This window comes from Pipra filicauda, unplaced genomic scaffold (assembly GCF_003945595.2).
Source record: "Pipra filicauda isolate LSUMZ 115617 unplaced genomic scaffold, ASM394559v2 scaffold490_size440907_pilon, whole genome shotgun sequence".
In the NCBI taxonomy this organism is placed as follows: Eukaryota; Metazoa; Chordata; class Aves; order Passeriformes; family Pipridae; genus Pipra; species Pipra filicauda.
In genome coordinates, this window is record NW_024104632.1 from 85,372 (window position 1) to 157,460 (window position 72,089).

General features: G+C 38.1%; 1 protein-coding gene and 1 long non-coding RNA gene across 2 annotated transcripts; both read right to left on the reverse strand.

Moving 5' to 3' along the window:
• Positions 1 to 23,971: 23,971 nt before the first annotated feature.
• On the reverse strand, positions 23,972 to 25,730 carry MC4R (melanocortin 4 receptor). Its single transcript, XM_027731152.2, has 2 exons — positions 25,540 to 25,730; positions 23,972 to 25,395 (listed from the first exon to the last, which is right to left on the reverse strand). Exon 2 carries the CDS (start codon positions 25,309 to 25,311, stop codon positions 24,316 to 24,318), a length of 996 nt encoding a protein of 331 aa, XP_027586953.1. The 5' UTR covers positions 25,312 to 25,395; positions 25,540 to 25,730; the 3' UTR covers positions 23,972 to 24,315.
• A 10,316-nt stretch (positions 25,731 to 36,046) lies between these two features.
• LOC120324316 lies at positions 36,047 to 46,319 on the reverse strand. Its single transcript, XR_005565533.1, has 3 exons — positions 46,249 to 46,319; positions 36,561 to 36,691; positions 36,047 to 36,404 (listed from the first exon to the last, which is right to left on the reverse strand). It is a non-coding gene; the product is annotated as an uncharacterized LOC120324316 (long non-coding RNA).
• Between the last annotated feature and the right edge of the window lie 25,770 nt (positions 46,320 to 72,089).

The window sequence follows — 72,089 nt, forward strand, 5'->3', positions numbered from 1 at the left end:
TCAAGCCTGCCCAATGGATTTTTTAGGTGAGACGCAATATGCGCGGAACTGAACCCACCCTTTAATCCTGAGGTTCATCTGCCAGGGCCAAGCGAGCTTGGAAGGTGGCAGCGAGGTCCTCAGGACATAGGTTTAATTAGAGTGTCCTTCTCTTAGATGGATGGTTTTACAGGGCTAAGCGAGCTCCATCTGCCCGGGTTTGGGATTAGAGTTGTCCTTCTCCTAGGATGGTTGCCAGAAGGCTAGTGATCCCATCCTGCCCATGGACATATTATATCTGACCCTTCGGTTTTGACCTGTCTGGCATGGGACACCCTGCCGTTGGCATGTACTATCGCCAGCATAGCTCGCAACCTCATAGAGGTACACAGGCTTCCTCCCCACTGAGACCCCATGGCCCGCCAGACCTCCTCCCCCTCCCCTAAATTGGACTGGAAAAACCTCTGTGTGCTCTGAAGCTCCTTCTCTCTTCTCCTCTCCTCTGGGACGGCCTGCCAGACTCCCTCCCCCTCCCCCAAATTGGACTGGCAAACCTCTGTGTGCTCCGAAGTTCCTCCTCTCTACTCCCCTCCTCCGGGGCAGCTGCCGGGAGCCTGCCCAGCGTGGCTGGCTGGGGCCGGGGGCCTCTCAATTGTACAGATATTAACTAAATGAAAACAAAGTTATCCCAATACAAACAGCTGAACATTTATGACTTTTATGACTTTTATGTAGAATGTACAGTCCTGTCTTTTGCTTGGTTCTTACCATGGTCAGCTAAAAGATGAGGAAAAAAACCTGATAGGAAGTGATGTTTGAATAGGCACCTAGGTTGAAGGTGGAAATGCTGTTAGAAGAGTGCAAACTCTATGTGGAGTTTCAATTATCATGAACCCAAGTAGAACTGGTTCAGTCAGATGCAAAAACTAATCAATCTACAATGATTGTAAGACATACAGAGTATCATAAGTTCAAAAGGTGAATCACAAATTCTTGAGAGATGTCAAGTCTGCAGTGCCTGGCTGTGGGAAATGAGGGGGCTGAAAGTGATGGGACCACTCTTGATTTTTACGTGAACCTCATCTCTGAAAGAAACATGCACTGAAGTACTGAGAGTGACATAAAATCATTATACTGAACTTTATCAAGTGACAGAAACTCTCCTGGTAGTTCCAGCAACATAGATGAGGGCTGAAAGAATATCAGAGCTATGATTTGCTGCTTCATTGCAGAGCTCCAGCATGACAAAAAGTGTTAGGAGTTGTGACTTAGATCAGTCAAACAAATTGCTCGACATAAAATTGTGCACAGCAACAGAAACATTTGAGAAACATTCAAATAAAGTAAGAAATGTAAAATTTAAAGAACTGAAATCTGAAAACCAGAAACAATCAAAAAAGAATGTGATTTGAGTATTTTTTAACCAATAATGTTGTCATGTCTGTGTGAGGTGGAAAGTCAGGGGAGATTCTGAACTGAGCAATCTGAGTAAATAATAAAAAAAAACCAAACTCAAATGGTCCAAAATAAAATCCATTTGTTGTGTACCCCAGGGAGTATTTTTAAGCCAAGCAGATCTGTTAAAGAAGCATAAGACATCATCTTTTCAAAGTTCAAGAGGTGAAGGAAATAAAAACTTATGTTAAAACATAAATTTGGGTAGTAACCGGCAAACATCTTAAATTATTCTTTTTTTTCCCCTTCAATTCCATAATCCCACAATTGCCTCTCCCACTTAAGTCAATGACAGGTTGACTTTGCAATGATAAATTTCTTAAAAAAAATTTTGAAACTTCCTCAAGCTTGTTGACATACAAATTAATTCCTTCCTTCTTATCCCAAATTAAATAGGTCACAGTGACCTATTTAAAAGAAAATATTTTCTACCATTTTGTTCTGCTTGTCACATATGTCCCTCTCAACAGCACCTCTCCCTGGTCTCAGTAAGATGACCGAATGGGCTAAGGGTCACTGGAGCAACAAAATATTTGGGAGAAATCTGCGCAACAACAAGCTGAATGGACATCTTACTATCTAGGTCCTGCCCTGGTTTCTTCCCCTTTTGTCCATCTGTGAAATTCTACTTCATAAAGTCCCCTAGGAGGAAATTTAAAAAAAACTGCTAACCATATTTGCCTTTTGTGTGTGCTGCACAGGAGAAAGAACTGTTCCATTCCTTTGTATATTAAGCAGCTGGGTTCATCCTACTTACTGATGATCAAATGAGATATCATAAGCCTCTAAAATGGGAAAGCTGGAGAATAAAGGATGCTGCTAAAAAGTTTTTATATATATTTAATTTCTATGTCTTGCTAATGCAGACATAGAAAACAACTCTTTAATTGTTTATTTCAAAGTAAATTATAGGAAACTATTATGAAATAGCAACAAAGACACACTGTGAGTAATTTTTCCTCAACATCAAACCCATTCAATAAGAAATTGGGTTTGTGCTGTGGGAAACAAAAGCTTGTGGAAGCAACATAAATGCACAGAAGGACCACAGATGAGACAACATTAAGCTTTTTTAGTTGGAATAAACCAAGAGAAACACAAACAGTGCTCTTAGAGTCATGGAAAAAAACATTTCCCAGAAATCACTTAAATCCTGACCTTCCACTAGGACAAGACAGCATGTGATTCTGTGCTGAAAGGACCATACAATGATCAGATGAAGCAAAACAGAAGGTTCAGGATTTTTGAAGAGATGTAAGTACCCAGGGTTCATAGAGTCATAAAATGGCCTGGGCTGAAAGGAACCCTAAAGATCATTTAGTTCCCAATCTCCCTACCAAAGACAGGGACACCTTCCACTAGAACACCTTGCTTAGGGCCTCATCCAACAGGGTCTTGAACACTTTCATGGATGGGGAATTCACAACTTCTCTGGGCATCCTGTTCCAGTGCCTCATCACTCTCATAGTAAAGAATTTCTTTCTATTATCTAATCTAAACCTACTCACTTTGAAACCATTCCCCCTTGTACTGTCACTACGTGCTCTTGTAAATAGTCTCTCTCTATCTTTCTAGTAGGCTCCCTTCAGGTATGGGAAGGCTGCAATTCGGTCATCCTGAAGCCTTCTCTTTTCCAGCCTGAATAAACTCAGTTCTCTCAGCCTTTCCTCATTGTCCACCCACATTCAAAAGCCCATCTAAGCTGGATGCAGAAAGTACCTGGTGGTGCATGCGGGCAGCCACTCTGACCTGTTGGCTCTTACAAGGCTGCAAGCAGCATGTTGCACAAGGGAAACCTAAACCCTTAGTTACTCGCCTGCACTGGTCTGCAAGAAGCAGATATTTTTGGGGACTATATTGATTTCTAAGTTGTTTCACAATTTACTTTATTTTCTCTTCAAATTGAAAAAAAAACCTCTAAAAATAAATGTTTTGTAAACATCCTTTGTTTTGAGTTCTCATTACAATGAAAAAGATAAGTAATTTTTTTCTGTAAAACCTAAAGAAAAAGATTTCTGTGTCCATTATTTAGTTTGATAGGCCAAGCTGAGGTTATGAATATAGGGTTTACTCTGAGAGAATGCAGTAGCAGATTGAATCAAATAGAGTAAGGAGACATAGAAGCACTTCAAAGCACTGAATCCTATGCTAAACTGATAGGTAGTCCCATGCTTTTAAAAATAATGCATATTTAGTTAAACATGTTAATTAAACTTATTAACTTCTCATGAAACACATATCATTTTCCCATGTTAAAAATTTTTCTTGAAATAACATATTAAAATTAATGCGACTTTGAATTATTCATTTGTCAAAATCTAGCATTCTTTTACCCTAGAATACTTACAGAATTTATAATAGGTCATAGTGTTTTGCTGTCTTTGGCTAGAGTCCATACATTCTGATCAACTTTAATGATCCTTCCTATATGCACTTCCCAACAGTAGACTTCATGAATCTAAACACGTATTTCTATGGAAAAACAGGTATTTTAAAGTGCACATGACAATTGCTATGATTTTAACCAACAGACAGAAAAAGTGATTCCAGGAAATTTTTGGTTTTAATTCACCTTTCTTTTTCTGCACACAGTCTCGTGAAACCTAAGAATATAATAGAATTTGGTCACATTACTTGAAATGATGTTGCAGCAAGATATGAGAATGAAATTTTGCCTGTAGGTTTACAGTAAATGCAATAATCACAAAAACATATCTTATTTTCTGATGAATTTTGCAATCTCTCAGGTTGCACTGACTTTCATGACTAATATCTCAGATGTACTTGTATGAAGACACGTTTCTTATCTATGTTTAAGAAGCTATGTAATGTCTCTATAGCCATATTTTCATTCTTTTAATAATCTATCATATTCCTGTCAGGGAGACTTTTCGTCCTATTTAATAGGATAAATACAATAGATGTCTAAAAAGATATTAATAATAGGGCAAGACTAGCCTTCAGATATACATCAAAGTCTGACTGTGGTTTTAGCTACTAGGCAAAGATGAAGATAGAAGAAAGATTGTAGTTTACCTGTCTGCTGAGGATAAGCCATGCGTATCAACAAATGTGCCACTTCAGGACCCCCATCATATCAAGATGATTAGCTGCTGGAAAGGGAGACGGGCTATGTGTGATTAAAAAGCTCAGCCAGCTAGGATGTATACACAGATGTATGCTATAGAGAGCCAAGAGCCATAAGAAAACAGCACACAACTCACTAGAGCCAATTTAACGCATTCAGGGAGGTCACAGTCACTGGAACATGCTGCCGCATTGTTGGTTCCCACTTTGTCCTTTATGAGCATCTATAGGCAAAATCACACTTCACACTTCACGGGTTCTGACAAAAGAAAATTAAATGGTACATCTCATGGTGAGGAGAGCTCTGCAGGTAGGCAAGGCTGAGACAAGCAGGGCCCTGGAATCACAGGTAGAGTCCAGAGCAGTGATTTACAGTCAGCAGGCACACAGTTGCCCTTGGGGTCAGGATGGAGGGTCAGAGCAGCAGTGCCCCAGAACAGCACATAGTGACAAGTGAGAGAAAGGTTGTCTAAAAAGGGAGATTTTAAAGCAGTAGATCTGCAATTTCATCTACAAGAAAAAATTAGTCAAAAGGACAAAACCTTAATGATTCTTTGATTCTGTGGTAATGATTACAGATCAGATTCAGTCTTATGCCTGCTTCCCTTGTAGATGAGAGAGGAGCTCTGTACCTTTTCCAAGATGTTTCATTCTCCCATTGCAATTTGGCATCTCAGTTTGCAGGTGAGAACTGGTACATTCAGTAACCATATAAAAAATACTCCCAGGAACAGGGAACCACCACCATGCTATACCTCTTTCCGTTTTTTTTTTTTTAATTCTCGAACCCTTGCACATCCTTACCCACATTCATGCAAGTGGACAAATTTTTTAGAAAAAAATACTGAAAAAAACCCCAGTAAGTGTTATATTAGAATAAAGACCATTTACACAGCAGCAGCTGCCCCAGTAATGATGACCCACTTAGTGATAGTAAGAGAGGAACACCAAACATATTGCTCTGATAAAAGGGAGGAGCATGCCAGTGAACAAACAAAAGCCTAGAGCACTACTGACAGAATAAAACACTAGCAAGGGGGACAGGAATGGCCCTGGAAGCCCTGGGACAAAAAGAAGCCATCTCACCCCACCCAACCCACTTCCCAGAAAGTGTCTGTCTGAGAGACATGGTGCAGAAGAGGCACTGATTGTATTAGGAATGAAGGAGAAGAAAACAAAAGATTTTGGCAAGGAGCAAAAGATAGGAGTATTGCTCAGGGAAACTTCTGTGGTTGGGGAAGACCTAGTGTGGGAAATAGTTATTTCTCATGAATGGTGCAATGTATGTTCTCTCTGTCTGTCTGTAGAGAAGTAACTCCCCTGCTTCAAGGAGAGACAAGATTCTCACAGACATACCTAGGGGCCCTTGGTGGGCCAGTCAGGCAGGCCATAAAACACAGGGGAGAATACAGCATTAAAAAGTTGTGTGCATCCAAAAGGTGTTATAAAGCACAAAAGAGGGGTTTCCTGCTTTGCTTTTTCTGCCTGCTGCATGAGTATTCAGTGATCTATTGCAGTATAATAAAGTGTCTGCTGTGAAAATAAACCTTTCATTAAAATCTTAGCCATAACCTGGTGCCTGCGGTTACCTGTGTGCGTATCAATTCTCACAAGCAAGCAGATATGAGTGGAGCTGTCAAAGGTTTTAACATAATAGTCACTTCTCTTACAAGTTGAAGAGAGACTTGCACCATGGCGTAAGAAGTACCATAAATGAGCCAAAAATGAAAAGCCGGAGCAGTCCAGAAAAGAAGGAAGCACAAGCACAAAAAAGTATTAACACGGAAACTGAAAGCAAAGTTCCAGTTAACATCTTTTCTGTCCACACTCTCAATGAAATATGCTATTTTCGAAGCTACATGAATAGTTCAATATAATGATTTCAAGTAAAAGAGAGCTAAAAAACTCGCACCAGAAATCCAGACAGAAAGAGATAGTTGTTTAGGGTGAGCTCAGCCTTTGTCTTCAGAGCCTCTCCATGGCAATTTGACCCTCTTCTTGCTTCTCTCTTGTGGTCTGTATTGTTAGCATTTGAGACCTACTCATGTTCAAAAAAACCCCTGCCTTGCCATAGCTTCTGGATGTTTTTCCTGCTATCTGGTCAGTAGGAAATGTAGCTTAATTAATTTATAGATCTCTTTCCATGAGTGTAGAGGCAAATAGGAAAATTAAATTATCTTAATTTTTTCCATTTAAGTACCTAGTTTAAGGATTACTCTTAATCTTTCACTGAAAGATGTTCTAGGATCTAAAACATCCTCTGAAATTGCTATCTCCTACACTGAATATATCCTTACTTCAGGTTGTTGAAGTAAGACTTATTGCCCCCAAAGTGGGTCTCAGAACAAGTACCTTTTGATACCTTTGTGTCTGTAGAGGTGTCAGGGCAAAACTTTCCCCTTCGGATCTGATTACAGCTACCAACCTGCTACTGTGTTTTGTGCCAAATGGAGCTTTGTTCACAGAATGAAGAGATACTCTACTATTTGACTATCATGCTTTGCTGCTCCCCTTTTCATTATCTCTTCCTCTCTGGTCTAAAGCATGAGTATCAACTACATGATATCTGTCTAGAAAATAGTGTTATTACTTTTCTACCAGTTAATAACTAATCTCAACTCCCTCTTTGGTGTTTAGCCAAATTTTATATGAAACTAAGTCAATGGTCAGAAATGATACAAATATTCTGGTTTACTGTTTTGCACTTGTTTTTGGGGGGTCATTAGCCCAATCAGTGGAATATCTTTTAGTGACACAGACTTTACTGTCAAGTCACAATGATGTTCAGAAAGACAATATAGAATTATAGAACAGTTTGGGTTGAAAAAAACCTCTATGATCATGGAGTCCAGCTGTTAACCCAACACTGCGAAATCCACATCTACATCATGTCCATAAGGGCCACATCTGCCCATCTTTGAAATACCTCCAGAGGCAGTGACTCCACGATTTCCCTGGGCAGCCTCTTCAAATGCTTGACAACCTTTTTGATGAAGGAATTTCTCCTAATATATAGTCTAAATCTCCCCTGGTACAATTAGGGGACACTTACGCTCCTGCTATCACTTGCTACTTCAGAGAAGAGTCTAACTCTCACCTTGCTACTACATCCTTTCAGGTAGTTGTAGAGAGTGATAAGGTCTCCCCTGAGCCTCCTGATCTCCAGACTGATCAACCCCAGCTCTCTCAGTCGCTCCTCATCAGGTTTGTGCTCCAGACCCTTCAGCAACTCTATTGTCATTCTCTGGACATGCCCCAGCACCTCAACATCCATCTCCTAGTGAGGAGCCCAAAACTGAACATATAATCGGAGGTGCAGCCTTGCTGCTGTTGAGTACAAGGGGATGATCACTGCCCTGGTCCTGTTGGCCACGCTATTTCCAATACAATTGGAAAAGACTTACTTTCTGGTTCAACTGACCAAAAAAACCAAAACATAGTCATTTTACTCCTACTCATCAATTCTGGGAAGCTTTGCTGTGTACGGAATTTGCATTCTGATTCTTCTGCTTCTTCACCACATACGGAACAGTCTCCATTAAATTCTGCTCATTTGAAAGCTCATGAAGCTCAGGCTGTGCTCAGCAGATATTTAAATTCCTTAACTTTCACACTTCAGCAGGCCCTTAGGGAATCAACATAGTGGAGGACTATATACTACTTTCTTTAAGGTACCTGGTCTCTAATGCAAAATCCCACCCCCAAAAGTCATATTCTTTAGCTCCATACACAGTTTACTGGGAAACTCAGGCCACGTAAAAAACCACCCCAAGTACCTTTCAGGTTCAGCAGAGCAGCATGTAGACTTCCATATAGACAAAGCAGCAAGTATATCTGAATTTTTGCTCCTTCACTAGACCCTCTGACAAAGTATATAATTTTTGTTTTATCATACAGCCAGAGGCCCCAGCTCTGGTTGATTTTTTTTTTTTTAGAGCATAGCTGCATTTCAGATGACCAGTTCTGAATTCAGATAAACAGTGGGCATTGTGCCCACTTGTGCCCACTTGCCAGTGACACCTGTCATGAACTTCTCAGTTTTCAGGGAAATTGACTATAGAGGGAGCCTGAGACTAGGTGATAAAGTCAGACTCTCACTTCTAGCTTACATCTGCAACAATTTATCTGAAAATGGGATCAACTACCCTTCAGAAGCACCTTTCTCTCTTCTGTTGAAAGAGAGAACAGAAGATGAGTAATTTAGTCTACAGACTTAATTTCAAGAAGTCTGAAATTAGGACAACTAAATCTCCATTGTTAGTCATTAGCTTTGTACACTGTGCAACTGTCCTTTTTTTCCTGTTAAAAGAATTTTACAAATAGCCGAGCAGACACTCAAAAATTAGTAGACTAATGCATTGCTTTTAATGCAAAGTATTGCTTGAAATTTTTAAAAGAGATAACTACTAAGAGAGTGAAAGTTTTGATCTCAGTTCTTTGATCAGTTCTTTCCCTAGATTTTTGTATTGGGTCTGGCTGAAATGGAGTTAATTTTCCCCCCAGTAGCCCTCATAGTGCTGTGCTTTACATTGGTAGCTAGAAAGGTGTTGATAACAAACCAGTGTTTTGACTACTGCTGAGCAGCACTGGCACACAGCAATGCTTGTCTGTCCTGTAGGGTGCAGACCAGTAGGCCAGGGGTGCACAAGATCTCAGGAGAGGATATGGTCAGGGCAGTTGACCCAAGTGAGCCAGAGGGATATTCCATACCATATGACACCTGCTCAGATATAAGAGCTAAGAGAAACGAGAAGGGGAGAGGCACATTCCTTATTATGACATTTGTCTTCTGGATCAATTGTTTAATGTACTGAAATCGTGCTTCCTGGGATGTGGCTAGATATTGCCTGCTGATGGGAAGTAGAGGATAAATCTTCTGTTTTCCTTCACTTCCACACAAGGTCTTTGGTTTTGCTTTACTTGACCAATGAGTTCTTTTCCATCTTGTTTTCTTCCCTCTCTGTCCTGCTGAAGAGGGGAGTGATTTGATCGGCTTGTTGGGCACCTGATATTGAGCCAGGGTTAACCTATCATATCCTTTTTGGTGCTCAAGTGTGGCAAGATAAGGATGATAACTGGGAGATCTAACAGGTAAAACATAGACTGAACACTGCTAGAGTGAAAAGAGCAGAATGACTGAGGAGAATTTGTGTTGCTGTAATTACGATGAAGGAATGAGGGCTAGATTGTGTTTAAACTGTTCACATTTCCTTGGTGTTGTGATGATGCTATTTTCATTTTGATATGGGTAATTCTTTTTGTTGATGTGAATGAATTTTGTGAAGATTATATGATGAATGTGGATTCTAATTATAAATTTTAAATATGTGATTCACAGAGAGGAACAGTGGAATTCACTTTATGCATCAAAGTTTTGGTAGCAGGGGTGCTATAGGTGTGGATTTTATGAATATCTGCCAGAAGCTTCCCCATGTCTGATAGAGCCCATGCCAGCTGGCTCCAAGGCAAACCTGTCTCTGGCCAAGCCCATCAGTGAAGGTGGTAGTGCCTCTGGGACAATGTAATTAAGAAGGAGAAAAAACTCCTGTGCAGCACAAGTCAGAGAGAGGTATGAGAATATGTCAGAGAAATACAGACACACAGGTCAATGCAGAAGGAGGGGAAGGAGGTGCTTCAGGAGCCAGAACAGAGTCCCCTGCAGCCCATGGTGAAGACCATGGTGAGGCAGGCTCTTTCTCTGCAGCCCATGGAAGTCCATGGTGGATCAGATATTCACTGAAGCCTCTGGAGGACCCCATGATAAATCAGGGGAATAGTGTGAGGAGGTGGACAGAGAAGTAGAGACAATATGTAATGAGCTGACCTCAACCCCCATGCCCTGACTGCCTGCACCATCTTGGTGGAGGAGATAGAGAAATTGTGAGTAAAGATAAGATTGGGAAGAAAGAAGAGGTGTGAAGAAGGTGTTTTTAAAATTTGGTATAGATTCTCATTATTTGATTGGTAACAAATTAAACTAATTTCCCCAAGTCAAGTCTGTTTTGCCCACAATGGCAATTGCTGAGTGATCTCTCCCTGTACTTACCTGAATCAAGAAGACTTCCACTATATTTTTTCTCTCCTGTCCAGCTGAGGAGGGGAGTGATGGAACAGCTTTGGTTGGACACGTAATATCTAGTCATGGTAAACCCACCACAATATTAATTAATTTCCAATAATCTTTTGATCTTTAAAATACTTTTCCAAACATATTCAGCAGGTGATTCAGTTTCTCCTTCAAACATCTCTTCCTGTCCCAGCCCCTCCAGCCAGACCTCTTCTTCACACCCCAGTCATCAAATTGCCATTCACTTTGCTGCATCCTACATGCTTCTCTTTTCAGAAAAAAATGAAATAATAAGTCTCCTTAGGGTATAAAGTAGCACTTTTTCCTGTGTGGGGAAGCTTCAGAGAGCATGCATAAAACTTAGAGCAGCTGTCCTGTCAGACAGTTTGTACATTTGAGAACCAGTAGCGAGACTCACTTGAAAGATAACTTACAAAGATGTTTGGAAGTCATAGACAGGAAAAGTTTGATCAGAGGTGAGGATCAAGATAATAATAGACAGGATGAGCTCTGGGTAGAAGGATCTGATGAGATTGTCAGGCAAAAAAGCAAGAAGATAAAAAAGAACACTAAAAGAGTGCTTCAATGAAATTCTGAATTTGGATTAGGAAGACTAAAACTTCTGCAATGTATGATCACCCAAAAGCACTTCAAATGTCATTACTCCATCTTGATTCTTCCTTTGTGCAAGCAATATGAACAATATCTAGTTCTTATGTTTGTAAATTTTGTTTCAGATATTGCCAAACATCCACAGTAAGTTAGTAAACTTGTAGCAAGCTGAAAAAAAATTAATTAACATCCAAAACAAACAGGTCTCAAACATCCAAATTGCATATAGACAGAGTTTGGTATCTAGTCCTGAGCTCTAGTAACACACCTGAGCTTTCCTACCTGAGAGCGACACAAAAGAATTATTGTTGTCATCAGAATGAAATAATTTTTGGGACTGTGTTCACTTACCTAGAGCTATATCCACTTTCAAGGCGCAATTTGAAGATTTTGACTCCTTATTTTCATTTTGATTTAAAATCTCAGATTATTCAGTTTGTAATAAGCTACACTCATCTTTAGTTAGCTAAGAAAGCCAAGATAGTTCAGTCAGTGGGAAAATATGAAAAAGCAGAGATGCCTTTCTCTTGCAGTACAGTTCAGTGACACCTTACACATATTATTAATTCTTGTACATAACCACAAATTACCTGTTTCCAACGGATTTATGGTTTTGGTACTTACACATTAGCAACACCATGAAAAATGCCTTAAATGACTGTTACATTTTCACTGTGAAGCTTTTTTCAAGTCTAGAAAACCTTTTAATATTTCCTTTATTTACATATTGTCATAGTAATAAAGAGTGTTAGTATAGGGAACCTAATGAATTGCATTTATTTTCCTTAAGTATTGATTTTCTGTTATCTAAGGAATATTAGAAGTAAAAAAAGAAAGCAATTCTTTTTTTTTCAATACAGAGATACTGATACAAATTAAACCTAGTAAAGCAGGAACTTAACCCATTTATGAGAAATCTAGACTTTTTTAGAAGTGGTTCTAAATTATATAGCAAGGTCACATAACGCAGGATTCCATTGATAGAAAATGTGTTCAAAATTTAACCATTCACCTTTTGGAAATAAGAATATTATTGAAACTCTGTGAAAGGACATCCCAACATGCCAAAGAAGACCTGCATTTTTGACAATCTGTATTCACTGATGCTGAATGAAGAATCAGCTTTGGATTCTGAAACAATGTTTAATGTTTTGTTTTCTAATCTCACAGAAAACTCTGCTTTGAAAAGTATGCCTTCTTTTTTTTTCCTGGCAAGCACTGAAAATCCTTTTCCCAGAAACTTCGGATAAACCTCAGATGATAAGAGGCAGTGAAAACAGAACAACATTATTGTACTTACAGAATTTGACAGAAAAAAAAGCATTTTTTTTACCTAATTCCCAAGAATTCATCAAAAAGCTAGCTATAACAGAGAGATTTTTTTCCCCACACTGGAGTTTATGCAGTTGAAAGCAGACTGTGGTGGGCAACATTGTATGAAGTGCTAGCCAGAGCTTTGAAGTGATGCTATCTGCACCTTTCTTTATGGGAAGCTCCTGGAAAAAGCTTTCAGTCTCTGAAGATAGTGCTCTTTGTCACACTTTCAAACAATGAATTTTTGGTACAGAAAATGTAGAGCTCTGCTGCACAAATGCATTAAATAAAGGGAAAGAATTGGCATCAAAGTACCTCCTACTTTCCCCCATACTAGCTCTCACCAGCACCTTTCTGTACATTTCTGAGCTGCAACACAGTTTGCACTATTCCCTCTGCACTTTTTAAAAAAAGTGAGTCAACCCTCCTCCCGCCCCAACCAAAAACCCACGCCTTGTTCCATCACACCTGAGCTGAAACAAATCCCTTCTCCTCCCACAACATTTCCAAGCTTTATGTTCCCCTAGCTGTAGTGTTTCACTTCTGCCTGCCCAACCATGCTTTCCAGCTAAGCATGCTCAGCTCCTCCCAGGTAAGGAAACCTCTGATGGGATGCACAGAAATATGGGAGAAAATTTTAGAGGAGGAGTTATTGAGGAAAGGACAATATACAGTCCAACTTATCGGGGAAGAATAAATCATGTGAAGAAATAAAATAGAGGAAAGTTAAGGGAGAGCTTTCTGAGGAGTTTAGAATCCGATTTTTATGATCATGTAGAAACTTAAGCAAATAGACCCTGTACCCTTGGGGTCTTTCAAGTGGTCACTCTGACATTAACAAGAAAACAAAACAAGATGAGATGTCACCAGAGAATATTGCAGTTGGGATAAAACCCTTGGTATAAAGGTTATTTTCATTTCATAATGCATTTTCTGTATTCACAGTAACTATATGTGATCAACAGTGGCATTTAAATGTCAGAGGTGAAACCCAGACCACCACAGTCAGCTCAGGTTTCCTAGCCATTTAAAGGGACCAGAACTGCAAAGAGTTTCACAAGGATCTTTATCATCTCTAAATATATGTTATTCCTCCTGCTGCTCCTCTACTAGTATTACATAAATGTTCCTCAAAAACTGAAGACAAGCAGAGAGCCATATTCCTTCTTATCAGTTTCCACAATGCATTGGGATGAAAAAAAGCATTCTGATTTTTGCCATTTAAAAAAAGAAGTCTTCTTAGGGTTTTCCTGCCAATGCTTTAATCACTCCCACTACAAAATCCTCAGGGATTCCTGAAAGACAGAGAGGGATGAGTGGGAGGGAGATGACTTTAAGAGAAATTATTTTAATTTTCTGGGAAATTATTGCAATAACATATCACATATCAAAGAAATTCAGCTTCCACTGTTTCAGTAGTAATAAACACTGCTTTATAAACCTTCCATCAAATTATCTAGATATTACTTACTCTAGAAATAGTCTTTGAGATGGTGTCTATCACACTTTTGTAAAGAACTTAGTTCAGTGAGATCCAATATGGTTGCAGGACTTAGGAGCTAATGTAACAGATATTTCCTCTTTAAATGAAATCAAATAAATAAAACTCTCAATAGACATGCAGAGCAGTTAATCTGTTTTAAATTTTGTTTCACAGATCAAAAAACAGGGCATAAGGAGTGTTAAATCACTTGAAGGAGTTCATCATGAATCTATAGGATCATTTAATGAATCTACTGTATTGTTAGGAAAGATTTGCAGAGCTTTCAGTCCCTTGGGGCTGGGCAGGAAGGGAAACACTGTATTAAATCAAAATGAACTCAGATATGCTTAAAAATTGACAAAGACTTCAATATCTCAAAATGGATGAGCACAGATCTAAATTGACTATTGGGACAATCCAGGACTCACGCAATATACTGAAAATAATCTATTGCAAACTTGTTCTAGTCAACAATACAATTCTATAGGGCTGTTGTAGCAAGAGTTCTAAATTACACTGATTTTTATGGCCAAAAATCTAAGAAATAAAGGAAATGCTTCAGAGCTAAAATGTATTTCTTACTTATGCTCTTCTGGCTCTACTAATATTCTGATTAGCACCTGGGAGTATGTTGGGCATGTTTAACACTAAAATACAGGCAAGGTCCCTACTCTGAGATGCTGCAGATATAGTAATAAAGAAAACATGGATGCTAATGACAGCTGAGTAAATTAACCAGTAAAAGTAATGCAAATGACACCCTAAAAAAATGGATAATACTTACTGAATCTAATGTCATTGTAGTCTTTCTTTTAAAATTAATGTTGAGGGCAGATTTCAGTGAAGTACATTTTTTTCACGTAATTAGAAGCCAGGTTCTCATTAGAAGCAATCATTAAACTATCTGTAGCTAGAAAAGTGGCTGCTTTTCTACTTATTTCTAATGTTCCATTGTTCTGCACATGTTAAATATTGGTACTTTCGTAACAAGAAACTCTAATTCCTCCAAATTGAATGTGTGTTTCTAGTATGAGAGATTACAGTCACATTCCTCACACTGGCTTAATTGTTCAACATATTTACGTATCAGCCCTTTCAGAAGTTGAAATTCTTACTACTTTCAGGCAATTTAGTCTTAGAATTCACTTTGGAACTAAATTTTCTCTGTGTTTCCTATTGTAAAGCAACAATAAAGGCAAGCTCAGAAGCTCATCTTATGTTATTTGGACTGGTAATGTCAAAGCATTATGTGACCTTTGAAGCAAAATAATACCCTGGAAGCACTACTGAAAAGTCCCTCAGGAGCTGATAAACCAACCTACTCAATTTCAGAGGCAAATGCTCTATGCATTATAGTTCATAGGATAAAAAGGTGAAAATCATCCATCACCTGAGTCACGAATCTGCAATTCCTTTCAGTCATTTAGAGATCCCAGCTAAGACTGTCAAAAGGAGCACATTTTTCAGAGGTACTGCACAGTCTCTTGAAGGATTGCTATAAAACCAGCCTATTCCTCTGGCTATGCAAAGGTCGTGGAAAAAAAATGCCCTCACATATTTCCTTTCTCAAACTGATTTTAAAAATCAGTTTCTTCGGTATAAAATGCTGCTGGTTTTCATTATTTCATTTGAATTGCAGAGGTGTAATTGAAAAAGGAATTAACCCTTGACCTAAACTGCAAACTCAATAAACTAATACTGTGTCTGTGGCATATAAAAGAGTATCTCCAGCTGCGTCAATCACCAAGGCTTATGCTTTAGACATTTTCTACTGTGAGTCAGAATATGCAGCAAGAGAACAGTCTTTGCAGTGCTTGCACCTACTGAAGAGGTGACCACCTTTCCTTTTCTGACAGATATGGAGCTTGAAGAGGGCAATGCAAGCTGAGTGATGCAAGAGTCTGGAGATGCCACCCAAGAAACTAAGCATTTGAGCCAAAAGTTACACTGTCTTTCTAATGAGTTCTTTCACAAATGCAACTGTTTAATATGACCAGAGTGAAATTCTTCACCTAGAACAGAACATAGGAATGCTTTTTTCCTCTGACATACCACCTCTCAGTAATTAAAACGCTGAAACTGCAGGCCAAAAATTTGCCATATGCACATATGACAGACAGGATTAGTTTTGTTTTGGTTTTTGAGTTGTTTTGTTTTTTTCTCTTAGTAAGTGTTATGTTTTACTGCGTTAGACGGAGTGATTTGTAAGTTAAAAGCTTTATAGTTCTGAGGTCAGAGCTGCTTCTGTTCCTGTTTGTCAGGCACTGAACTTGCTTCCCTGAATGCTCTTCATTATCCAGAGCACTTTACATTCAACTATCCTGAGGGTGCATCATATGCTGCAATTAACATCTAACATTGCAATGCTTGGCATTTCTCAATTACTTCTTATCCCTGAAGCTGCTGTTACTCACATTACTGTTCCAGAACACCCATTTTGAACAACTGAGAGTAAAACTAGATAAACTAATTATAAGGTAAGATTTATCAGGTAAAAAGACTTTCTACTCAATATTTCGAGTCTCAAGGTAGAGTCACCTGGTCTACAAAAATGTTTTCCTCTCAGATTTTTTTGCCTTCCTAATTAGAAGATTCCAGGATATTTAAAGCCTTTTAAGAATCTCAGTTAACAAAGGGAAAAAGATACCCCCAAAAAATTGCATTTTGCAGTCCCAGCATCTAATATGGAAAAAAGAGTGTCTATGTTCTGAAAGATATGCCAAGTATTATCTCCTTCTGTCTCCTTCATGCATTAAATGAGAGAATGGCCTCTCCAAAAAATAAGGTTACAGGCTGAATTTGGAGCCATGTGATCACATAGCAGTTCACTTCAAGTCCAAGTAGCCGTCAGACTTATAGATGCAATAGTTTTGTGATGAGTTGGGTTTAGTTCATTTTTTACATAAATCACATCCAATCTTTTTGAGCTGGTCCTTTGTTAAAATAGAGACTGTAGAAACTGCATCACAAGAAGATGTTTGATAACTATAAACCAGAAAATGAATGAAAGAGTACATACACGTCTTTTCCTGCCTCTGTTGAGGAAGGAAATTAGGAAGTTAATTAGCTAATTAACAGTTACAGCTGAGATTTCCTGGTCATCAGTGAAGGCACTGCAACAGAAAAGAGGGATGCCAAAGATACATCATACCTTCTGTCTGCATTTTGAGTTCCTTCCTCAGAAGCAGATACAGCAAATCAGGAAGTTTAACTGATATTATTTGCGGCAATGAGGATCAGAATATATGATTACAACATTCAGGTTAAGAAACTAAATCTCAGAAGACAAAAAATGTAGCCCAAGAGGAACTCAGAGCTTCTCTGCCTTAAATAAGGTCTTAGTGATTTTGTAGTAAATTATTTTTTTTTCAAAAGAAAATTATTTCCTTATTTCTTAAGACAACATAGAAATGTAAGAAATTTACAGTTCAAATCCATAGTTTAACCTCCCTTGAAATGCCCAGTTGTCGAGAATTGAATTCCTGATATGTCAGCAGATCTTCACATCTGAAAGAAGCTGTTTGAAAAATAATGAAGATGGGTCATCTCTTGCTTCCCTTAACCCCTCAAAAGTTTCACTAGCTTTGCCTTGAGCACCTGTTAGGTGATGGATACTCCCAGACTAAATGGTACTGGTATACACTGGTACACAGTGCACAAATAAGAAGAATTTCTACCAGCAATACTTTTAATATTGCGTGAAATAACATCCTATTTGGCCTGGAGACAATTCTCACAGAGAACAACCATCCTTATCTTAGAGGGGAAATTGGACTGTCTCTATTACTTGTGAGCATTGTATTTCCATGGGCAAAGCTGAAAATAATAATAATAGGAAAACAATTACATTAACTTCATCTCCCAAGCAAAAACTTAAGGATAATAAGTAAAGACATATTTCTACACAATTTGCATTATTTGGTTTTGTCTTCATGTACAGTCAGGCTTTTTCCCAGTTTTACTGTGTCTGTATCTGTGTTCAAATAATTTGAAGCACCAGTGATAAGGTATGGTATACACTGTAAAATAACTTTCAATCCCTTAATGCAAAAACCCACAAGTCAATCAGAATTTGGCATGTTTGTGCACAGGCAGCTAAATCTCTGGACAAATATCTGCATATTTTCCACTTTTCAGAAAGCTTTCAGACTCCCTTAGCACAGGTAAAATTGGGAGAGTGTGGAAAGTGATTACCACAATAGTAGCAATTTAATAATTTTTTTGTTGTTGTTTTTAATTCAGACAACTTCTTTTCTCTCCCTGTTCAAGCAGAAAACAAAGTTTGATTGTTGGTTCTTTTTTAATAAATCAGTTTTCAGACTGTATTGAATACAGCTTTGGAAAGCTTACTGGGTGTTTTTTATGATGCACTTGAGGGGTGTAAGTTGAAATCTGTGTGTCGATATCTGGGTTTGCATGAGAAGAAATCTCAGAACTGCACAGAGATGTTATCAGAAGAGAAAATATTTTTATATCAAATACTATCTTCACGATATGTTTTAATTCCTCTGCACTTCAAAATGGTTGCTGTAGATTATTGTGGGAATTAAGTGTTTTGTTTATGCTCTGCTGATAGTTACTCCAAATGTATTTGCAATTCTGTTTGTTTACTCACCTGCTGTCTTTTTACAAAGAATAAAGCTCTAATACACTATTGCATATTTGTTTCAAAAATAGTTAAGTATGGCAAATTACACACCTACAAGATTTTTAGTTTTCTTTTTTCCACCTGGAAGAATATGTAAATGACTTCTTATCAATGCATGGGACAATATATGCAAGATTTTCAGTGGATCCCCTGATTACAGGGGGACTGCAGCCTCGTATGTGCAGGGCTGTATCCAGTGAGATATGCCAGGAACAGAACTCAGTGGTACAAGTCTGACTGCCATTTCCACAGAAACTATCTGAACATCAGTTAGAGAAAGTGGATCGTTCAGAGGATTGGAACCACAGAAATAAGATAGGGTTCAACAGTACAGTGTTCAAAGACATTAATTCAGAAGCTAATATCAGGTTTTGAAACTCTGCAGTGAGAGTTCTTCATCAGGAAAAAGCCCAAGAGGGGAACATTTTGAGATAATTAGTTCATCACAGGGGAAAAAACCCAAAACACAAGAGGCACTCTAGACATGAGAGGCACACAATTTAGGTGAAGGATTTTCTGTGGAACTTGACTAAAATGTACAGAGCATCAGAAATGCTCCTTACAGTGTTGTTCTCTGCCATGTTGTACCCAGCACAGGCGCCCCAGTGGTGGTAGCAGCACTGGAGGGACTGCCCTGCAATGGATACAGCTGATTCCAGCAGCCCCAGAGGCCCCTCTGCAGGGCACGGCTAAGCCCCTCAGCCATGGTGGGACAGATGTTTCCCTGCAGCCCATGGAAAGGCCCCAGGATGGAGCAGGGAAAAGTGTGAGGAAGAAGTGGCAGAGAGGAGCTGGTGTGGGTTGGCCACAGTCCCATATTCTCCATACCCCTGTGCTGCTTAGGTGGGGTAGGAGGTGGAGGAGTTGAGAGTGAAGGAGTGAGGTTGTAGCTGAGAAAAAGCACCAAGGAAGAAAGATGTTGTTTTAGTGTTTGCATTTGTTTCCCACTAGCTGAATCACTAAGTAAATATTTTAATTTGCCATAAATTAAGTTCATTGTTCCCAAATCAAGTCTGTTTCATCTGTGATAGTAGTATGTAAGTGATATCCCTGTCTTTATCCAGAGCTTGCTCAACCTTGTTCTTATTTTCTCCCCTGATCCCACTGACATGGGGCATGAGCAAACAACTGTGTGGGGGTTTTGCTGCTGGACAAAGACAAACCCACCATACAGACAGGAGATGACGGGAGAACTCAGATTGATGGCAGTCCAGAAATACACAAATACAGAAATATACCAAGCATGAAGGATAACAACTGAAACAAATTACTAGTATTTGCAAGGGAAAAAAATGGATAAAAGCAGAACTGATGAAGACATTTACATTATAAACTCAAAGAGGGTGATCTGAAAATCTCTTCATCTGTGAACAGAGTGAGTAATAATATGAAAAACAGCTAGGACAACAGTACCATTTGAAACCAGCAAAACCAAAAAAGAAGCCAGGCAAAGTCAATTCATAACCTAGCTTGTGTGACAGTGAGCATCTCTAATAGCAGTAGACAGTTCCTTGTAATAGGTAAGAGAAGTATTTTATACAAAGAGAAACACTAGGATACTTCGGATGTGATGGAAGAAATCAGAATAGTAATTTCAAATCTGAGATATTTTCTGGAGAAACAATGAAAATTTCATGCCTAAAGGTACATTTTCTGAGAGCTCCTTCCAGTGAGATTGAGATTGCAATTCCTATGCAAGCCTATAAACAACACAGTATATTATAAATAACACCAGGACCAAAGTTCTTCACCAAAACTAAGCTTGAGAATGAAGGAGGCCTCAAGGAATACACTGTATAATAGAATCAGTTTAACAGTAACTAATTAATTTTAGAATTATGTGATTTTTAAAAGAACACGTACTCTGCATATCTCTTAAAGGCACAACTGAAGGCATCACTGTTGCTGCACATTCAATTACGTTAGTCTACCAGACCATTTCTCTTTGCTTCCAGATAACAGCATGTTTCAGTTGTAAAAGGGATTTTGGATCATCATTCAAAATATACTCTACTGAGACAAACTCTAGCCTCCTAAGTACCTTTTGGAAACCTTTGCTTTGTTCAAAAACTACTTCAGAGCTAAAGAAGTGTCACTCTTGAAGAAAGACGTTTCATTCAAAAGTTTTGTGAGTCACTTTACTGTAAGGTAAAACATACGCAGGTATTCTTCCCAAGAATGCCAAGGCAGTGGAAGGATTAAAAGAAAAGGTTCATTTCAGATGCAAGGACCACTTTTTTACCATGCAGCTCATCGGGCCAAAAGGCAATGCTCCACCTCCTTCTCTTCTCTCTCTCCTCCCCTGCTCTCTCTGGCCCAAGGAGGCCTTGTACATGTCTGCAAACATGTTATCTCTCTGTGTACCAGAGAGCAAGGCTGAGAACTTCTCTTGCTATGGGGGGAGGGGGGGAGAGAAAGGACCTTTGAGAAAGAGCCACCACCTAAGCAGAAAGCCTTCCTAGCAAAAGGAGTTCCAACTTTCAAATTCTTCCAGAAATGTATCAGCCACTTATGTGAAAAGTGTGGAGAACACTACCATCAATTTCCAGCTCAAGTAAAGACTACATTCTAGAAGGCGAAGCAAATCCATTAGCCTCTTTTTCCAGCAGGAGTGAAAATGTAAATCCTTACACCCGTAAAGTGGAGACAAAACGATTTCCTTGCCACAGAGGAATATACTGTTGTTACCTAACATGACTAGAATGATAAGTGCCAAAGTGATTAGAGCCTCAGTTATTTAAAGAAAGAAATCACATTTTCTCAGGAGATTTTCAAATAGAACAAAGTTCCAGAAAATTGAGTGTGGAAAATAATCCTCCGCTCTGTCCACTCTCCAACAAGCTAGATTAGTTTATTTATCTTTCACTACACTAATTTATATGGATGACAAACTGATTCAACTACTCAGAAGGAAAAGACTAACTGAGAATAGAAAATTATCTGTGCAGCAGGTTTTCAAGTAATTTCAATTAATTACACTCCCAAAAATGATACCATGAAATGAAAAAGTCCTCTTTAAAAAAATATGTATATACATTTAGCTTTATGAAATAAATACAGAAGTGCTACTAAGCAGGCTCAGAGCTGCTAAAACTCTGTAATAAGCTAGTTTTAAAAATTAGGCTTCTAAATGAAATTTAAATTTTAGTGGGGTCATAACTGTCTTGACTAGTCTTAGTCCAAATAAGCATAAAAGAGGTACGCACTGCTTTTTGGAAACTGCAAGAAAACCATTGATGCAAATTATTATTTTTCTTCTACTTGTGTTGGAAAAAAAAACCAAAACCAAAAAAAACCCACAACAACAACAAAAAAAGAGACTGTTAGTTTTAAGAATCAGCTGGCGGATCAGAAAGTAATTTACAGACACAATCCTGAATCCTCTTCAGAATTCAGAGGTCTTTAAATTAGGTGAGTGGTCCTTGTATATCTTAAGGGGAGAAATAGAGACTTTCAAGGTAATGCTCAGAGCATCTAATGTAGAATCTTGCTCTTGTGCCACTTTCCACTGGGTCCTCTCTGCATTCATGGACTGCAAAGGAAAATCTGGATCCCAGTATCATAATTTACAGTCCTAAAACAGCTATAGAAGGTGAGGCTAAAGAAAGATGAAGTAAGATTTGTGCCTTGTTCAAACCAGCACCAGCAATTTCTTTCATTATGGCCTGAATATTTTTGCATAGATAGTATCAGGTCTCATGGGAGAAAAAAAGGCCTTTATTAAAGTCCATTGAATTTTTGGATAGACTATTAATTGAAATACATTTATTGTTTTCTCCTCTTGAGCTTTAATACTCCTTCTTTATGCATTTTTTATTCTACTAAGAGCCTTCAATGCATAAAGTCAAATTACGTTCTTACTCTCCTTGTAAGGAAATTAGAGTTAGAAATCCTGGGACCCACCTTAAGTCCTTCATTCTCTTTAACAGAGAATGAGGATCAAATTTTGTCATCATCTTAAAATATCCTGAAAAGTTACCCACAACTGAAAGATCAGCTTCTGTCTGAAGAATCCCAGGTAGCAAACATTGGTCTCTTTGAAAAGCTTTTCATAGTATGTTTTTCTTTAATGAAGGAACAAACATCTTGAAGAAAGAAGCTGTTTCTTAGAAAATTCATAGGACTGCTCATCCTGTTTTTAATTTATTCATTGTTCATCTTGGTAAAATCAAGCATTCCGGATTAAATCCTGAGTTGTACTGTACCTTTAATTTTGAGTTTTTAAATCAGAGATTATGAGATCTTCTGCAAGTTTCCACTATGTTTTATAGTTATTGGGAATAAAGAAATTAATTTTTCTGTGTCCTTACATAGAAGCTGATATTTTTGAGGTGTTGAATGACATCTTCACGTAGTCCTATGTACTTCCATTTATACTTTAAATGCCTCCAAAAGTGCTAATACCAGGGACCTGAGGTCCCTACTATAACCTGTGGAGAGAGAGGTGTTTTAGTGCGAAACCGAGAACACATTCAATTAGATGCTTGTAAAAGTGAATTGAATTCAAGCAGCAGCAGCACACAGGGCTGCCAGATACAGAACATGGGTAACCAGACTCATCAGCCAGCACTCACTCTGAGTGATAGCATTTCCTCTGCAAACCCCTTATGTTCCACAGTGTGGTCTGAAGTGCTCGGACCAAATTAACACATGCCTTGACTCCTCTTTAAAGATCCTGGCAGTGAATCCCATCTGCTAACATCACACTTCAGAGCAGAGGGCAGCTTGTTTCCAACAAGGATGTATTTTTTCTGAACCACAGAGTCCTTGTTCCCCACAGCACCTCAGAATAAGGACTGAATGTTCAAAATGAAGTTCCGACTTTGTCAGGTAAATCTCTCAGTGAATCTTTACACTGGTGCTGGCACTATCAAAGATAATACTGTATCTGCCTCATGGCTGAATGGAGGGTGCTAGGCTACCTGGATGCCAGTGTTGCCAATATATCCAGGGCTGACTGATGCTCCAGGGAGCAATTTAAAGTTTGCAAAAAAGTAGTCTCAGACATACAGCAGTCATCACCTGGAAAACAAAACCCATCCAGAATCCCAAGCATTCAACTGTCCGTGTAGCAAGTGTTTGAAAAATCTTGTTGCTGTGGGTAATAACTGTAACAAAGAACAGAATTGCTGCTGTGGAGTACAACAAAAAGAGTTCAAAATTAATCAATACAACTTGTTGGTTTTACTAACGTTTCTGAAAAATTTGCTTTCTAATTTCAGAGAACCTCTAATCCACTATTATAAAAGTATATGCTCTATTTTAAGATGTATATAATGTAACTATAATTACTTCAACAGAATAAGAAAGAGTATCAGTCAATACATACTGTAAGTCAGGCAAGTTATTTATTTTTTCAGCAGTTGAAATATACAGCTGCTCGTGTTTGTTGGTATTTCACATAAATCGTTACATTTATTTGCTTCTTACAAACTGCTATGAAGTGCTACTTCTCTTTCCAGCTAAATAAATTACAGACTGTAGACATCACAAACATTTTTAAGAAATATTAATTACATGCGAATGGGATACAAGAATGAGAGAGAGGGGAGACAGAAAGAGGTGCTCACTCTTAAAGGTTTAAAGCAAATTCTGCTGAGAAAGAGGATCTGAAGGCTTGGAAATCTGTGCTGCATGTTGTGTACACAGTAACATATCCATCCATTTGGTTTAATATTTGCCAGGGAAATCACAAAGCCCTCTCAGGCTACAGCAGCATATAATCTCCTTGAATGTTTTCCTGAGCTCCTGACTCCGGAATGCATAGATTAGTGGATCAATGATGGAATTGCACATGATGAGGATCAGGTAGAAGTTAAAGTGGGACATGAAGCATACACAGTAAGGGTTGTAGGGGCAGGAGATGTAGAAAATCAGGTGCAGGAAAAATGGAGCCCAGCACACAACAAAAACTCCAATCAGGATGGTGAGAGTGATGGCCCCTTTCATGTTGGCCCCTTGGCGAATAGGGCCAGTCCCTGGAAGAACAGCAATCTTTTTTATATGCATCCGAGTCATCATAAACATGTGGACATAGAGGGATGCCATGAGAATGAGCATAGTGAAGAACATGCTAATAAGGCAGATGATGACAACGCTGCTGTCAGAGTAAATGATGAACAAAATGCCTGAGACCGTGCAAGCAGCCCAGATGCATGTTATGATAACACCTACACGTTTCACTGTCATGATATTATGGTACTGGAGGGCATAAAAGATAGTAAAGTACCTGTCCACTGCTATTGAGAGAAGACTGCAAATTGATGCAAGCAAGGAACTGCAAATCACTGAGTCAATGACATTGTCAATGTTTATGGTAAAGCTCTGTGCATCTGTGTCTGTGTTGTTTAGCAGCGTGATGACAATGGTTTCTGATCCATTAGATACACTCACTAGCATGTCAGCCACTGCCAAGCTACAGATGAAGAAGTACATGGGTGAATGGAGATTCTTGTTCTTGGCTATCGCCACAATGACCAAGACGTTCTCCAGCAAGCTGATGATGCCCAGAGTCACAAACACTTCAGGGGATACAAAGAGTTGCTCGTAGCAGCCTCCCGAGGAGTGGCCCTTTGCATTTGGCTCGCTGGCACCTCCGTGCGGTCTGTAGCTGTGGTTCCAAAAATGGAGAGGCTGGAGTGTCCCACGATGCTGGGTGAAATTCATCTTATGGAGTTCCCCTTTCAACTTCCTGCTTTTAAAACTCCTGTTCCTTTCGCATTCCTCTGAAAACCTTCTTTGGCTTTTCAACTTGGGAAAAAAAGAAAAATAAGCTAGGACCAAGGCAGATAGCAGTTCAGAACACTTTGACTACTCTGACAAAATCAGGTTTCAGACTCAGAAATATCGGTTTACACTCTCACAGATGCAGTTTCTGATCATCTTCACATTTACCTTGGTGATTTATGTCACAGAGTCCCAACAGTCTTTATGTTTGCATCAGATTCTCCCCTGTGGTCAGCTCCTGTTTAGTTCACTGGTATGCTGCAAGGCTTTTTTGTTCCTTTCCATTAAAGAGAGGTGAGCATAAAATGCCCAAGTGACTGCTGCAGAGCAGGAACTGATTCCAAACTGCAAGCACCACTCTCACTCTCAGACAGCGCATGCCGGCTGCCTGTTTTACGGTGTGTGGAAGAGACAAATATTCAGGGCACTCTCCGCCTCTGCTTTGCCTCCCAGCCAATGGGACTCAGGAGCTGCAGAAAGTGGAGGGGCTGCTGATTTCGAGCCTCTCTGAAACATCACACGGCACAGTAGCTTCAGATGCAGCACAAGCTACAAGTAGCTACAGAAATGCAGACAGGCTACCAGAGATTTGTTTCCCTTCTTTAACTTCTCAGAATAATATTTAAATAGTTTTTTAATTAGCAAACTTACAGAACTGTACTAGCAATCTTACAGAATTCTGGCAGCTGAACTGACAGCTTTTTATTTTTCACTACATGATCACAGACTGTGATTTACTACGACTTACTCTTACTCTTTCTGTGGCACAAAGTTGCTCTGCCTTGCATATGTGACAAAATAAGAACAGGGAAAGGAAGCAAGGGAATACATATCTCCTCTTGGTTCTCTCTCCCAGGTCTCCTTTGCCTCGCTAACTTTTCTATCCCTTAACTGTCCACTTGCAAGATGTGTTACAAGATTGCATTATATTCTCTAAGCTTCTTAAAATTTTTAAGAAATGGAGACAATCTAAGGACTAAAACCAACATGACCCAAAATCACAAATGTCTTAATACACTGTCCTAAATAAAGCAGTTTGTTCCAGGTAATATTCCTCTTCATAATCTTATTTTTGGGAAAGAAAAGATGATGGAATTGGTTGCAGAAGCCCTGTAACCATCAGGAATTAAGATATTGAGCAGAAAAACAAAAATCAGTATTTAGAGTAGATGAAGGAAAGTAACAGGAGACAAAGTTGCAACCTGTAAGAAATGGAGGTCATACAACAGTAATGACACAAAGGCATTAATAAATTTCCTAGAGGTCCATATGGCCTGTCAGTCCTTGAGAAGAAGGAAGAGAAGAATACTGAAAGAATATGAAGAGACACGACAAAAGTTGTTTTGCTGTTACCATTTCAAGCATTACAATGACTAATTGAAAAACAAATACACTGAACAAAGACTAATACTACAAATGAATTTTAAAGGTAAGGAGGCTATAAGCAAGTCAGTCACTGCACCTGAGAGTAATGTTTGCAAGGAAGTTGTTTGAAGTAACATTTCCAGTCAACTACCAGGAAGACTATGTAGGGATCTGTATCTGATGCAAGAGTCTATTTCCTACAATCTCTTGAAGTTTTTTTCATCTTCTATGTATTAGCTGGCTTTAAAATGAATGGCTATAAAGAGGTACAGGAATATAGCACACGAGTAGAAGCACAACTATCTATATTCAACATCTCAGCACCAGGGTGAAGGGGACTTTTATTTTCACACTTGATTTTATATAGATCTATGGTTATGAAGACCTATATCAGAGGAAAAACCTCAGTCAGTGTTTTCTAGGCCCCTCCCCAGACAGATTGCTTCATAAAACTGAAATATAAACAACCAAGATAAACAAAATAACTTACACCACAGGAAATCCCACATTCATCAGTTTGGAAAATATAATTTACCAGCAGCATGCTTGAAATGAAATAATTTGCTGCCAAAAGGATGAGATTTGCTTTCCTATCAAGACTTAAGGCAAGCCAGGATTCAAAAAGATTTGTTATCTAGTTATTAATCCCTGGGCCAGCATACAGCATGCACTAACTCCTGCCATAGACAGGACTTGCACACCCAGTCCTTAAAGGACATCACTACAGTGCGAAAAATTGTATAAAGACTGATGTGGGAGAACATCATCTCCCCAGAGAAGGTATTGTTTGTACAGTTGCAGCCAGAAATTCATAATCTTTCAGTTATGCCGGGGAGGCAGGCACTCAGCATCCCTTCCCTCATGAACCTCCCCATGCTGGAAGTGCCCCTGACACAGGAATCTCTCCCCTTCACCTACTTAGGTAGAGCAGTCGAGTCTGGCAAGAACAGAGAGAAACTACCTCCAAAGAATACTGCCCCTTTTGTCCCAGTTGTCTGTCTGTTCCTCTTCTGGCTCCTCCCTTTCTCTGCGCGTTATCTCTGTTCTTATCCCCATTTATCTTTCCATTTACTCTCTTCACCCAGAAGCTATACAGACAATGGTTCATGCTTGATTTTTCCCTGGATGTGATCATTAAAATGCAATATTGGTTATAACAAAAGAAAGAAAAGCACACTTTTTTCCCACCCACAGCCATCACTCACCTCCAAATTTCTGTTTATGCTCTGCATTCTTGGGGAACATTTATTTTAGTGCTATGCATTCATACTTGTGCGGTGAGGTTACATGACTGGAAGTAGTAGATTTAAGGTAGTTTAGCAACTTAGTTGAACCTCTGAAGAGGTGATGTATATTAGCCTGCTCTAACTAAAAGGTAAAACAAGCTGTATGAGCATTTTTTAAAAATAAGATACAATCTATGTGCTACTTCCATGGTAAAAAATGGATATATGTCTCTGGCTTTTGTTCGATAACATATAATGTTAACCATATAATGTTAAAATCATTCAAAGAATCCTAGCTCTCTTATGCCTGAAAATATGCTAATATTTCAATTTTTTTAGTAATAGATAACAGGAATATTGCCTAATATACATTGCCTAAATTGTTTCTTAAATTTTTAAAACTTAAAACTAAGCAAATATTTCTTTCTGGTGGCTGGCAAGCTATTCAGTGCCATGGAAAACCAGTCATGGCTGCAGAAAACTGTAAATTGATAACTGTATATATATCTCATTATTAAGTGATATACTGATATGAGCTTCAGCTCTTAAGAGAAATGAACCATCAATAAAGATTTGATACCAGCCTCCCCTTTCAACATAATGAGGAATCATACGATAAAAATTATTATTTTGACCTGTCTTTAAAAATATCAATTTTAAGACTTCCTCCAACACAATTCCCCCATGTTCTATGCTCTGTTTGCAACTGCGCTTCTAGACCCACCCCCCAGACAGTATTACAGTCATCTCCACCTCCCACCATTTTTTGAGAGATGAATTATCCTCTGGCAGTTGATTTTGAAAGTCAGAAGAAAGCATTCACTGAAATCAATAATGAGCAGATAAAATCCCAGTAGTAATACAGGAACACAGGCAGAGCCTCGAGCAGGCTGTATAGGTCCACTATGGGAGAAAAAAGAAAGGCCTTTTCTTGCTCAAATGTGCAGCATGTGAGATCTCTTTGAATCCCATGACCATGTTACTTGAGCACTGAGATAATACTTAGCACTTCAACATCTGTAACCGGAAACAGAGGAACGGTTGTGGGAAGCTGCGTAGAAAGAGGAGCCAAATAACAGATTATTAACATTTAATCAGTCCCTCAGAGTTGTTGCGAGTCTGCTGGTACTGTGCAGACGGCGATGCTTCATTTACATGCACAAGCATAATTCACAGAAGAATTTGATTACATGTGCTCAGATCCAGTTTTTCCGTGCATTCAAATCCTCAAATCCATAACACGGTGAAAACACTGTAATATATTTTACCATGCTAATTCTAAAATAAAAAAAAGAACCAGGCAAATAAAGTTTGAAATTTTCTATAAGACTTTAGCCCGTATCATCTCTTTATTTTATAGCAGTGGCAAATTCCACCTAACACAAAATACTCACCAAAACCAGTTAAAATAATGCAATGTACTTCTCTATCCTATCAACAGTTGTCTTTGGAAGAAGGATTTCTTTGATTCTTTCTAGTTCATTAAATTAGCATATGAGAAATATGGAGACATTTGTTTGTTCATGTATTTGGACAGGTACTTTTGGTCTCCCAATATCCCTCTGGAGCAAATCTCTGCTCTTTACTCTGTCCAACATTCATCCCCTCATCTTATTGCAATCTGGACTGTGGGTGATGCATTCTGTATTAACATCTCTGTTAGTCATGGAGATATGAAAAAATCATTCCCAAGCTCTCCACTTGTTGCCCAGTATTCTGGACATTGATCACTATCTTTTGAGACCATCTGTCTAAGCAGTTTTCAACACACCTGTGATATGTGAATGAAAACACTGGTCGGTGGAAAACTGGTCTAATACTTTTTCACCTAGCATTTTATTTTGGAGTACTGATTGCCTTAGAATCTTACTTATTTGAGATGAAGGCAATTTTTGAGTCCAAGGTCTTCAGTGTTGAGAGCAGGAGCCTCTTTTCCTCCCATCTGTTAGTTAGAAGAATAGGAGAACTCTTTAATCAATCTGGGGACTGAAAGCACATAAATGTTGATTTTGCTGGCAAGTGATACCTTTGTACTTGAAGATGCTGTAACTGTGCAGAAGTGGAATGTTTTCCATTAAAATGGCACGAGGAGTGCAGAGGCTTTAAGCATGTAACTATTTAAATCTCATTTCTATTTTAGATGACCGTTGTTGTGGTCATGGAGATTATTAATTGGCAGTCAATGCAACAATCACAATCCTTGTCCTATTCTTTTCTCCCCCATCCCATCTCTCCCAAATAATGACTTTTCTTTTACTTGTTTGTAGATTTAGGTGCTTGTCTGTTCAGACTCATCTGAAGCACTTTGTTCAAGCATCTCCGTAATCTCTTTGGTGTTAATATCCCTCCCCAAAAGATTTACAGCATCATTTAGGATTAAGAACATGTTAATCATTGCCATTCATCCAGATTAGCAAATGAAAAAACAGTAACCCTGAATTTGTAACTTCTTTGATTTGTTTTATGCCAAACAAATAAGCTGTTAGCTCGGTCATTTCCTTTGCTCACGACCTTTGAATACAAATACAGCAGAGGTAATACCTCTAAAAACAAGACACTTTTCTTTGCTCTATAGGCTCCTGAAACAGAGAAGTTTTCAGCATGATCATTGCTTCTCTTAGCTTAGATCATAGGATCATTTTATATTATGAAGTTTAAAATATTCTTCACTTTTCTAGTTTATCATGTTCACTTTTCTGTCATAATGATATTCAGTGTTTATCTGTGTGAGAGTTTCAGTAACATTTTATTCTAGCAGAAAACTGATCTAGTTAGTCCAGCTATCTAACCATGAAAGCCTGAAAAATGGTATGCCTCATTATAGTTGAATGAGAAGTAGAGAACCAAGTCAGAAAAACTGACAGATCATCATATAGTGATAGCCCGAGATTGCATTGTAGCAAAAAAAGTAGCTGTTTGGTATGACATCAAGTCACTTCAATTCAGTTTTTCAGAATACACCCTCAGAGTGTGTGTATAACCAACAGTTAATGTGAGATGGAAAGTTAGTAACTGGCTTACGATTTCTCTTCTAGTCCCTTCACTTCCGAGGGTGATTGTTGTTATTCCAATGCAAAAGCCATATGAACACTTCTTCAACTCCTACTGTAAAGTGACTGGTGTTGTGCATGCACAAAGCTTAGCAGGTTTGAAATCCATCAGTTAGGAGCTTCTAATAAATCAGGGTTATTTATTGTCTAAATTAAGGAATTTACCAACAGCTGTTGTCAGGGTCCTGTCTCCAGTGCGTGTGCCATCCTATAGCTCTTGATGGCACATGCCCTAAAATGCATGCTTGCAGAATCTGGGGGCTAAAACCCTTTGGTGATGCACATAAGGTAGGCAGTGGCATGCAGATACATCTGAATATGTCTGTTAAGGTAGGAGGGAGCATTAATACTACAGAAACCATAGCATGATTGCAACTTTGATGCAGAAAATACATACAATTAATTCAGTCCAAAATAAACTCCAAACAACCGAGTACTTAGTAATTCAGTGTTGTAAATTTATGCTCTCAATGGTTTACAGTTATGGGACCTATGTTTTCATACAGCTATTTTGTGTTTAATGTCTATGGTTATAAAAATACCAATCTTGACTTCTATACCAAATTCCTTGTAACGTTTCACTTAATACCTTGATACTCTGATTATGCGTTTTGTGCATATGACAAATTCACAAATTACTAGGCTGCTACTGTTACCATGACATCATTTCTTTAGTACCTTTACAGAAAGAGTTGTTTCCTTAGTAGCCATTGTTCAAGCTGAGTAATTTCTGTCTGGAGGGGTTTACATAAATACAGTTACTGAAAACCAGATTATTTTAACTCTTACTGAATTTTCTGCACATACACATGTTTATACATATATGTATAAACACTTCTATCTCAGTTCCATATCATGCAGTCATGTTCTGTATTGTCCTGTGCTCTTCTATGTAATTTCATGTACGGGAGATAGGAGCTATTCCTCGAGAAACCCCGAGCAGCTTGAGCTCTGTTAATAGAAGTAGTCTTCAATCGTGTATCTTCACGGTGGATTTTCATGGCTTCCATCCATTTTGGTAGCTCACCAAAGCACACTGTTTCTTAGTAAAGACATTGGACAAATCCTGGACAAAGTTAGCAGAGAGTGCTCAAGCTACTCGTGAATTGTTTTCCTCCACTGGAGTTCTTTGAAAACAACTAGAAATCCTGGAATTATAATCTGGTATAAGACATAAAATAGATGTACCAAGTCTTGTGACATATGAAATAGTCAGCACTGGTGTCATGATAAGACTAGATGAAAGGAAAAATTTCTGAGAGTAATTCCTTGAGATAAGCACATCATCACCGACACACAATCCAAAATTCTCATAGTTTTCTCTAAGAACCGGGCACAGAAAGAGAAAATACAAAACATCTAGACTTTTCAAGAGTTATAGTGTGTCTGCAGTGTTTTATTTCCTGATAATCTCTTTAAAACAGTTATCAATATATAGTGAGAAGAATACCCCATTTCATCTTGTGACAACTGATGCCATTTAAAAAAGTCTGAACTAGAATATTGTACTGATAGTAAACTTGACCCACTGGAAAACAGATGTATTTTATTTTCTTACAGAAAAAGTCTTCTTTTGAAATTCAGAAGCATGAACTAACTCCTATTTTTGAGTAGCAAAGATGGTCTGGGTCATTACTCAGAAGTTCTGGTCCTCACTGAAGGGTTATTTTTAATAAATTCAGGAAAATTCTCCTTTCTTTACTTTTCAGGAGGAGAAAGTATGGCCTATAAAGCATTTTCCTCTCTACTGCTGGAGTACAGATTTTATGGCTACCTGTGACAGAGGTTGATGACATTCTGTCATAGCAGACTTTCACAAAAAGGAAAGGTTGGAGGGGTATATAAGAGCAGTACAATAAATAGAGAAGCTAGTGCTTTTATGGTGTTCAAAACCCTATACTCTATGGTTGTTAAAAAAAGAAAAGAAGGGAGAGGAGGTAACCATGGTAGAAGAGTAACACTGGAATCACCTTGTCCTGGCATGGTGCAGAGCATGATGGCAGAGAAATCAATCTGGGCTAGGAGATGCTTTTACTTCAACAGAATAGATAGGATTCATGGAGTCTAAATCCTGAAAGTGAGTTAAAGATTTATAAGGGCTCAGAGGCAGTCTTTTGTCTAGACGAATGTGGGTGAAAGTATATCATCTCTGAGAAATGACTAAGAAAATCCCCAGAGGTCTCAAGTTAGACAATTCTTTAATGTATTAGTAATATATCATCTGTCTTTGTACAGTAAAGAAAGAGATTTTGTTGAAGCTAAATTTTTAGTTGAGAGATTAGAGGGTTGTTTGAAACATTTGAGAGTTAAACATGAATGACCTGAGCAGTAGATGCTGTGTCCAAACAAACACTGCATTGGTGGTTTTTTTCCTTTGATTTCGGTCACAGACCCAGGAAGCATAGAAAGAGATTTGGGAGTTTATAGGTGGGAGAGAAATTAATTTAGGCCATCCAAGAGCTTATACTCAAAAAAAGGTGAAGAAGACCTTCTAGTTATATAGGAAAAAAAATAATAAAATCTGTAAAAGGAAAACATATCATTGCTTGTTTATGAAATGTGATTTGCTTAGACTTTATCACTGAGGGCTGTTGTAAGCAAGGAAGAAGAGGCTAGAACAGTAAGAAGATTTACACAACCATTGCTGGAACCAAAACTGTCTGGGAGAACAGGGAAAAACAAAGTACCAAAGGATCCTTTCATGTCATATGGCAGACTCTTCAATGAGAAAAGGAGTCTCTGCAGCCATGCAAATTAGGATGTCAAATGGCTTTTGGCAAACTCATTCAGTTAGTCCCCTACTCCAGAGTGAATTTTACTGTGACACTCTGTGAGCAACAGAGCTGAGATTTCTTCCTCACATCTGCAAGAATGAGGTAGAGAATTGTAAATGTGGGATGCAAGGGAGACAAAGCCAATTTAAATGCATGTTACATTTCCTTTCCAGTAAAGGAAAACAGAAAAAGCTAAAATCCCTCCAGGGACTATTAGCTTGGACAAACACATATCAACAGACCAGCACGTGACACCTTAATATACTGTAACTTGCTGCAGATAACTGAAAAAATATAAAAAGGAAAAAATGGGAAAAAAACCTTGAAAAAATTAATCAGGTAAAGAACATCAGAGAAAAATGAAGAAACTTGTAAAAAACCCCAAACAATCAAAATGATTTGCCATTACCCTAGGAAGCCTTTAAAAGCTTACTCAAAATATATGTGGCAGATAACTACATACTGGGAAGAACTGTCTAATTTAGATTTCTTTTCAAAAGAGGCAATGATTTCCAACAATTATTGCTGATAATATTAAATAGAACTTCTTTGGCAAGTTATTTTAAGAACTCTAGAATGTTTTTTTCTGACCATCTTCAAACTCAGAAATACGAAGTATAAGTAAATCGTATTATGCATTTTCCTAAAAAAATGCTGTTTCATCCTCCTTTCTTTGATAAATAAAATTCATAACTTCTTTGAAAGAGATCAGGCAAGCATCTTTTTTCTCTGCCTATGACCAGGTTTTCTTTATCATTTTAGAAAATGCTTATCAAAATAGGATGAGAATATTAAATTAGAGGAGTGAACTTGCTTACTTCTGTTACTAAATCTATATGCGTTATCACATGCCTAGTGACAGACTAATTCAGTTATAACCATAACGCCAAAATGATCAAGAAAGAGAAAGTTGCAACACTGACCTAAAACAAAGTCATAGTTTCCTTATAACAACTCTTCAGCAAAACCTGTGCTTATGTCAGATTATAATGAGACATTCTTGTAGCTGATGGAGCAGCTAAGATCTCCTGTGAAATCCACAGAGGCTCTGAGAAGCAATGAAAAGCAGGCAGGGAAGGAAAGTAGACCTAGCTCCAGCAGAGTTGCTACTGATGGAAAGAGCACAGCCTTCCCTGTCAAGTTCTCTAAATTTAGTTATATGTGTGGCTTTCATCTATTGGGAAGTGTAAGCACTGCTAAGTCCTGAAAGATTTTTATTTAAAAATAAGTCTTAGAAGCATCTCTCTATATGGTTAGCTATCAGTATGAAAAGGATTTTCTGCAATGGAGCACCTTTTTTCCAAGCACCTTTTGAGGGTCATCAGCTTTTTTCCTGCCTCTTCTAGTATGAAGTCCACACAAATTACACTTAGCAAGGCAATTAACATTCAAGAAAGTTATTTTCTGAATTAAAGTGATTAAAATCACTCTGAGCTAGAATAGTTTTCTGTGCTAGAGTCATGGAAGACATGCAATTACATTTCAATTAATTTACAGACTAGAAAAGAGAAACAAGGATGAAATATTATGTCTGTTGTAACTATCAGATACGGTGATGTGCTCTCATTGTTTGCTATACGAGAGTACCTAAGTATTTTGTATCAAGTAAGCAAGAAATTTAAAGGCTAGTGATGTTTTAGTTCAGTTGAATGCAGAAATCCTTCTCACATTTGAAAAAAATATATTATTTTCTGTACATTTACCCTACCTCCCCAGAGACAATTTTCCATACATAGTGGTACAGAATTAAGGAAAAACTTTCATGGTTGAAACTTTTCTAATGCTTTTAGAAAGTTACTGGCATGAAGGGAAATTTTGTTTAAAGATATATGATTTCCAAACAGTCTGTTGCTGTCTGTGTATCAAGTATCTGCAGAAGTCGTAGAGGGTCACTTTTAATTACTGAATTTCATACCAAGTGTTTGATATATTTATTTGAAGGAATCAAACCAGCATGGAACCCCATTGTCATAGATATTGGGAAAAATTCAATCTCTTCCTCAGAGAACAATTTGCACCTCAGAGTGGATTGAGTTTTGTACAGGAAAGTAATCCTTGTCTAGCGTCTTAAATCTTGACCTAAACAGAAATTTATACTGCACCCAGTCTCTCAAAATAATTGACATGGTGCAGTTCTCACTATTGCTATTAATTCAGAGCACTTCCTGGGACTAGAGACAAATTTTAATCAAAATTTAAAAGCACCAGCCATTTAAAGAAAAGGTCAGACTTTGTAGGAGGCTTAACTCTGTATTGCCTTTTATTGGTTCCATCATGTGACATATTCTACCCTAAACAGGGTTTTCTGTTTAGGAACATTAACCACTGCAGAGGTTAATGGCAGATACAATTAGTAAGCTACACTTTGGAACAAGTTTCTTGAAACAAACTACACCTACTTTTATAAAGTTACCAAGCTCTCATGAATATTCTAGTCTAACTCAGGGGGGTTTATTCATTTCTTTTCATGCTTTCTAGTCCAAGGGGTCTCCCCTTTTCATGGTTTTCTTCAGTAAGTTTCTTTTCTTCAGTGTAGGTTAGTGTTCAGATTGCTTCTTTCAATTCAGAGAGTAAATACACTTTACAGTTTCATGTCTGAATTTCATACATTTGCTGTTCTGAAATGAATTAAAAGCAGTGATCAGACTTAGTACCTTATGGCTGTATAGAGACATCAACATTTCTCATTCTAACATTGCTGTTGATAAGAGTTGTACATTCTCCTCTTAAGTTATTTCATACAGAGTAGGTATCATAATTTTGTCTGACACTACCTGGCTTTTCCATTCAGGCAGAGATGCTTTCTGAAACCTCTTAGAACTTTTAAACCTTCATTTGAATCTGCTCCCTTTCTGAAATACCAATTCTGCTCCGTAAGTTCGTTTCAAGCTCTTGGAAGTTTATTCTAAGGAATGTAAAGGAAAAAGATACTATAAAATTTTATTTTTATTTTATTCTCAATAATAATGCTCTCAAAATGTTAATTATACTATTTTAGAAATGCAGTGTCTTCTGTTGAATATATTTCTAAAACTCATCTGGTATATGGCAAATACATTGTAAATGTTTGAATCTTCTGTCATTTTTCAGCTATGAAGACTCTTTGAAATTTTTACTAATTCATTAAAAACCTGTCTTTAGAAGTCTATCTACAATTATCCAAAGTCTGGTTTTGTCTGCCATCTTTCATTTAGGGTAGGACATAACAAAACAAAAAAGAGAAAGTGAATTCTAAAGTGTATGTTTCTGTTCAATTTGCCAAATGACTGAGGAACTAATAATTCATCCTCAGTGAAAAAGACTGTAATTATTCCCTTTTTTAAAAAAAGCATCAATTTACAGTGAACAAGAGAAACTTTTGCCCAATATAGCATTGTACTCTTCAAAGCAACACAGTATAAATGAACTGAAATTATGTGTGCCAAGAAATTATTCAAGATTGAGAAAACCTACCTTTATGTAAATACTGTGGGATTGATGGTTTGGGATGAAAACACAAATTCAACTAATGTGCAAATTATTCCCTTTGAACCAGAATTTCAGAGGAATACAATCTATGATATTTAATCTCTTGGCATAAATCTGGAATAGTGCACATGAAATATAAGTTTTGTGTTAAGTTCAGCTTCTGTTTGTCAAGGTAAGAATTTTCTTACCTTGTTCTTGATCTGATTTAATACAGTTATTTATAAACTCTTCTACAGCAAATTAAGATAATATGGAAAATTATATTAAACTTTTCATTATACATTAGTATTATTTAATAAAATATTTTTATCACTGAAAAATTGTATCTCAAATTGGCCCAAATTATCCACAAAACTAATGAAGTATCAATAATGCATCAAGTAAAAAATAGTTTTCTTCTTCACTTGTGGTGTTTTGGCAAATCCCAATTCTTTTTTTTTTCTACTCTGCAGTTCTGGTTCAGCCAAAAGAGCCATCAAACTCCCATGATTATTCACTGTATTATTTTGAGCTGATTGAAAAGTCATATAACGTACTTGCGTGTTAGCATTTCTTTAACTTGCATGTCTAAATGTGCAAATTTAGTGTATAAAATATATATCCAGGTGCATTCAGCAGATATTTCTTAAGTTGGATGTATCAGCTAACCCAGGTAGCACTTATTAAAGAAGGGAAATTAATCTGCTGTGGTTGTGCTTCACTAGATAGTGGCAGGAGACTCACCAACCCAGGCACGTCATCTGTAACACTAACTAAAGAAAAAAGAGGTTTATGCACCAGTAGAAAGACCCCACTCCTTTTTGCTGTGCGTACAGTCACAGACTGAATGCTCTTTTTTCTCTTCTAAAGTACATGAATTTAAAGACAGACAGAATAGCTGGTTATGATGAAAACAATAATAAGCTTAAACTACATACTTAATGTTTAGACCCTAACTAGCCATTGCATAACCATGCGCTTTTGTCTGGGGGAAAATCTGTGCTGCACAAGATATTGAACATAAGGTTACAAGACTTCTATATCAGTAGCACAGAAAAATCAAATGGGGGCTAACAGATTTTTCCAAGCTGTTTCAAATCCCCCTGAGAAAAAATGAATGTGAACATCTCTTTTTCAAATGCCAGAAGAGGATTAAAAAGTAAGTAGCAACAAGCAACTATTCTTGACTCATCTTCATTAAAAAAGTGTAAATATTCAACTCCCTTTGACCACTTTCTAATAATCAATTTATCCAGCCATTATATTTTTTTCTTCTGCTGTACTCACCTGAAAAAAGATGCGTCTTAATACTGGATATGCAAAAAGATATTCAAGATATTTTCCTTGAAGTCAAGTAGTGAAGAATTTAATGAGAAAATTCAGTGAAGCTTCTAAAATTAAAACCTAAGCATTGCAAGGCTTGCTGATCACTAATATCTTCATTTTAGTAAGCTGAAGATAGATTGCTGATTTTGTAAATGCTTTAGATGACTTGTTCAGAGTAATGGAGTCTGTGTGTGGCAGAGAGAAATAGACTGGAGCCAAGATAAACTATAAACCACTGATTTGAAAAAATGATACCTAGATTTATAACTTATTGAAACAAAAGGGAAAAACTGTTTCATTTTTTTCAGAGATGACCAGAAGTAAGTGATACAGATGTCAATGACCAAGCATAAGTAGTGCTATATATTTGTATACAGAACATACTTTGTGATATCCTTCAACTAAATAACTCCAAAATCATTACAATGTGAATAACTCTTACTCTGGAAGTGTGCAGTGCATAAAAAAACCAGGATGATTCTGAACTTCATCTCCACACAATATATAGTTTTTTATTAATTAGCCAATTGCCATGTTTATAGGGGATAACTATATAGAAATAAATGGGCAGAGTTTTTTGTGATGATTAATGGAAGCCGTGCTCATTGCAGCTCTTGCCCATTCTGTAATGTTCATGGATGATCTCTGCACATTGTCCCACCTGGAAAAACTGTAGGAATGTGAGAGTGGGGCAGGAAAGGTGAAACTGAAGACAAATTCTCTTATGGTTGATGAAAAAGGAAGTGTAGCAAAAGAGCAGACTCTACCTCTCTTTTCAAGACCCAAGATAGTGTTCACAGAAATGTTCTTGAGTGAAAGGGGAAAAGAGAAGTACTGACAAGTTATATTTTTTGATCTTCATTTCCTGTTATTTTTTTATCCTTCCTTAATTTATTTTTTAACAGGAATTATTAACAAGCATATGAGTCACTTCCTCAAGGTTCTGTGTATGTTTTGATACTTTAATATAGGAGGTGTTGATACTTTTCACTGGTTTATTTGAGGTTAGACACATAAATCCAGAGTTTACTCCCCAGAGAAACCATGAAGTAAGAAGGGGCCCTCAGGCATCTTCAATTCTCTCTATGTATGCAAATCCTCCCTGACAGACAACTCTCCAACCAGTGTTCAGATGGTTGCCTGTTGTTGATTCTCTATTCTTAAGTATTCTTATGTTTGAATGTTATTTTCACAATGGTTTTCCTAAACCTTTGCTGCCATAATTTATGACCCTTTTTTTTAAACTCACCTTGGACCAGAAAAACAGCTCTTTTATCCCTGTACAACTGCCTAATATGTATTACTTTTACCTATTGGATTTATATTCCTCATTAGCTATTCTTCTTTAGTTAATTAATTCAATTTTTTTTCATGGGTTGTGTTTTCTGGACCTCTGGTCATTCTCATGGCTGTCCTCTGGGCTTTTTCCAACTGATCTGTGTCTCTGCTGAGCCATGAGTCAGTAAGGTTAATGGAATTTGGGTTTGTACTATTGCATGACTGATACTTAATTCTCTAAGCTTGTTTTGCTAATGCTGCTACATTGTACCACACTATTCAACAATATATGAAAGATTTGCTTAAGAAACTTATGTTTCTTTTCTTTTTTTTTTTAATGGTAAATCCTCTGTATAGCATTTAGAAATTTTCTACAATGATCGTAAGTAATAGTAATTCATTAAAAATTGACAAGGAAGAATTTGGATAGTTCTTTTTGCAGCTGCAAAGTCAGTATTTAGCAGAAATGGTTAATTACTCACTTTTCATGCATTTTCATTTCAGACAGCCAGGAAATCAGAATCATGGTCCTGACTTCTGTGTTTTTCATTCATGTATGCCAACAGAAACAGAATAATTCTCAGTATATTTTCCCAAATGTCTCTTTCCAAGTCCCCCAGAGTCAGCAACTATAAATATTTTTTTGCCAAATTAGCTGTTGGCCCAGTCCCTCGTATCACTAATTTGCATAATATTGAGTTCTACACCTGTAGTATGTCAGGAGCTCTCATATCAGAAAAAAGACACATTTTCCAATGTCAACTTTACTCGACACAATAGGACTCACATATGCTACAAGTCTGAATTATTCTCACCCAAAATGTACAGATGTTTGTTTTCTTTGCAAACACTGCTATGTTTCAGAGACTTTCTGTAGCAGAGAGTTTTCCTCTAACTACATGAAAAAAGGCAGATTTTTTTTCTGAAGAGGGAGTTATAAGTTCTTATATAGCTATCAATTTGTTACAGCAGGCAGACTCCTTTTTCGTGTGTGATAACAGCAGGAGAGAACCCTTTTTGGGAGACACTGCATGCCATTTAAAGAAATCAGATGATTTTTCAATGCATTAAACTCTCCTCCATATAGAGATAATGTCAAAAGATATTTTTGTCCCGGGTTTAAACTAGTGTGTTCTTGTTTTTTCCTATATTCTTTATAATTTGCAGTTACCTAAAGTTTCTCTGCTTGTCATGGGAATCCCAACTCAAAAGAGGATTAAGCCTAACCAAGAATAATTACTGTTTTCTTGTAAGCATTACTAGTTATAGACGAGGGATGGTCATACACAAAACCAAACTGTATGTCTGTTGGCATGGATAAAATAAAGATCTTTCTTTCTTTTTTGAGAGAGCTTTTTTACAGACATGTTAATTGCTCATGCTGATGAGTGCTAACTGCTCAAGGAGTAGTTCTGGATAGAACTGCAAAAATGATGTTGCAGAGTCAGAAGAGAGTACAGTTGGGTCTCCACTGGATGATAGAGTCTCTGCTACATCTTTTCTTTCTCCTCCTCTGCTCCTGTTATGGATAAGCATCACTTCAAATTCAAATACCAGCTGGCTCCTCCTCAGTGTCATTCTGGCTTTAAAGCTGTATTTTCCCAGAGAATGATGCAGTAAAAGCAAAGGGAAAGAAATGAGAAAATGTTTTGGGGGCAGCACAGCACTACATTAGGAAAAAGGGGGAAAAAATTATGTTTCCTAGTAGTCTGCTCCTCAAAATCATAGCAACATCTATTCTCACTGCTCTGCTATATCTTAAAAAAATGAATGTTTCCTAGTACCTTGTGGTGGGGGGAAACAGTTTTCCCCCCTGAAGTTATAAAATGGTAAAACCCCAGGGGGTGGTGACCCTTGAAGTTTTGAAGTTTTACCCAATGAGTGCTTCTGCAAAATATAAACATATCACACTCAGAACGGAAGAGAAGGTAGTTGTTTTTTGGTGGCAGAAGTGGTAACCATGTTCTGAGGCCATGAGGAAAGGGGCTCGGAGCCCCTTGGGGCCTCTGGGGCCCCCCAGCCCCTGGCTGGGGGGGGGCTGTGGGGACTCGGAGCAGCGTGAGGCTGGGCTAAGTGCCTGCAGCTGAAAGCTAAAGAAGTTTTCTCCATTGTGAGTGAGCAGAGACAGAGCAGCGGCAGAAGCAGTATCCAGAGACTGTGGCTAAGAGCCAAAAGATAAGAAAGCAACAGCATGCAGCCAAGGAAGATACAGAGTTGTCTGAAGAGAGAGCCGAGAGAGAGAGCAGCAGAGAGAGAGGAAGTTGGGGTAAGAACTGAAATAAAACCCCATACCCCCCTGAGACCTCCGAGAAAGGAGGGAGATGGACTCTGAATTGAAAGGAGTCGTAGAGTGCTGCAGCACCGGAGAGAGAGGAGCTAAAAAGCTCAGAGAAAGAATGCGGAGGGGGGTGACCTTGGCCCCCCCTGCTACCTGAGGCAGAGCACAGGAGCTCTGCAAAGGGGCTTGAATCCCCTGAAGATACAGACCGTCACAAAGACCCCTGAGCTTCGTGGTATGACCGTGGTGAAACGACCTTGTCTGGGTGAACGTAGCCCACGGAAGAAGACCCTCGCTTGATAGACGAGTGGCCGAGGGGGCTTGGATTCCCCCCTCATGTGTGCTGGCAGAAATCTAGCAATCAGCTGCTGCATGAGAAGAGGATAGATGACTGCTGCCCTAGAGAAACTGCTGCTCTGAGACTGGAAAGGATCTTTCCTTCTTCTCTCCTGGACTTTTATTTGGAGGGGATAAATACTGATTTATCATAGTAGAGATAGTTGAGATCATGTATGTAATGTATTATAATATTTATGTGTACAGTCATTGTAGTATATTCCCTTTCCCCCATTTTAAGTCTTGTGTGGTTGTCTGGAAAAAACCTTCTCACATTGAGTTGAGATGTGGGAGGGGGTTTGAAGATAGGGAATTAGATTTTTGGGGCTCTCAAACCGTGACATACCTTCATACAGCATTCAACCTACCTAACATAACCTGACCATCAAGACACTGTTCTAGATGTTATCATGCTGGAAATGCCTACGTTTCTCAAACATAGGCTTTGATAAATAAGACTTTTAAGTAAGAAGGAGAAACGTTAAGTTCTGGTGGCCTTATTTGTTTTGTTGAAAGGGTTTTTTTTCAGTTTGATAACTCTTCTGCAGTGGATTTCCCAGGTTGATTAACACAGATGAGTTATTTCTTTCTTCTCTCCATTCTTCCTCACAAGGCTGAGTAAGGAACTTTCAGCTGGACTAACTTCTCGATTTAATAGCTTTGAATATTTAAATAAACCAGAGAAAGGTGCTACTTTTGTATTCCTATTGTTTGACATACTATAGGGAGAGATAGACATGCCTATCTTCTTTCCAGTCCATATTAATGGCAGAGTCAGTCTTATAGGGCAGCACAGCTAGAATATCATCAGGAAAATAATATTGGTCCCGAGTCTCTTCTTCACTATTATTGTTACTTAACTTCTTTGTGCCTGCAGTTCTTGTAATACATCATGAAGGCTTAATGTTGGCCTAAGGAAAAAGCAGAAAGAAAGTCATATAACTTTCAAAAAGGAAATTTGAAACGCTCATTAATGAGAGCGTTTACCATCCTAAACACCTGTTAAGAGTTTGAGACTGAGAGGTATCTTTACTCCCTTAAAGAGAAAAAACATTTTAAGTTCCAACTTGCATTTTAGAATATTAATAAAGGGATGCTAGGTTTGTTTTTTCCTTTAATTCACACTGAGCATCTTCAGAGCACTTGGAAAATGTGAAATAGATGCTTTTGGATGCAATTTCAGAAATATTATGTTCACTCGCATAATAAAAGCGGTTTACTTTGTCTCAGTTCTGTCAAGTACAATATCACAGAATCAGTTCCTTTTTACTTTTGCTGTGGTTAATGAAAGATTTGTCAAAGTTTTATCGTCTCTAAAATCTCTTTACAAGAAATTCAAAACATTTCTGGAGTAAGCCTTAAGAAAGCAAGGTAAGTTGCCCCCATCCTTCCCTCACATGCATGTGCAAACATGCACACACACATGCACACATACATTGGCAAACATTCAGTATTTCTTACAGCGTAACATACTGTAGTGCAAGCAACTCCTTTGCCATTTTAATACACAGTTAGATAAAGCTATTGATATCTGTAAACTGGACAGGTCATGCAAACCAGAAATAACTTGCAGGCAATACGCATATGCACTGAAGGAAAACTTGTCAACTCCTTGGGAAACTCAATTTACTTGAGTTTATACTGCCCCTGGCAAAGGCAAAAAAAAGACTAAAACATGAAGTGGATAAGATAGCTCATTCAAATATTTGTTATAAATTAACAAAAGAGAAATTCAGCAGGAGGGAATCATTAATACTCTACATTCAACAGATTCAGCACCTGATACCTACTGAAATTAGCTCATGTTTCAGTTTCCATCAAAACATATTGGTTTGGCTTCACAAGAGTCACTGAATTACAAAGCACTATTAGTTATGTCCCTACTTACTGGCAGCAATTAAGGCCATAACTGCAAATATGCAAAAGTGTTCTCTGGATACAACTGGAGCACTAATGATAGGTTATTTTCATTTTCTGGTTGCATCTTGGCAGCTAGAGATAGAAGCCATAGCCCACAGCACAAGCTGCAACACAGAATTATCTGACTCCCAGTCAGGTTTGCTTTCCTCATACCCACACGTGCAAGCAAAGAAACACACAATACAATTATTCAGAAAAGTAAAAAAAAAGGCAAAATGCATTCTAGAAATCTTTCAAAGTTATCTCATGTTTTTTTACACATACAATAAACTTGATTAATCCACATCTGTCCTGGATTTATGATTATTGTTCCAATAAAGATCTTCTACCTACACTTTCGCAAATCTCTAGCACGAAGATTTAAAATGCAGCTATGAGTACCACCATCTTAACAGCTTTGTGATCTGCATGAAGCATAGATCTTATTCCCAGTATCTTCTTCAGTAGTACATAATATCACCAGAACAAAAGTAAGCAAAACTGGAGAAGAGTGTTTTCTATTTGTGGGTGAATAGTCAGGGAAATTAACTTAGTGCTATGGAGTTCTTACGTGCAAGTAAGAAAATTGTAACAGGGAGAACTTCTAGGGAGATATAAGAGCTGGTTTCTAGCAACTGTGTACTTGCAAAACCTGAAGCCTCCATGCCAATATTTCCCAAACCAATCTGTGTGGTTTTGCTGAGATTTTGCTTTACTTGAAATGGATAGGTGCAAGTATAAAGCAGAGCATGCATTCACTTTTTTGACATAATGGAGTAATCCATTGCTGTATGTTATACACTATATGTATTTGACAAAACTTGTAGAATAGCATACTCCAAAACCCTAAGTACAGAAAAGCTCTCAAGAAGAAAGCCTAAATTCTGCTTGTGTTCCTGTGCCTAATATTAACCATTAGCTAGGTGAAAAAAAAAAAAAACAACAAACAAACAAAGACAAAGCCTTCAAGCCAAGGGATAATACTGGACCTGGGGATGTGTATGGAACTTGGGTCACCTTAATGTAACCATAATTGCACAGGTCCATGAAGGAGGGCATATATGTTAGATAAGAGATGAGGAAATACAAGTGATTTAAACAGGAAAGCTGCATCTTGCTCCTGCATATTTCATTTCGGAACCTGAGGCTTGTAATACAATGCAGTGGATCACCAGAAGTAATATACAGGAAAAGCCTTGAAGAAATGTAGAGCTCAACAACTGTCTCCATTTTCTCTAACAAATCTGTCAAGTCTTTGAGATGGTTTCTGCATTTAATTAAAGTTCAGGGAAACAGCCAAATGGGAGGATTTTCCCTCAGTGTAAATGGAAAGACTAATATTATGTATCACCATTGTGCAGACAGAGACGTTTATACAGAAAATTATGAGAAGGTATTACCACTTACATATCCAATGTGCACACTTGCTACAAAACGTGTGCAACTCCTCCCAGTGGGCACAATTCTTTCTTCTACAGTCAGAATTCAAGGAGTTAAACAAAGTCTAATCTTAAAACCTTATGATATTCAAATTCCTAAAGAACAGGTTTATTTTTATTTTGGGAAGTAGCAGCAAGTGGAGTTATTAAGGTGCAAGTTCAAAGTGTGAAAGAAATTTACTCCTTAATATTAACTCAGTTCCCTTGTTTGCTAAAACAAACAAACAAAAAACACACACAAACAATCGTCCAAAAAAACCCCACCACCAACTATAATGAAGCCTGAATATTTAGACAAACGCTTTCATTACAGTTTAGCTGAGTACCATACTTGGTTATTAAGATCATTAGGTAGATGCAAGAAGTCATCTCTCCACGCTGCAGAGTTTGAAGCCCTGTACTTGCCTATTTTCTAGTCTCACTCTATAACAACTCACTGATGTTCCCCCAAGAAACTACCTGGTTGCAGTTTTGGTCACTCCAACATGTTCATCTGTTTGACATACTGCAACAGACCCTCAGCTTCTGTAAATCAGCCAAGTTCCATCAATGTCACCAGAATTACTCGGACACCAAAACCATATGGTACAGGCTTGGCTTTAAGGTCCTGAGAAAAAGAAAAACAGAATTGAGGAATATTGTTGACCTTTGCAATATCAACCTTTTAAACCTTCACAATGAAATGTGTAATTCCCAAGAATGGAGTTCCCAGTCCTGAGCTGCATGTGGCATATTTAGGCTAAGAACCGATGCAACTTCAGGGATGGGTGGCATCTATGTTGGGATTTTGAGGACAGTAATTTTAGAGGTCACACTCATACCTTCTTGTGGGTGGAGCTAGCCTGTAATTCTTATCTGTTTGCCTAATAGCAGAAAGTTTATGTATTATGCATAAAATGCCTTTATGCTTCTTTTTAATCATCTTTGGTGCTGCTTTTAAGAAGTCTTTTTGTTGTTTTCTAATCTTTGCACAATTTTAGTAAACGAGAAGAAATCCTGTATGTGTATCCTCATAGCATCTGTCAGCACTGAAACTCCAGAGAGAAAAAGAAATTGTAGCTACATATTGCCAGAAGTTTTTAACATGCCATAGTTTTCATCAGCCTCTATTTGAGCTTGCTCTTCAGGGGCATTACATTAACCTTCCAGAAACACTGATTCAAGGGCTCAGAAAGCTTTTCTGTCCTTGCCAAATACACCCCACCAACATTGTTGTGGATTCTTTTCTCTCATTCCTCAGTCACTGCAGCAGAGGTCACAGCCTCCCCATGAACCACTTCACAGGAGCAAGCCAGCTACCTGCACATTGCATCCAGTCACAGGTTGGGGTCTGGAAGCCCTGAAAAATAGAGATGAGTAAACTGCTTCAAGAATTCTTCCTGCTCTGAAAAAAACTCCACAGTCTGTCTTTCACTGAGTCATTCACAACATACTGTTTATAGGTAAGGAAGGTTAAGAGGTTACAGAATCACAGAATATAACTGCTGTCATGCAAGAGAACATTTCTATAACACTGCAGTCACAGAGTCAATCTGTGAGGTTAGCTAACAGGGTCTAACAAGTGTCTGGGACTTGCCATCCAAATGCTGAAGCTGAGAAAGCGCAAACTTTTAGCTGAAAAATGTTACTGATAATAACATTTCCTGATATGGGAAATTACCTACCACTGAGTCCTAGCATCACAAGTGAGTGTCTTTTGAAAGGAAATAATTTGTGTCAGGAATAAAAATATCTGCCTCAGAAAAGGAATTTTTAGGTGGAGTATCTGTCACAAGGAGGTCAGATTAACACATCAAAATCAAGGTTTTCCTAGTCTCAAGAACAATAACTGAGAGTTTAATAATTAACTTTAGGGTACCCATACTGTTAAATTTTATGGAGAATTGTCAGCGACACACACTGAATGACTCTGAAAACACTGACCTGCTTATGCATGCAAAATCCGGACAGTATGCTGGAATTCCTACTGCAGATAAAAAGTATTCACCAACTCAGAAAGACAGTGAATAATACATGTCAGCATACCATCCATATCAGCTAAAGAATGTTTCCTCTTTTTTTTTCCCTAAAGCTACTCCTTTCTCCATGAGTGAAGGTGTACAGCACTCAAACAAACAATTGCAGACCACCATATTCATAGTTATTTCCCCAAATAATTTTTAACACAAAGGGAGTAACAGAAGGATCCTTAAACATACATAAGCACTTTTGAAATAATTTGAGCTTTGATTGGGAAAGATTCATCTAACTCATGAGATATTCCAGCATCCTTGATATTTTCAGCCACTGACACGTGGAACCTGTCATGAGTCAAATCTTCGTGAGCACTTCAGCTAATAAACATAGAGTAAACACTATCTATTTTGCAGAAGTGAGTCAGCTTTCCTACTCTGATGCATTGTAGTAACTTCAACTAATATGCAATTTTAGGAATTTGCCTGAGGAGAATGAGAAATCTGATTGGGAAAGATATCAGGCGTGGAGGGACATTTACAGAGCCTGAATGGACCGCTATTTTACCGGACTGACTTGTTATCTCACGGACTCTCATGTTATTCCCCAGTTCATCATTGGTTTTATATCAAGTTTAATGTACCCCAATATTATTCCCCTTTGTCCCTCAGACTTTCCCGCCAAAAGTTGTTTACCACCCTGCTCTCCCCTGCTTTCCCGCTCCTCTGTCACTGATTGGATGAGAGTTGCCGCGGTGCAGAGTGAGCCCCCATTGGTCCCTTCCCCTGGATACCCACAAGTTACACCCACCGTTCCCCTGTCTCCCAATCCTGTCTCATCCTGAGTTGTCAGTCCCATGCTCCTCCCCAGTTCTGAATACTCCCCTCAGACTTACCCTATATAAGTCCCTGTGTTCTCTCAATAAACTGGCATTGCACCCAGACCTGTCAGCTGCGTTTGAACCCTTTGTGTGGTGCCGCATCCCTTTTCCTTTTTCCCTCGGACCGTGGCATTTGCCTGCTTCATCTTTGATTATATTTTACAGAATCCTGTTGAGGATACTTTTTACCAGAGAAATGTCAGTCCATAAATATTTTTTTACAAACAAAGATATTGTAGGACAACATTCCCTAAATTATCTCAATGTTCACCATGGCTTCAAATAAGTTGAATTTCACAGAATCACAGAATATGCTGAGTTAGAAGAGACCTGTAAGGATCATTGAGTCCAACCCTTAACCCTGCACAGAACCATCCCCAAGAGTCACACCATGTGCCCGAGAGTATCACTCAAATGCTTCTTGGACTCTGGTAGGCTTGGTGCTGCGACCACTTCCCTGGGGAGCCTGTTCCAGTGCTCAGCCACCCTCTGGGTGAAGAACCTCTTTCTAATATCCAACCTAAACCTCTCCTAACTCAGTTTCAGGCCATTCACTTGGGTCCTGTCACTGGTCACCACAGAGAAGAGATCAGTGCCTGCCCCTCCCCTAACCCTCACAAGGAAGTTGTAGAGTGCTATGAGGTGTACCCTCAGTCTCCTCTTCTCCGGGCTGAACAGACTCAGTGACCGCAACCACTCCTCATATGGCTTTCCCTCAAGGTCCTTCACCATCTTCATTGCACTCCTTTGGATGCTCTCTAATGGCTTAATATCTTTCTTATATTGTGGTGCCCAAAACTGCACACAATATTCAAGGCAAGGCCACACCAGTGCAGAGCAGGGTGGGACAATCCCCTCCCTTGACTGCCTGGTGATGCTTTGCCTGATGCCCCCCAGGACATGGTTGGCCCTCCTGGTTGCCAGGGCACTGCTCACTCATATTCAACTTGCCATCAACCAGGAGCCCCAGGTCCCTTTCCGTAGCACTGCTTTCCAGCACCTCATTCTCCAGTCTGTGTGAACATCCAGGGTTGCCACATCCCAGGTGCAGAATCTGGCACTTCCCCTTGTTGAACTTCATGGTGATTGCCCAGTCCCCTAATTTGTCAAGGTCTCTCTGCAGGGCATCTCGGCCTTTGCGGGAGTCAACAGCTCCTTCCAGTTTTGTGTCATCTGCAAACTTGCTTAGTATCCCTTCCAAGTCATTTATGAAGATGTTGAAGAGCACAGAGCCTAAGACAGAGCCCTGCAGAACCCCACTAGTGACAGGTTGCCAGTCAGATGTTACCCCATTCACTATTACCCTCTGTGCTCAACCCATGAGCCAATTGCATCATCATATGATGTGTTTATCCAGCTGTGTGTTGGACATTTTGTCCAGAAGGATCCTGTGAGAGACAGTATTGAAAGCTCTACTGAAATCCAAAAATATTACATCAACTGGCTTCCCTTGATCAACTAGGTGGGTTATCTTGTCATAAAAGGAAATTAGATTTGATAATTTAGATTTGATAATTTAGATTTGATAATAGAGAGGACTTTCTTCTCATGAAGCCATGATGACTGTGACCAGTGACAGCATTGTCTTTCAGGTGTTTTTCAATACCTCCCAGAATAATATTTTTTCCATAGCTTTACCAGGCACTCAGGTGAGACTAACAGGCCTGTAATTTCCAGAGGTCTTCTCCTTGCCCTTCATGAAAATCGGGGCACCATTTCCCAGCTTCTGGACACCTGGCACCACTCTGGATTCCCAAGGCTGATCAAAAATCATCGAGAGAGGTTTTGCGATTACCTCAGCCAGCTCTTTAAGGATTCTTGGATGAATCCCATCAGGCCCATAGATTTGTAAGGATCCAACTGGAGCAGCAGATCCCACACAATTTCAAGGTCAACTGGGAGTTAATCATTCTCACAGTCATGGTCCTCCAGCTCAGGGCACTGAGACCCCCTTGGTCCATCATCTGTGTTGAAGACAGAGGCAAAGAAAGTGTTAAACACCTCTGGCCCTTTTCCTTCTGTCAGTGGAGATCATCTTGTGGTTGCTGTGGCCATATGCTTTTACTAAGCATTAAGATTACTATGTTTCCTTCGTTACTACTCTGTGCTTTAAAAGAGGGCTCATTTTCCAATTGGTTATCAGTCACAAATCTGTCATCTTTTTTAGTTCTCCCTCCAAGGCTCAAAACATACTTGATGTCTTTGAACAAAATCCGACACACTCTCCAGCATTTAAAAAAAAAAAAAAAGCATGACTTGGTATTACTGCTTTCTAAATGGTAACTCATAGAAAAGAAAATATGAGGAAATATGAATTTTCTTTTAATTTTCCGGTGTAAAAAGGACCTCTGGAGGTCACCTTGTTCAACGCCCTGCTCAAGCAGGGGCGCTTATAGTCAGTGGCCCAGAACCATGTCCATTCAGAGTTTTGAATATCTCCAAAAATGGGGACACCACAATTTCTCTGTGTAACCTATGCCAGTGTTTAGTCACTCTCACAGGAAAAAAATGGGGGTTTATGTTCCAATGGAAATTAATTCCAGTGGTTTATGTTTTCTGACTGCCTGTAAAATTAGGAGTTGAATAAATTTTGAGGAAAATTAAAGAAACGTTATTTACCAGGGTGATTTCTGTTGGCCGCCTTCTTTCTTCTCCATTTATCTTTGAGAGAAAAAAAGAATTTAGATACCTCCAGCTAGCAAATTTAAAAAAATATATTTGGATTTATTTTGGTAACATTTTCCATGAAAGTCAACTTGCATTTTTTATTAACAAATCCTTTTCTAGTCACAAGAAGGCCATGACACTTGCAGATTTTTCACCTGGTCTGTCTTCATGCTGCTGGTGTTCAGAGATGCTTATTGCTATCTTAAAAATAAGCCAAATGAGGTGTGTGTGAAAAATGTTTGGATTCCTGTTCCCTAACTAAGGATAGAGCTGTTTATTGTTCTCTCTCTGTCTCAATTTACCCAGATGTCTACATCATGTCTGCCTTACACACGGTTTGTGTTTATAAACAGGTTAGATGATGTAAGAAAATACTATTAAATTCTCAACTGAAACAGTAACCAGACTTTCAACGAGATTTAAGTAGCAATGATTTACAATTTTTCTGTGCATTAAATGAGACTGTCATCACGATCTTGCCTAGAAGTATTTCTGAACATATTTTTTGAATCCACTTTATAACTTAATGCAGTCATCACATAATCTGCAAATCCGAAAGAGAGAATGAATGTTGTTCACTGTAAGATACCATGAAAAGCTTTACTTTTCACAAAATTACCAGAATTCTATTTTTCAATTCAAGCAGTATAGTTCACCCTCACCTATCTCCCTAATTTGGTCCTTTTGCGCAAATCTTCTCACTTACTTTTATCATTTAACAAGTAATCACTGGCTTGAAAAATTCTTATCATTTCTCAGAACCATAAACTCATTTTATTTCAGGCAGGAAAATATGTATCAGTTAAAGTAAAGCAGCTTCACTCTTTATTTTGACAATGCAAATCATTTTGACAATGAAAATCAACCCTTCCTTAGCCGCAGGTCAATTATATTGGCTAGAGAACATTTAAGAACTTGGAATGGCCTGTAATGGAGACTTGCAACCTTCTAACAGGCAAAACAAACCAAAACCACAAAATGTTAATTTACTCTAAGAATACTCATGTCAGGCACAAGGCAACTTTTCTATCTTTATTAATCCATTTCACAGACACTGTACTCACTCCTTTCATGGAAAAAAAAGTGCAGTATAGCTTTCTTGTACCTGAATTGATTGGAATATGGTAAAGCTTCTAGAGAAATAAATCAGTGAAAGAACACTTAATGCATTACATTGAGCCATAATTCCTTTGGGTTGAGCTCATTTCCAGTTCTCCTTATGATTATAAATAGATGATTGGAAAGGCGCAGACTGGTCTCTTTAGTAAACTTCTGTTTATAGCAGCTAATGTTAAAAGATGAACAAATAAAACTCCCCAAAAAAAACCCAAAAAACCCAAACAAACAAAAAGAAAACCTCAATACATCATGAACTCAAATTGTTCTGCTAGAAAAAAAAAGGAATGAAAATTTCATGACACAAAGTGCTCTGGTTTACTTTTAGAGGTTACATGGGAAAATTGTTATGGCTTCTTTATTTGCAGGATTGATGTTGCTGAAGAGTCCAAAGAGAAACAGGCATAGTCCATTCTGTTAGGGCTGCCAAATCAATGGAGAAAAAGAGATTTATGTCCAACAAAAAAATGTTTAATCAACAAAAATGTAAAGAATAAAAGTCTTAGGTAATAAACTGGAGATATATTATAAGCTTCTTTTGTCTCTTTCTCTTTGTCCCTTTCTTATTGTGTGAAGATTAATTTATTACGATTTATACCAAGAATTCCCAAGACATGCAAGAAAAAAGTAGGTGGTGATAATTCATCACCAATTACCCTAGAGAACTTTAACAAATTATCCAATCCTATGAGACCATGAAAGATATGTTTTCTCATAGTGTTTCTACTTTTATTTAGCTTCCTGATTTAAGTCACAAAAGTAATGAGGGTTGTGGAATTTCTAGTTCAAATCAAACCACAACTGAAATGTTATAAAGCAACTGTATTATGTTACTTATGCATTTTGTGTTATACATTGTTAAATTTGTGTGTGTTCTCACTGCTTTATTATTTATTTTCTGCATGACTCTGCATTAAATTTCATTTTTATCAGAGAATCAAACTAAATCAGACATTATCAAAAAGTAACAAAAGAAATTAGTTTCCCCATGCTTAAAGGCCAAAGATTAATTCATTTTAAATAAATATGAATTTTAAAGACTGCCCTTTTTTTTTATAAACTTCATATTGTGACAGATTAAAAAAATACAAATAATTTGATGATATAAGAATGCAGGGTTTCCTGATATGTTTTCATATTTCCTATTTTAGTTGAGGATGACATAAAAAGCAATATCAAAGGAGTCCTGTATGGCTTTGCTTCATTCTTTTTCCTCTTGAAATGTAAAAAAGCCCCTTTCTTACTTTGTAGATTAGTGTTTTCTAATTATTTAAAATCATAACTAATTTACGCTCTCATTGATCTTGAGAATACACAAGAGAGAATAATCTAATGCAAGAATAAATAAGTACAAACATAAAGTAGCAAATCTTTGCAAAATTAATACATCTTAATTTTATGTGACTGCTAGATTTACCTACAGTTCACATGCAAATTGAGTCTAGGGTCATATATTACATTAAACAGCAAGATCAGAACCCCAATTTTCTTACAGTACAAGAGTGGAACTAGGGTTTTTGAGAACACAAATTCTACTTAAAGCTCCTACCTAGATAAATTTCTTAAGCAAATGATTAAATTTTCACTTCCCTCGCTGGTTTGCTCATCCTCCCAGTTTTGATTATATGAACTTTTTGAAGTAAAGACCATCATTTATTCCATTTTTTCATGGGGCCCAGAACAATTGTTTGAGTGAGCAGAGTACTTTGAGTAATACAGGGTTGTTTTTTTTTTTATTCTGTGCACTGAGCTAGCAAAACTGTCGTTCTTCTCTTCTGTCCACCTCTCTTCTACCAAGCACTTCAGTGTTTGGACAGGTAAAATCAAGGGTAGAGAAAGACTAGTTGGAGGAAGGCTTTACCTGTAACCTACTACTTCTTTGTGCCTACTACAGAAACAAAAGTGAAAGGTGACTTTGCAGTCTGCCACCCTCGCTGAACTTAATAAAACTACAGTTTTATTGACTGTAGTAAGTTTATTAACCGTAGTTTAAACTGCAACTATATTAACTCCCTGAGTTAATAAAACTACGGTCTTTGCCATAATATCCAGTTTGGGGGTATAAGAAAAGATCGTAACAGTGTTTTCTTTGGTTGAAGGCACTCTTATCTTATAAAACACAAAAGATACTACTTCTCATGTATGGGACCATCATATTCTACAGAGCCATACAGATCCAGAACCACAAAATCTTGTGTAGGAAATAGAAGATGTGGCAGTTCTTGAAAGAATAACAACTGCCTCCAGCACTATCCAATATAGAAAGAGATAGGTTTGCCTGTCTGTAGGTATCTTTGAGGTAAATGTGGGGTCTGGAATTCCTTTACTCCCAGACAAAGGTAATAGGTTCATCTCACCTCTTTGAACTAATCTATACTATCTAAAGGTTGAACCTTACATAATAACTAGTTTGTGGGGGTTTCAGCATCAGGAAATGAGCATGATGCTTTCTGAATTATTCTCCCAACTGGGTCACGTCTGGATCATACTGGCAATAGAAATTTTAAAAACTCCCCTCCCCGCTCCTACTCCACCATCATCAGCAGTATGAGTCGTGGGCATTCAAACAAAATGCAAACAACAGACAACTAGCTTGTTTGTCTTTGTACATTCTTCTTCCTTCACTTCCAAAACAGACAGAAAGATCAACTTCTAAGTGGCTCATTATTTGTCTTTTTATTCTCTTTTATACAAAGCAAGAAAATAATTTGAAAACAAGCACTTTAAAGTAAACAAAATTACATTTTATCTCTGTATTAAAAAAAAACAAACAAAAAACCAAAAGAAACAATCTCCACACAAAAATGAAAAATAAATAATGCCAACCATAAAATTTTCCTCTTGGGATAGCTTCATAGCATGCTTAGTACTGAGTACTTGACAGAAGTTCAGGGGTGTCAGTGCTAAACAATGCTGGTAATTCAAGAAACTTCCTTAGACCTTGGGCAAGAAAGTCCATTTATAACATCACTGCTGTCAGAAGAGAGCTGGGGTATATTTTTAATACCAGTTATGAGGCACAGAGTAGACACAACCGAAAAGGACTGAATTTAATCATCACAGATGTATCATATAAGTCTGTTAACCAACAGAGAGGTGTCATTTGAAATGTTATGTTTACTGCAACAATCTCAGTCAAGGGTAAATATTTACGAGAGATCCAACAGGTCCATGTACCTGACAGGAAGGCTCTTGCACTCATCACGCTAGTTCAGGACCAGCAGAAATTGTTGTGGTCAGCTAAATTCACCTAGCTTTTCCTTCCCATCCACTTGAATGAAGCTGAGTGAGAGGACTGAGCAGAGATTACCAATGGCCCCCAAAACAGCCTGTTAGAACCTTGTGCCTGACTCTCCAGTATTCTTTCTTTACTGTGGCTTTGGGTCTGTATGGTTAACTTCAGAGGAGGTGGCCCACGGCACAAAAAGAGGACACCTCTTCTGCCAAACACTGCAACATTTAGTCCTTCATACTGGAAGTCCTCAGCAGTTTGTTTCTAATTCTCTGCTACAGGGATGTAAAATAAATGGCTCAGCTCCTTGAATTCTTTACTGAGCAACCCTCTTGAAGCAAAAAGAGTTGCTCACTGTATTGGGTGCAGGTGTTAGAGACCAATAAATAGAATATTGAATTAAAAGAAGTGATGATCTTCATGAAATATGCTGTAGCAAAATAGCATTGTCCCTTTTCTTCATATGCTGGATATCCACAAAACAGAATATAAAAAAGTCATGGAATAATATAACTATATATTATATCATATAGTTAATCTTATGAAACAGATCCATAATTACTTTAACTTAGAAAATTAATTGATACAGAATGGTGAAAAAGGAAAAAAATACAATAAAGACTACTGTTTATGAATCACATGGGAATCCTTTCTTAAACCATAAGAAACTACACAGTACACAGAAACAAAAGTGTAGCCAGCAAGGCTCAGCTAGGAATTACACACAGAAATGTGACAAGGGTCTCCTACCTGTCTCTGGTAAGCTGCTCCTTACAAGCTGTTCTGATTCCTTTCTCGATATTTTGCTTCCAAATTTTTTCTGGATCTGGCTACATAATGCATTTTCAGCTAAGACAAAAAAGGCAAGAAGGCAACAGGCTCAGTGTCACTAGCCACAATGCATACCTGTATTTTAGAAATGTTAGTGGACATAATACTTTTGATGAAATATGCATCCTGTCAGACGTGTAATTTAGTAGCTATTGCTCCTTGCATATATGATATTTTAGATTTCACCCAAGTGTTAAATAAAGGATAGGCTGTCCAATTTTATTTTGGTTCCCTCCATGTCCTTGGGCAAGTCTATCTTGCAATCTCAGTCATACTTGACTATAAAATTATCAAAGAAACCACTTTATCTTTACACATGGAAAGAGACAATTGTGAATATTCTGTTCAAAGTAAAGTCTTACTGATAATTTATTTAGCTCTTTCTTACTTAGAAATATTTATAACCTTAATTCTTGCTGCTTACTTCCTGGGTATTTCAGGTGACAGGGACTTGAAACACATGATGAAGTGTCCTAGGCTGTCTGTTGACAGATAACATTCAATGAACAAACAAGTTTGAAATAGGAAGGAGTGCTGCTGAAAATCAAAATGCAAGAATGTGTTGTTTCCGATGGTAAAAATACTTTGTGTGTCACAACTAATGAAAATACAATCAAACTTTCTTAAAGCTTATTTACAGCCATACACACACTTGTACACAAATATTTTAGACAGTCACAGAAAAATTAAGAATCACAGCTGATTGCTGTAACTGATTTGACCGTAGTTTTTTAGGTCCTTTTTATTCACCTGCTACCTAGTAGTTGAAGACGCCTTGTGATCAACACATGCCCACAGCTTACTCCATACATGTTCTCAACAGTGAGAGCTGCGTCTACGCTGGAACCTGTATGAACAACCATGTTATCCTCATGTTATGCTCTCAGTTTTGAAGCTGAGGTCAGGCAGAGCAACGTATCAGCACAACTATGTAATTTCCAGTTTATATCAGGTCACTTTGTAGTGCAGGCAGAGAAAGACCGATGTGATAGGCCTGTCTGTGCAGAAATAGCTCTCTTCTTGGAAGTATAAGGTGAGTTTCCCTTGAGGGTTTGTTATTGGAGTGGGAGAGGTGGAGGATCCAGATCCTTGTTCGGGGTGTTTAAGAGGTGTGTGCTTTTAGCAGCGCTGAGTGTCTCTGATCTTGACCTGCAAAGCTCATGTCTCAGGCATCTCATATGTTGCAGCCTATACCACTGAGATTAGTAGGCAGAAGACCACATGCTTTTTGTGGAAATTTGAAGTAGTGTTTCTTGTTGGGCACTAGACGTATTCCTTTATATTATTGAAAATCCATGGGGGCTTGGGTAGTGGTGGGGTTTTTTCAGTTTACTCATTATCTCCCGTCTTAACCATATTGATTTTGTTTGCCCTTTTATTTTGCTAGAAGGTATCTTGAACTGAAGCCTCATGAAAGAGACATTTTAATTGCCTCACATTTTTTCCCACTGTGAATCCTCCAAGCATTATTGAACCCAAGTTGTTTTTAATTATTCTTCACTCTTTCAAAGTCTGTTTTCTAAGAAATCAATATCTGATCCTGTAGCCACATTTAAACTCTGTTCTGTTCACAGACTTTCTAAGCTATGTCCTATGAAGCATATAACATGAAATAAGCACTGGACAAGCCTTAAAATGAACCTTTGGATTTTGATAGGATCCCATAAAGATGTACAGAGCTGCGTTGCAGGGTCAAAGCTTTACACTGAAGTTAATTTTGTTTGTTGAAACAATATTTGCACTATAATCATACACATTTCTCAGTTCATGAGCTTACAGACCAGATTTGGACTCAGCCTTTAAAAAACCCAAAAATGTGAATTCAGACTAATTGCTCCCTATGCTGAGAGGTTTTTCCTCAACAATAGGAACAAACCTATCCATTTTTCTTTGCCTCTCTGGGACCAGTGCCACTGCCTGACTCAGAGTACTGGAGTCAAATGCATTGCATGGCAGAGGAAGAAGAGAAAAAGGACATATTCTCCACCCTCCTGGATTCCTCCATGCACCCTAAAGGGGCCCAACGACATGTAGGTGAGGCTATTAGAATAAGTTTTCTTATCAGCTTTTACTTAAATAGTCTAAGACAGACAAGCCAGACCAATCTGTGCTGTGCTAAGCTAATCCATAATATACTAAGAAAGTATACTAATCCATACTAAGGATTTGATCTCAGCTTAACATAAGTTATAACCAACACATCAACCTTTTGCCTATGAACATTTGAGCTGCATTTTCAGAAAATGAGCAGAAATTTTGGTTAGTTGAGGTTTTGAATGACTATTGTCATACAAAGTAAAATAAAGGATTTTCAAATGCCCAGTATGCAACAAGGTGAGAAGTAATGGAAAATACTTCTGACAGCCTTCAGGAACTCGGCAGTCCACTCAGCAGATTCTTCTACTGTTTAGTATCAGAAAACCACTCTATGCTATTGAGCACTGTCCTTGTCTATAAAGAGGTAATAGTTACCTTGGATTTATTGGTAGCTTTGCCATCTACCACTGTTAAGGTGAAAACAAGATTGCGTTGTCAACATAATTATGGATTCCTACATAAATGTACTTTCTGTTGTGTATTATTCAGTGGTGCTTCTGTGACTTGTCTAGAAAAAAAATTAATGATTTAATTATATGCTACTATATTGGCTTCTTATTTTTTCCAATTTAATTGATTTAAAAACTTACTGATACTTTGAAAAGTTGCCTATTTCCCCAGTTGTCTGTTCACATTAATTATCACATATTTTGACCATATTTGAAATAATGAAAGACATCTGAATTTGTGAAAATTGTGCACAGTTTGGCTGAATGTGTTGATACACAGAAAAATCCTTCAGTGTTAACTCTATTTCCATTTTGCTTTTAAAAGTAACTTTACTAATAAGTGTCTTGGAAGTGCATACCTGTTTATTGCACTGTTAATTCTAGTTCTTCACTTCTTTCTGTGCATTAAAGGTTTCAGATGAGAAACCTTCCTACACTAATTATACGTTATAAATATATACCAGAAACAGTACATAGGAATAACTCCTAGCACTTTTCCAACAGGTCCTGATTAAAGTAAACTTTTTTTAATACTTGGAGATTTGGATGTGTTTAATGTTTTCGATGATCTTGACATTTTCAATTTTTAGCTCTTTTATTAAGTACATACAGCATGCAGCATTGCAGCATTGCCTGGTAAATAAAACTGTCCAAAGGCATAGGCCACTACAGTGAAGAAAGGAATTAGCTGCTCCTTAGAAAGACAGCTTTGCTATAAATATCAGAGAAATGAATTTATAGTTTCAGAACAAAGTATGTGTTTCCACAAGTACACTAAGTTCTGCCAAATATACATGCGATCAAGCTGAAGTAGCTCCTGACCCTCATTTCTACCCCTTTTTAATCTTTTCTTACCTTGTTTCCTAGAAATGGTTATGCAATTATTTGTCATCTCATGTTGTAGCCTATGTCCAAGCATATATTTTGTGATCTTATGACCTTGACCCTGCCTTACTGAAAAAAAATTTTTGTTGAGCTACGGCTACCAGTTTGTAAGTGAGGGATCCCAGAGGACATTACATCAGGCAAGATGAGAAAGAAGAAAAGAACACAGGGCACAGGAATGAGTGTGCTGAATTAATAATAGGTTAGTAACTCCAGAATTCAGAAGTGAATCACCCACATGAAAAGATATAAAAAACTAACAGAAACTGGGAGGTCAGAGGATGACAACTCAGGAAGATCAAGGATCAGCTTGTTCATAGGAACAAAGACTGACACATCTTCATGCACTTGGGGACAGATTGGACAGTGGATATGGGTGAGGGTAAGCATACAGATGCCTGGCCTTGAGGCATGCTGCTCCCAACACACTACTATGAACGTTAGCCAAGAAACTTTTTGGATACTTATAGTCTGTCAGTATAATTCTGTTAAGTCTGCATGTACAATAAACAGATGCCCAAGCAAAAGCAACTCAGAGATCTGAGGATTTACAATATTATTTGTAAACAATAATAAGTTGCATCTTGACTACATAAAAAATCCAAACCCAGGAGTGAGGTACAGTGTTCCGAATAGAAATTCATGCCAAGGAAAGAAGAAAGAAAACCTCAGGTCAAAATAGGCACCCCCACCAATGCCTTAAGGACCAGTTTAAAGTACGAGCAAATAAAAAAAAATGATTCCGATGAATTCATAGGCCCTAATATTTTTCAGGGCTTTACTAAAGTCCAGGTGGACAAACTCCTTTCCCTCATCCACTAAGCCATTCATCCACATCTGCCATTCCATTCCAAACTAAATGAGAGCTTTGAAGAGAATCCTTGCTGACATCTTAAGTCGATATCCCTCTTCCTGGCTTGTAACACTTTCACCTCAGCTGTGGATTGCCATGGGGGTTTAGTGGGATGACATTTCAGAAGCAAAGTGAAGGTGAGAAAAGTTCTGCATCGATTTCAGGACTGCAAGGGAAATACTAAAAATGGAAGAAAAAGTTGGAAGTTATTGAGGCTTGATCCAGACAATTTATGTGGACTGAGAGAACAGTTTGGTGAGAGCATTCCTCTATTACTGAAATACAAAAGGCAGACTTTTTATAGTGTAATGAAAAGGGACTTAATAATAGCACTTAGGATAAGAAGCAACAAACGTGGGCATAAGAGATAGGCATAATTCACTCGAGAACTGATTCTTGTGTGCGCTACTACAAAAACACCAATCGACAGGGGTACAGAAAATGTGCAGTGGAAGAAGCTTGTAGTTAAATCTTAATATCCTGAGTTGGAAGGGGCACACAAAGATAATTGGCCCTGTACATGACAACCCCAAGAATCACACCATGTGCCTGAGAGATTTGTCCAAACTTCTTGAACTCTAAGAGGTATGTGATCCTTCAGGTTATCTTTTTCTTTTAAAACGGCAAAAAGAAAATTTTCGTCTTAATTTCTGTTCAGAATGATGAGAGGCAATTCTTTGCCATTATGTAGGCATCTATACTCTTAAAAAGCAGATGTACTAAATTCATTTATGCTTCTTAATATTACCTGGCCTATCTAGAAGACTCGGGTCACTGATGTGCTTCCCGTTGCTGGGGGGTAAGAATAGATAGAGTGATCTTTTAAAAACAGCTTTAAAACATGATATATAATGTCCTTTCATGTTCAAGTTAAGAACAGTACAAAAGAATATGGAACAGTACCTGAAGAAGAATAGCATTTTAAAACAATTCAACTACGTGAACTGAAACTTACACCTCTTTTAAGCTATGGCTGAGGTTTCATTATAAATATCTGGCCTCATACTGTTACAAACCAAACCATTAATCTATCTGTCTCTTGAGGAGTTAATCTGCATGATTGTTTGTTAATTTGAGTGCAGCCGTGACTAGATTAGGAATAATTATTCTTTTCTTTGACTCCTCTGCTTAGTGCACTGCTTCTAATTTACAAATACAACAAAGGAGGAAATAGATTAATTATAAGGTAGAAAGTGAAGGGAGGGAAGGAAAACAAATAACCAGTGGTTTTATTATTCCTGGTAGAGCTAGTTTGCATCTATCTGGTCTATTGAAGACTCAGGTTTTGGTTTTGCATTCATTGTACTAAATACAATTGCTAATCAGAAGCATATTGTACCACTGCCATAATTTTCCACTAAAGAGGTATCCACTACATGGTAGCCTGCAGTAATTTCATGAGGGAAAAAAAATATTCATGCTGAACTCATAACAACTGAATAAAATCTGTAATTTAAAGTCTGATTTAAGTACAAATTTCTTTGTTTTCTATCCTTACCTAGAGCTAGTAAACTGCTTTCTCTTGAACTCAAGCATTGAAGAGTATTCCAACTCTGGTGAACACAGTGCCGAATAGGGAGATGTGATTCTGCCATAGGGGATTTTGCCATGTCAGAAATTGTGTTCATCTGGGGGAAGAAGACCCAGTGTCCTAACCCACAGCTGCAGCTCCTGAAGAGTTTCTAGTCACTAAATTAGGAGGACTGTGATGGGCTGAGAAAAAGGATGTTGTTGACTTGTGGATTTCTCTATTGGTCTGTAAGCAGATTGCTGGAGTCAGGTAAGCATGCCAGCTTGCATCATAGACCAGGATCTGTTGCTCCTCTCCTTACTTTTTGTTCAGACTTCCTTAGATTTTGCAGTTCCTGCAGAATGTTGAAGGGTTGGTGTCCAGGTTTTTTTTTCTTTGTGTGTGTGTTTGTTTGTTTGTTTTTAATTAATATTTCTGATGGAATAATGAATTTTTTTTGTTCTTTCTGTGCTGGCTGGTGGTGGCGTATAAACGACTGATTAAATACAGTGTCTGCTTTGTGTTTTCAGTTCCAAAAAGACTACATTTCTGTAGTGCTTCAGTTTGTCTTAAAGTGGAACAAGTGACCCAGCATGTTTACTGCTGTGGTCTCTGAGCATCTGAAGAGCTCCAGGTCCATTTGTGCTGTGTTCTGCCAGGCACTTAATGTGATTGCAAACGGGAGGGAGCGAATTTGCCTGGAGAACAAAATGAAAAGTGTCTGTAGGACCATCTGTGGGTTCATCAAAGAACCCAAACACAAGCTAAGGCATTTTAACAGGTGGATATATATATATATGTAAGCATTTTTGGTTAGATTCTTCTCTTTGCATGACTTAAATATGGACTCTAGGCAATTGGATTTGACCAAGGTGTGATCGTTAGTGATGTCATCTTTTGCAAAGGCAAATAATAGCTCTTTGAGTGAGGAAAAAGCAATTCCTTACTGTAAGGAACTGACTTTCAGTGAGTCATTGCCCAAACATGCCCATAGGACTATGGAATTGATGGGAAGCTCTTCACAGCTTCTGATCTTATCCCACTCACTAAGTGTAACAGCATTTTCAGTCATTTCTATTCTTCCTGTGAAGCTGTGCTTAAAAAACAATTTTTCCACGTTTTCCTCTCTTTCCTCCTCATTTCTCCTCTGACTACTGAAATATTTTTTTTACTAGTTTTTCTTTTGTCTAGAAGGTATTCTTTAGGACAAGTGACTGAAATCGAATCCTTCTTACAATTTAATTCTCTTAATGCCAAACTACCAAATTTGGCAGCCTCAAAAAAACAACAAAACCCTGCTTCCTTTCATCTCAGGTGAGACATGCCTGTAACTGCTGATGGGTTGGATAGGTTCCTGCCAGATCACAATTTATGTAGCTACATTTTAATCTTAACCAGTCACTCGTCTAATATTATTTACCCAGTACCATGGATTTAATGACACGTATTTGGAATTCATGTTACTTACTAGTATCTGTACCTTAGAAGACTGAAACGGTTCCACTCAAATTAGACTGAACTGCAAGAGTTTCAGATTCAGTGATTCATATGAAAATACTTTGAATTTTGGGAAAGAAAAAACCCAACTATAAACCATAAATCAAACCAACTCAAAACACCCTTTTCCAACAAGATAACAAAAGACAAGATGTTGAGTTTTCTAGCTCAGTGATTTCAGTGGCTCATGATTCAGCCTTGCTGGTTCGCAGGTACTGCTGCAAAAGATCTAAAGGACACTCTTATGTACATGTTCTGTCAAAACATACAAATAGGCTTTAACTGTAGTACATGGAATACTGGATAGTAAGATGACGTGGTTTAACCCCAGCCAGCAATTAAGCATCACACGCCACTCACTCACTCCTTCTCCAGCAGGATGGGTGAAAGAATTGGAAGAGTAAAAGTGAGAAAAAGAGGTTGAGATAAAGACAGTTGAGATAAAGACAGTTTAATAGAGAAAGCAAAAGCCATGCACACAAGCAAAGCAAAACGAGGAATTCATTCATCATTCTCCATGGGCAGGCAGGTGTTCAACCATCTTCAGGAAAGCAGGGATCCATCATGCATAATGGTGGCTTGGGAAGACAAGTGCTATCCTTCAGAACGTCCCCCCCTTCCTTCTGCTTCCCACAGCTCTATATGCTAGGCATGACACCACTCGAATGGAATAAACCCTTGATCAGTCAGGGTCAGCTGTCCCAGCTGTGTCCTCTCCCAACTCCTTGTGTACCCCCAGTCTCCTCAATGGCAGGGCAGTGTGAGAAGCAAAAAAGGCCTTAACTCTGTAAGCACTGCTCAGCAGTAACAAAAACATCCCTATGTTATTGACACTGCATTCAGCACAGATCCAAAACACTGTCCTGTACCAGTACTGAGAAGAAAAGTAACTCTTCTCCAGTCAAAACTGGCACGAGACTAGTGAAAAGGATACAAATATAGGAGCAGATTGCCATGGGTGGATTACCTTCAATCTGTTTTCTCTTGCATCATAGTAAATCTCTTTAACTTTCAACACAAACTTACACTGCAGAATCCGAATAGCAATTTACATTCAGATTTTAGGCAGGTAGTTATGATTTTGTTTTTTGAGAAAGAGGAAGAAATCTGTTCCAGACCTCAAGAATAATGACTGCATCCATCCCTACAGTTCTTCTTATATCCTATTTCTAAGTGTTATTACGGGGAAATCATAAAGAAATACATTTTTTCTAAAAAAATTCTTTCTATTCGATGTAAAGGTATAATCATGCAGTACAAAAAAATAACAAAAGCATAAGTTTTCCTTCATTCTCCTGTTCCATGTAATTTTGACCTAAAAGATATCATTAAATATTTATGGACTGGTCTAAATCACTGATTGTAAAATGCAGTCAATTATCTCACGGTTCATTGATTTCTGTAACTCTGGTTTATCTTGCTATCAGACTTAATTATTCTATCAAAGTAGGCAGGGAAAGAGACATGTTTAGGTAAAGCACATAGGACATATAAATCCCCTCCAGACTCTATGCTAATAATCAGTCTGGTGGAAGAGCCTCTGTTGGAAGAAAAACGTTGAAGACTAAGGGGAAGAAACCAAGGAGCGGGATGTACAGAAGGCATATTCAGCACTCATGTTTGTGTGGCTCTACAGTAGTGAGCCAGTGATTAAAAGTGCTAAGCCAAATGGGCAGTTCTAATCTGGCAAGTAACTACACCCAATGAAACTGGTGATTGTGAAGTTCTGAGTAGGGTCTCTGTCACAGGAATTAAGGGGAAACGAGGGAAGGTAAAACACTTGATCTACACAGTTTATTATGTCAGACAGTGAGAGAAACACCTGGGTTCCTGACAGGACCAGGACATGTACCAGATTTGTTATTTTCGCTCCATAAAATCAATTTTGCACATTTTAATAGGTATTCTCAGCTTTTTATTGTATTGGGGGTTTGTAACATGTAGAGTTTTTCCTTAAGTTTTGGCCAATGTCTTTAATTCATATCGCCACAGAACCCTCAGATGTGTCAAAGAGTAATTACTTTCTTATCAATACAGAGCTAGCCTGAATTATGATCACTGACCTGAAGTTAAAAGGCCTAGTAACTCATCTACGACTTCTTGAATTCCTTCTTATACCACTCTCCAGTTGCTTAGTTCTTTCTCCACTAACATTTTCTTGTTTTCCAGAGTAATTAATCTGTTTATTAGCAATGCTACTTCCCTACCAAGTTCATATACTGAGTACATTTTGATGCCTTCTGAATCTAGAGTGAAACTGCAGTATTCCAGTGAAAAAAAGGAGAGTTAAATAAATGTTAAGTGGTTAACATGAGTTAAGAACATCAGAGAAAGTAACAAACATGTCCTTATGTCAGTTACTCCAGAAGTGGAGCTATTGATTTTCAGAACTGCTTTTATCATGGATTAAAATCTGAGCAAGCAAAGCTCTTTCTAAAATATGGTGAGTTGGCTGATGAGGACACCTTTTTTCCCACCTTTTTTCCCCAACCTTTTTCCCACTCATGTATTCACAGCCCTTGTTAATCTCAGCGCTTTGAAGTAGACAAACTACTAATTCAATTCATTCTAAAGTGTTGTTTCTACTTTTGTTTTAAACTGGAGCTTCAGTGAAAGGATAAAGTATCTGTTATCAAACAGATGAATCTGGTGAACATGTTGAGAAGTGGGAAAGAATATAATTCTAGAATATTTATGGTGTGAAAGAGGGCAAGAGCATTCTGCATAGAAAACAATTTTTATTTTCTGAGTATCTGTTTCAGCTTTGTTTTCATGGCTATATTTAATAGATTTATTTGGTGATATTTTATCATTCATTAAAAGCCATTTGACTTGCTACTTGTTCTGCAAGATTTTTCAGAAGCATCTAACTTTCTTCATGGATTGCACCAGGTAATGAGTGTAGGCGGGTAACACAGGGATTTAGAGACTGAGGTTTTTATGAATTCAGTAGGAACCTACTGGTTGGGCTACAGAATAGGTATGAAGGATACTCTACAAATAAGCACTTCAAGATTAGATCCCTTCATTTGGTTTTGTTCCAGAATGGCATGTTTTAGACATTTTGAATGGCTTAAATAAACCACTTATTTTTCCCATGCACACTGACACAAAAGTAAATCACATGAGGCATTTTCTGATTAACCTGCTCTTCTTTGACCTTATTATCACAGCAACACTGAACAAGCTGATATTTCTTACTTCTCTGCTGATGGAAGAATCCTGACACAGGCTAAAGTACCAATGTCTCTACCAGTGGGAGAACTGCTACTATTTCAGAGGAGTGCAAAAGAAAGTGCAGAAACCTCAGATCTAACATAGCTCATTTGATCTATCATTTAGCAACTAACAGAACAGAAACCCTGGTGTCCCCTGAAGTACAGAGCCTCATATTTTGAAATTGAAAATCTTGCTTCTTGCAAGTCAACTGCAGACACTACACATGCTTGCAAGTTAGTTTAACTCTTAATAGTCTTGTACTTAGCAGTCTGCTACTCTCCAAAGCTTAGTCAGATACAGATTTCTACTCTCCTGCTGCTGTCGTGCTTTTGGAGTCAGTGCTTCTATGCTAAATCGAAACTGGAAGAATATACTTCTTTCAAAACCTGATGCCTGGGTTTAAATTCAATTCATCAAGTGCTTTTTAAAAAACTTTTGTATGGAGTTTTAGGTCCTCTTTTCTTTAATGAGGATGGAAAGACATAGAAAATTCTGGTCCAGCTATTACCTGTATTGATTTAGGTTTCACCTTGAAGTTGTGGATAGTGGAAGAGGGTAACTTCAACTGACAGGCATCTGCAAAGTCAAGATTCATTCAAGAACCTGACCACTGTGTTCCTGATACAAGAGTAGAGGTATGACACAAGTCAGTCAGAAGTCCTGATTTTAAATATTAGTTCCGAGCTAGAGTGGTGTCATTTCTTTCAAGATTAACAATCTTAATCCCCCTATTTCTCCTTTCTAAATTAGATGCCTTCCTACAAATATTTTGCTGATGGGAATTTTTTAAAAAAAGTGAGGAAAAAGATCTGATTGATTAATCAGCAGATGTTTGTGTTTTCCAATTGCTTCTCATTTTGAGAGAAATCTGCAAATATCACACTAAGAGATTATGCTAGACTGAGAAAAGTGTGTGGAGGAGTATAGTCAAACCACCTCAGACATTTAATTTTTCCAGTGAACCAAGCATATGAACTCTCTACAGCATGGTGGTCAACTCCGCACAGCATAGCATTTCTGCACAAAGGCTTCTGGAGCATCCTCAGAAGCAGGAGGGGCCACTGTGCTAGGCTGGGAAAAAAGTGGATTTGCATAAATGCTGTTGCATATAAATAAGTCTGTGTCTCAGAGCTGCCCCATCATCCAGGGCAGTGCCAATGGGGAAGCTACATCCTTTCCCGCGGGGCTGCAAATCTTCATCTATTCAGGCATTTAGAAAATAGACGCTTTAACAGGCCTTAGGTTTCTCTGGGATAAAGTGGTGGCCCAGCCACCACAGGGTTCTGAATTGCTTTTTTAGATGTCATAGTTTTAAATCTGGTAGCTCCAACATGCCTAAGCCCATCTTGGATCATATCAAAGGGGCTAATAGCCTGCTGCTGAACAAAACCAATGAAATTCATCTCCTTCCTCTCCAAAACACTGAGTAATTTAAGAGATGCGGGGAACTAGTGGATTCTTAATTTTGGGTTGTTGCTATAGCAGTGCACTCAACATTTACACCAATGAGCTGAAGAGGAGCTATTACATTTTTTTATCCCCTGTACATTGGCCAGCCATCACAAAGCAATAACTCATCCACTGGAGTGTAAACAAAATAATCTTGTTTACTACTTGAAGAGTTAAGGACACTTTCTAAAAAGCTGAAGAAGGCTAATGTGTTTGTAAGTGTTCTTTTGTATACAGCAGCTGAAAACAGTGCATTATGAATATTAACAAAAAATAATTTGTTTGTACTTTAGTGATGTAAATTGTATGCTAAAGAATGACAGACAGTAAGCGTTAATTATGCAGAAACTTCCAAGAACATATGCACAGTTTCTACAAATCTGACTAACTTCTGTTCAGTATAGCTTTGTCATGTTTTATCTTCACTGAGGTAGCTCTGTTGATAGTTTCTGTATTATTGAGACAGCTGAAAAACTGGATAGAGTTCTGCAGACAGTTGAAAATCGTTAGTAATGGAAATTACATTACTCCCTTTAGACTTCTTATCTTACAGAAGAACATCTAAACGTAGTAGTTATACCTATGACATAATGCAGTACTGATGCAATGAAGCAGGCTTGTTTTCAATGCCTACTACTTATCTGGAGAACTATTTCATTCTGACTTGAATTTTATTATGAAACTTGGCTGGAAAGTCAGTGGCAGAATTAAAACCACTCAAATTATTTAAGAGATTAAAATGGAATAAGGTGGGAGGAGACTATTTTTATTAAATATTCAAAATAAAGTAGCACATGAATCTCCCCTCTGAAAAAGAAATTTCTCAGCCTGTTTCTTTCAGAATATATACTGGAACATTATTACAGCTATATTGTGAAAAGAAACTTAAATAAAAGTAGTTATTTTTGCTGTGCACCAGTAGATGATACATCATAAACTCTGCTTGCAAGATGTTTGTACAGATTACTTCATGCACACTCCTTTGGGGATGTAGACCCAATTCTCATACTTCATGTTTTTTTCCATCGGTGAGAATAAGCACTCTGTCCATTTCTGTTTGAGAGCCTCTGAAACTCTTTCATAATACCAGGAAACACAGGCTACTTTCAAATCTGCCAGAACAAGTCTTATTTGGTGTAGTAAGATCACAGAATCACAAAATATGCTAAGTTGGAAGGGACCCACAAGGATCATCAAGTCCAGCTCCTGGCCCTGCACAGGACCATTCCGAAGAGTCACACCATGTGCCTGAGAATATCATCCAAATGCTTCTTCAATTCTGTCAGGCTTGAAAAGAAAAAAAGAAACATGGTTTTAATACTCAAAGGTAAGTAATGCAATGTTACACACTCTTTGTATATCACTTTTTGGAGGGACAGGAATGAAAAATGTTCACTGGGATATAGGGAAGTTTCAATCCTATGGCCTAATGCTCCTCTGTCCTCTCCCAGGAGGCACAGCCCCTCCATGCCCCAGGGAGCCAAGGTTAAGGAGGGCTGGTACCACAGCTGGGGCCCAGGGTTGGTTGCAGCCCAGCAATCGCCAGGTGAAGCTGCAGCCATGAGAGAGTTCTCAAGATAGGAAACAAGGAGGGCAAGATAAAGTCAGGATCATCAATGCAATGGCAGGGCACAGACATTCCTGCAAGAAAGCACAGGGTAGGAACACTGACAGGCAGCAGAGGAAGCAACAAGAATTAGCCGTGATCTTATCTCAGGTCTTGAACTAATCTGACCTTCCTTCCCAAGCAGATACAGCCTGAGGGTTTTTCTTATTAGAGCACTGTGATAAATAAGAAAAAGGCAGAATCCATTACAGAATGGAGTTGCTTTTCCCAAGTATACTCCTTCCCAGTGAATTCTCTCCCAGACTGAGCTCTCAGTGAGGAAGCAAAGTGAGAAACTGCTGTGGTTTAACCCCAGCTAGCAAGTAAGCACCACGCACCCTCTCACACCCACACACCACCCCCACCCCCAGTGGGGAGTAGAATATGAAAGAAAAGGTAAACTTCATGGGCTGAGATAAGAATAAGAATAAGAAAGTTTAATAATTAAAATAAAATACTATTACTGCTATACATGATAATAATAATTTTAATAAAAAGGAGAGAGAAATAAAGCCCAAGAGAAACAAGCGATTCACAACTGCTCATCGCTGCTGCCCCTGGGCATCAATTGGTATATAAACTGCTCCAGTTTATATACTGAGCATGACATTCTGTGGAAAGGAATAGCCCTTTGGCTGGTTCAGGTCAGCTGCCCTGGCCATGCTCCCTCCCAGTTTCTTGTGCAGCTCCTTAGCGGCAGAGCATGGGAAACTGAAAAGTCCATGACTTAGAGTAAACTCTACTTAGCAACAGCCAAAACATCAGTGTGTTATCAACACTATTGTCATCCTAAGTCCAAACCACAGCACTGTACCAGCTACTAAGAAGAAAATTAACTCTACCCCAATAGATACCAGGACAGAAACTTGCAGTGTTCCATCCAATAGTGAGGAGCAAAGCATTTAACTTCTACCTTGATGGGTTCTGTAGAGAAGCATTTTCACATATGGAAAATTGTTCTCCAAGTGAGAAGAGTTTCAAAGATTAATAACCAATTTTTGTTGATCACCTCTTCCACTAGGTAAACTCCTGCTTTCTCATTTAAGAACACATTATTTACTGCTTTACCACAGACTTCTTCCCACACAGTTAATTCTCATCAGCTCACAGAAGCAATATGTTCCTCATCAAGTCTGTTCATTTTAATGATTTTTAATGGGCTTTACTTCTTTGCCCAGTGCCTCTTCAGGAAGCTGTATCAAGGTAAAAAGGAATTTCTCTTTCAAATTAATTCAGTTAGCACAAACTCGCAAAAACTGGAAATACAAAATCGGTTTGGACTCTATACAGGACTTACAGTATTAGATACAGTTTGTGATTTCTCAGCGGTGCTCAGACAAGTATTTCCTTGCCTTTGCATGCAGAATGTAATACTTGTGAAAGTACAGATTAGCTCCTACCCTGGAACACTACCATCCATATTAGTAACTGGAAAAGAGGAGAATATGAAACTGTAAAGGACTGACTGCTGTTTCACTTGCAGAAAGCTTCTGCTGAATTACAGCTCATTGCAATGCATACTCAGTCTGTACCATTTATATGACACCCACATGCTGCTCCTGTCCTGTGTATTCACTGTTAGTCTTGCTCTTGTTTCATTTGCCTTAATGATACATTTCTATTCACTTGTGTTGTTCTTCTATTAAAAAAGAACTATTGAACTTTATATGATCTGACTCAGATAAACTCTCTGTTATATCTTATATAACAGCTCAAAGACATAGGCCAACTTAAGCGGATACGGTGTTATACAGAAAAATATTAAAAATCACCCAAGTCTTCTGTTCCACCAGGAAGGTTTTTGTCACTGAATTTGCTTCTTTTTCATTCTTCTATCTGTTGGTACTCTGCACCATGGAGGGGAAGGAACTAAGACTCTAATACCATCTCACTGGCCTCACTCAAATCCTGCCTCATAATTCTCTTTCGAATAAATGGCTATTACATACACAAGTGGGGATGAAGCTGTTGCCTTGTCTGCTATTGTCTCACTTCTCCTGAGAAATTTTTTTCAAAGTGTTGATTTGTTACCTTGTCTTAGTCTCTACACATAAAT

What these genes read in the sequence shown, in the direction of transcription:
- MC4R (XM_027731152.2), bottom strand. Translation starts at nt 25,311, where the DNA reads ATGAATTTCACCCAGCATCGTGGGACACTCCAGCCTCTCCATTTTTGG.